We start from the raw sequence: 72,089 nt of genomic DNA, 5'->3' as shown, positions 1-72,089 counted from the left end.
TCAAATGTATCACTTGGTTCAGGAATTTGATAGGTGGGGACACTGCATGAGTGGGAGCAGTGAGATATATGAGAAATTTCTGTACCTTCTGCTCAGTGTTGCAGTTAACCTAAAATTGCTCTAAAAATAAGATTTTTTAAGAAACACAAAAATTAGTTTAAAAGAAGAAAGAAAAATAAGAAAAAGACAGGCTCACAAAGTCTGCAATAATTAATTCAATAGTTCTCTAGCCCTTTATAGGAAATATTTGCTGACTCCTAGTGTAACAACATTTTGAGACTCTGTTCATTTTCTTAACATCATTATTTCTCTCCATCCTTCACCTTCTACAACATCTGTTGATCTCTCTTCAAATATACTCTCTCATGTCTATGTGGTTGTTAAGTCCACTGAGTGAATTTTTGAAACATAAACTACTTTTTTTTGATTCTATAATGTCAATTATTTGGGGGGGTTTTGTGTCCCTGTATCTGCTGATAGTGCTTATTTCTAAGCTGTGATTTCCATATATTAAAATCATATTTTATTTATGTCTTTGAGGTAATTATATTACCACTTTAAAATCCTTGTTGATTAGTTCCAAAATTTGTCTCATCTCAGGAGAAATTTTGAAAGATTTCTGTTCTCTTGGGAATGAGTTCCATTATCTTGGTTCTTCACATATCAAGATATTTGAATTATATCTTGAATATTATAAATATTAAATTGTGATGATTCTATTTTCCAGTATTATTCATCAATAATACTGATTCCTTACTTTAGTAAGAAATTTTCATGGCTGGAGTTAAACTAAAAACTGTTTCTTATGCAGCATCTCTGGCCTCAGTTTAGATCTTTGTCTTTAGTTGAACTTGTTCTGCATGTATATGTTTCAGGTAGGGCAGAGATACAGTATAGTCAATACCCACAAACAGAATAATTGGACAGGTTGTCTCCATGGAGCAAGGGGCCCAAGCCCTAATCAATCTCCCCAGCCCAGGGGTCCTGCACCAGAAAGATGAGTCCCCAGAAGGTTTGACTCTGAAGGTCAAGAGAGCTTACTTTCAGGGGAGACAGAGGGCTGTGGGAAATAGAGGCTTCACTATTGAAAGGCACACACACAAATCTCACATGCTCCACAACCCAGGAGAGGAGTAATTTGAAAGGAACCTGGGTCAGACCCACCTGATGATCTTGGGGATACTCCCAGAAAGGCAGGGGGCAAATGTAACTTACTCTGTGAACACTGACACTGGCAGCAACAATTCTGAGGAGCTCATCTTACCATGTGGACACGGCTTCTGGCAAGCACCATTTTGGAATCCTTCCTCTGGCTTTTTAGCACCAGGATCTAGTCCTGTCTGCCAGCTTGTCAGTACCAGTAATAGAATGTCTCAGGTCAAGCAATTAGCCAGGTAGAGATACAGTCCTGCCAACCAGCAAGCGGGCAGCCTTAAGACTCCCTGAGCCCACAGCCACCCCAGGACATGTCCCTGTAAACCAGAAGGCCCAGTACGTGACCACACACACCAGTGTGCCATCACTGGTCCCAGGACCCATTGGGTCCCAGGCCCTCCCACCAGTGGGCAAACACCAGCCCCAAACCACCACAGCCCAACTGCCTGCCAAGTTAGGACCCAGCCCACTCATCCAGACCATATCAGCTCAGAGACACCTTGGCCCCCTCAGCAAGATGCTCCAGGATTAAGTCCTACTCATCAGCTTTGGGATAATCTGGAACCCACAGCTTTGGGATAATCTAGAACCCACAATCAGGTGTGTTAGGAACTGGCCCCAACAACCAGCAGGCTGACACTAGGTCTGGAAGCTCTGACCATACAAGCACCCACCCCAGAACTCACCCCACCAGTGGGAAAGCACTATCCCCAAGACAAATCAGGGCTCTACACCAGCCTACTTACAACCCATCCAAGCCAACCAGTATCTGGTAGCCTCCATACAAACCAGGGCCTGGCAACCAACTGGACTGGGGCCAGAATGCCCTCAGTAGGCAGCCCACAACAACAGAAGGACCCATGCAGCCCACATAGGGGGCCCCTAGAACATACAGCTCTTGTGACCAAAGTGGAGTGTACTGCTGAGATGCATAGGTCATGTCCTACAAAAGAGCCCTTCTTCAAGATTGAGAAACATAACCAACCTACCAAATACATAGAAATAAAAATAATGAATTAGGCAAAATGAGGCAACAGAAGAAAGATGTTCCAAATAAAAGAACAAGATAACACCCCAAAAGAAGAACTAAGTGATGTGGAGATAGCCAATCTACTCAATAAAGAGTTCAAAGTAATGATTTTAATGATGACCAAAGAAATCAAGAGAAGATTGAATGAACAGAGTAAGAAGTTAGAATTTTTTTTACGAAGAGTTAGAAAATATAAGGAACAACCAAATAGAGATGAAGAATACAATAACTGAAATGAAAAATACACTATAAGGAATCAACATACTAAATGGTAATGAGAAATGGATCAGCAAGCTGAAAGACAGGGTAGTGAAAATCACTGAAGCTGAACCAAGAAAAAAAACAGAATGAAAAGAAATAAGAACAGTTTAAGAGAATTCTGGGACATCAAGTATACTGACATTTACATTATAGGTGTCTCAAAAGGAGAAAGGAGAAAGAAAGGAGCAGAGAACATATGTGAAGACATTAACAGCTGAAAACATTCCTAACCTGGGAAAGAAAATAGACATCAACATCCAGGAAGCACAGAGTACCAAACAGGATCAACCCAAGAGCACCACACCAAGCACATTGTAATTAAAATGGCAAAAATTAAAGACAAAGAGGTAATATTAAAAGCAGAGAGGGAAAAACAACAAGTTATGTACAAGGGAAGTACCATAAGCCTATCAGCTGACTTTTCAGCAGAAATTCTGCAGGCCAGATGGGAGTGGCATGGAACATTTAAAGTGATGAAAGGGGAAAACCTACAAACAATCGTGCTCTACCCAACAAGGCTTTTATTCAGATTTGATGGAGAAATCAAAAGTTTAAAAGACAAACAAAAGCTAAAAGAATTAAGCACCACCAAAGCAGCTTTACAAGAAATGTTAAAGGGAATTCCTTAAATTAAAAAGAAAAGGCCCCAACTAGAACCATGATAATTATAAACAGAAAAATCTCATTTGTTAAGACAAACATACAGTAAATGTAATAAATAGGCCAGATATAAAGCTAGTCTGAAAGTTAAAAGACAAAATTAGTAAAATCATCTCTATGTGCAATAAGTACTTAAGGACTATAAGTAACAGAAAGATGTAAAATATGATGTCAAAAACAGTAATTGTGGAGGGAGGGAAGTAAAAATGCAGGACTGTTAAAATGCATGAAACTTAAGAGACCAGCAACTTAAAATAATCATGTGTATAGATATAGAAATAGATTTACACACACACACACACACACACACACATACCATGGTAGCCACAAACCAAAAATCTATAATAAATGCACACAAAAAAAGAGAAAGGAATCCAAGTATAACAGTAAAGATAGTCAACAAATCGCAAGTGAAGAGAACAAAAGAAGAAGAAAAAAACAAAAAAGAACTACAAAAACAACCCAAAGACAATTAACAAAATGACAATTAGTACATACCTAACAATAATTACTAAACATGTAAATGGACTAAATTCTCCAATTGAAAGATATAGAGTGACTGAATGGATTTTAAAAAAAGACTCATATATATGCTGCCTATGAGAGATTCATTTCATATCTAAAGACACACAGACTGAAAGTGAAGGGATGGAAAAGGGTATTCCAGGCAAGTGAAAATCAAAAGAAAACCAGAGTAGCAATACTTGTGTTGGACAAAATAGACTTTCAAAGAAAGACTATAACAAGAAACAAAGGACTTGCATAATGATCAAGGGCTCAATCCAAGATGAAGATATAAAAATTGTGTGCATGTGTGTGTGTATACCCAACATAGGAGCACCTAAATATATAAAGCAAATATTAACAGACATAAAGGGAGAAATTAGCAGTAACACAATGATAGTAGGGGATTTTAGCATCTAAGTTACATCAATGGACAGATCATCCAGACAGAAAATCAATAAGGAAACACTGACTTTACTTAAATGACACATTATACCAGATGGACTTAGCAGATATAGAATATCTCATCAAAAAATCAGCAGAATACACATTGTTTTCAAGAACACATGGAAAATTCCCCAGGATAAATCATATGTCAGGCCACAAAATGTCTCAGTCAACTTAAGAAAATTGAAATCATATCAAGCATCTTTCCTGACCACACTATGAGACTACAAATCAACTACAAGAAAACAACTGCAAAAAACCCCACAAAGATGTGGAGGTTAAACAAATGCTAAACGATCAATGGTCACTGAAGAAACGAAAACATACCTACAGACAAGTGAAAACAAAAATACAATGATGCAAAATTTATGGGATGCAGCTAAAGCAGTACTAAGAGGCAAGTATATATAAGCCTACCTCAGGAAACAAGAAAAGTCTCAAATAAACAATCTAACCTTACACATAAAGGAACTAGAAAAAGAAAATTAGACAAAATCCAAAGTGAGCAGAAAGAAAGAAATCCTAAAGATTAGAGCAGTAATGAGTGAAGTAGAGGCTAAAAAACAAAAAAATAGAGAAGACTAACAAAACTAAAAGCTGTTTCATTGAAAAGATAAACTAAATTGATAGATCTCTACCTGGATTCATCAAGAAAAAAAGAACAAAGAAAGAAATGAAAGAGGAGAAATAACAACCAACACCACCACAGAAATATAAAAAATTATGAGAGAATATTATGAACTACATGCCAACAAATGGGACAACTTAGAAAAAATGGACAAGTTTCTAGAAACACACAGCCCACCAAAACTAAATAAAAAATAAACAGATAATTTGAACAGACTGATCACTAGAACTAAAATAGAATCAGTAATTAAAAAAAAAAAAAACAACCAAAAAACCCCCCTGCAAACAAAAGTCCAGGATCAGATGGCTTCACTGGGGAATTCTACCAAATATACAAAGAAGAGCTTATGCCAATCATTCTCAAACTCTTCCAAAAGACTGAGGAGGAGGGAACACTCCCAAAATCATTCTATGAAGTCACCATTACCCTGACACCAAAACCATACAAAGACATTACCTAAAAAGAAAATTACAGGCCACTATCTTTGATGATAGTTGCAAAAATCCTCAACAAAATATTAGCAAACCAAATCCAACAACACATAAGAAGGATCATATACCATGATGAAGTTGGATTCATCCCAGGTCTCAAGGATGGTTAGTTCAATATGTGCAATCAATCAGTGTAATATACCACATCAACCAAAGGAAAGACAAAAACCACACGGTCATCTTAATAGATGCAGAAAAAGCATTCAATAAAGTTCAACATCCATTCATGAAAAAAATCTTACCAAAGTGGACATAGAGGAAACATGAATAAGCATAATAAAAATCTCTTTATGGCAAATCTACAGCCAACATAGTACAACAGTGAAAAGCTGAAGTCTTCCCACTAAATTCTGGAACAAGACAAGGATGCCCACTTTCACCGTTTCTATTCAACATACTACTGGAAGTCTTATTCACAGCAGTCAGACAAGAAAAAGAAATTAAAGTATCTAAATTGGAAGGATAGAGGTAAAATTGTCATTATATGCAGACGACGTGATCTATATAGAAAATCCTAGACTACATTGAAAAACTATTAGAACTGATAAATGAATTCAGCAAAGTTGCAGAATGCAAGATTTACATACAGAAATCTGTTGCATTTCTTTACACTAACAATGAAATATCAGAAAGAGAAAGTAAAAAAAAATCCCTTTTAAAATTGCATCAAAAAAAATCTTAGGAATAAATCTGACTAAGGAGATGAAAAACTTACACAATGAGAATGATAAACATTGATAAAGGGAATTTAAGATGATCCAAAGAAATGGAAAACTATCCCATGCTCTTGAATTGGAAGAATTAATATTGCTAAAATAGCCATAATACTACCCAAAGTAATTTGCAAATTTAAAGCAATCCCTATCAAATTACCCAGGACATTTTTCACAGAATTAGAACAAATAATCCTAAAATTTACATTGAATAATAAAAGATCTAGAATTGTCAAAGCAATCCTGAGGGAAAAGAACGAAGCTGGAGGCATAACCTTCCCAGACTTTAGACAATACTACAAAGCTACAGTGATCAAAACAGCATGATATTGGCACAAAAACAGACATGTGTCAATGGAACAGAATAGAGAGCCCAGAAATAAACTGACACACCTTCAGTCAATAATCTGCAATGAAGGAGGCAAGAACATGCAATGGAGAAAAGACAGTCTCTTCAGCAAGTGGTGTTGGGAAGCCTGGCCAGCTACATGTAAATCTATGAAGTTAGAACACTCCCTCACACCATACACAAAAATAAACTCAAAATGGCTAAAGACTTAAATATAAGAAATGACACCATAAAATTCCTAGAAGAAGGCATAGGCAAAACACTCTCTCTCATAAATCTTAGCAATGTTCTCCTAGGGCAGTCTACCCAAGCAATAGAAATAAAAGCAAAAATAAACAAATGGGACCTAATGAAACTTATAAGCTTTTACACACAAAGGCAAAAAGGCAACCTACAGAATGGGAGAAAACATTTCACAAATGATGTGACCAACAAGGACTTAATTTCCAAAATATACAAGCAGCTTATACAGTTCAATATCAAAAAACCTAATAACCCAATCAAAAAATGGGCAGAAGACCAAATAGACATTTCTCCAGAGAAGACATACAGATAACCAATAGGCACATGAAAAGATGTTCAACATCACTAATTATCAGAGAAATGCAAATCAAAACCGCAACCTGTTATCACCTCACACCAGTCAGAAGGACAACCATCAAAGTATCTGCAAATAATAAATGCTGGAGAGGGTGTGGAGAAAAGGGAACTGATGCAGCCACTATAGAAAACAGTATGGAGAAAAATTGTAAATAGAATTTCCGTATGACCCATTAATTCCAATTCTAGGTATTTATCCAAAGAAAAAGAAAGCACGAATTCAAAAAAAATATGCACACCAATATCCATTGCAGCATTATTTACAATAGCCAAGATACGGAAGCAACCTAAATGCCCATCCATAGATGAATCAATAAAGAAGGTATGGTGTGTGTGTATACACACACACACACACACACACACACACACAATGGAAAATTACTCAGCCATAAAAAAGAATGAAATCTTGCCATTTGCAACAACATGGATGGACCTAATGTGTATTATGCTAAGCGAGAAATAAGTCAAACAGAGAAGGACAAAAACTGATTTGATTTATATGTGGAATCTAAAAAAGAAAACAATGAACAAACATGACAAGATACAGAGAACAAACAGGTGGTTTCCAGAGGAGAGGGGGCTATGGGGAGGGAAGAAATAGGTGAGGGAGATTAAGAGTAATAAACCTCCAGGTGCAAAATAAATGAGTCAAGAGTATGAAATGTACAGTATGGGGAATATGATCCGTAACCACATAGTATCTTTTTATGGCGACAAACCAGACCTATTGTGGGGATTATTCTGAAATGTATAGAAATATCGAATTACTATATTGTATAATAGGAACTAATATAGTGTTATAGGTCACTTATACTTCAAAAACAGATTCATAGAAAAAGAGATTTGTGGTTACCAGAGGTGGGCATAAGGGGAGGGAAAATTAAATGAAGACAGTCAAAAGGTGAAAACTTCCAGTTATAAGAAAAATAAGTACTAGAGATATAATTCACATGATAAATATAATTAACACTGCTGTGTGTTACATATGAAAGCTGTTAAGACAGCAAATTGTGAGTTCTCATTTCAAGGAAAAATTTTCTATTTCTTTAATTTTGTATCTATATGAGATGATGGATGTTTGCTAAACTTGTAATAATTATTTCGTGATGTATGTAAGGCAAATCATTACACTGTTGCACACCTTAAACTTGTCCACTGCTGTATTTCAATTATATCTCAGTAAAATTAGGGGGAATAAAGAAAAACAAAAATGCTTAAATAAAATTAAAATAAGAAAACATCCCCTAAATTTCAAAGTGTCTTCTTTTTGTTAATCTTTACAGCAGGTGGCTACTATTACCATATCTAACCTGTTACCATTTCTCAGGTTTGGGAGAAGGTTAATGCTCAGATGGTGTTTGCTCCAGCTCGCCATTGCTGATACCTGTGCAGCCTTTGCTCCCACCTTCCTCATTTACTGCTCACTGCGCTTCTTGGCTGGGTTTTCTACCATGAGCATCCTGACAAATAGTTCCGTGCTTAGTAAGTCAAAACTTTGGATCTTTGACATTTTCCAAGTGTTAGCTTTGACTTTGAAATTCTAACTTTGTTTGAAGTCAAAATCCTGTTTGTGTTTTCTTTCAGTTGTAGAATGGACAATACACCGATTCCAAGCCATGGGAATGGTAATGGCAATCTCTGCCGCTTGTGTGGGACAGATCATCCTGGGAGGACTGGCTTTTGCCATTCGAGACTGGCTCACACTTCAGCTGGTGTTTTCTGTACCATTATTTGTCTTCTTTCTTTCCTCAAGGTATAAGCTTTCTAACTTTCTTTGTCTTAGAGGATCATAGGATGTAAGTTACATGGAATTAGGATGCAATAATTCTGTTTGATCTTAGTCAACACTTGAGCACATGCTTTACTAATCTGTGTCCTATGTACAATTTAAAAAGCAGAACAGGTAGGGTTGCCAGTTAAATGTGAATTTCAGATATGCCACCAAATTTTGGTATAGTATGCCAAATATTGTATGGAGCATAGTTGCACTAAAAATTATTCATTGTTTATGTAAAATTTCTATTTACCTAAGAGTTCCACAGTTTTATTTACTAACCTGATAAAATATAGAGTATCTCACTAAAGTAAAATGTCAAATAAATAGCAAATACTTTTTAGTGTATATCTAAACTATTGCATGGGACATAGTCATACTCAAGAATTACTCATATTCACTATTTATCTGAATTCAAATTTAACTAAACACACTATTTTTATTTGCTAAAACTGATTATATCCCCCTGAATAATGAAGGGCACTATGACTTCTACTTTATATTCCCAGCAGTGAAGTTGTGCTGCATGGAGAGTTCATCTTCACAGTTTCCTAGTTATGGTACAAGAGAATATAAGTTTATATTTCCCGATATAACAAAACAGAGGTAGGTATTAAAGGGGAAGATAGAGCCATTTCAGGAAAAAGGGTATGCGAATAAATGAGCAAATGAGAGTTGGTTGCACTTCTGTACTCTTCTTTGATCAGGTGGCTGGCAGAGTCTGCTCGGTGGCTGATTATCACCAACAAACCTGAGGAGGGCTTAAAGGAACTTAAAAAAGCTGCGCACAGGAATGGAATAAAGAATGCTGGAGACACCCTAACCATTGAGGTGAACAGGAGAGGGAGTTGGTTAATGGGATATAGGGAAGACATGACCTGACATATACACTACTTGGTGTCCAGAAAGTGAATAACGGGTGGGAACACAGGTGTGGTTTGGGGTCTTCTTACCTCATTGTCCTGGTCTTCAGTGCCTGTCAACATTGAACTAGCATTAAGAGAGACTATGCTGCTTCTGAAAGAATTGGACACAGATATTTTACTCAACATTGGTGGATAGAACTTAATATTTGGGATTGTAAAAGTTGTGTATTGGTCTCACTCTGTGTTAGAGAAAGTAACAAGAACTAATCCATTTCTTTCCAATTAACATTCTGATGGCTTTTTTTCAGGACAGTAAGGCAAGTAGAAGGGCAGCTAGTGACCATGCCGAATAGAGCATTAGGAACATCACTTATTTGTCAATTCATTCATTCATGCGTTCATTTATGGTATAGCTACTTAATGGGCCAATTCTGTTCTACATAGTAAATGTGGTAGTGATCACGAAAGTCCAAATCCCTGTTTTGTGGCCTTTGCATTACAAGTTCCAAGAGCATGACTGGGTGGAAATGCTTCTTTCTTTCATTTTCCATCCCAAGTATGGAAGGCAGATGTTGCTGTGCATCATAAAGTAAACCATTCATCATGTCGTGAACATATAAGTTATTTATTGAAAAATTATAATATATTAGGCATGGTGCTTGATCATACATGGCAGTGTGAGTCAGACTTCCATGTTTCCAGGAACTTTAATACGAGAAAAATTAACATACATTTTAAAATAATTTTTATTATGGTCAGAAATGCATGAAATGAAATCTGTCTTCTTAAAGTTTTAATTATACAACACAGTTTATTAAATATAGGTACAATGAGCTCTAGAACTTTTTCATCCTGCATGACTAAAACTAATTGAACAACAGCTTTCTCAATTCTCTTGTCCCTAGTCCCTGGTGATCACAATTCTACTTATTATTTTACTATTTTAACATTTTAGATACATCATATGAGTGGAATTATGCAGTATTTATCCTTCTGTGAGCACTATTTGTCCTTCTGTGGATGGTTTATTTCACTTAGCAAAATGTTTTCAAGATTCATTTATGATGTAGCATATGGAAGGATTTCCTTCTTTTTTATGGATGAATAATATCCTAGTGTATGAATATACTACATTTTATTTATCCATTTATCTATTGGTGGACATTTAGGTTGTTTCCATGTGTCAGTAGTGCTGCATTGAGCATGTGTAAACAAATACCTCTTCAAGATCCTGTGTACAATTCTTTTGGATGTATAACCATAATCAATATTGCCAGATCATGTGGTATTTCTATTGTTAACTTTTTTGTTTGCAGTGATAAGGGAATGGAAAGAATGCTAATAGAAATAAGAAGTCATCTACTCTCATTTATTAGGTTAAGAGAAGGTTAGGGAGCTAGAGAGTCAAAGAGGAGCCATAAAACACGTTGGATGGCACATTTGATGAATTTTTTTAAAAACCTTTACTGAGGCATGATTAACATACAAAGAGATGTACATATTTAATATATACAACTTGATGAATTTGGAGATGAGTGTACATCTAAATATCACCACAGTTTATGCAATAAATATATCTATTACCTCCTAAAACTTTCTCCTGCCTTTCTTTATTCATTATTTTTTGTAATAACACTTAACAAAATCTACCCTCACAGCAAATTTTAAGTGTACAGCACAGTATTATAACTATAGACACTATGTTGTGCAGTAGATTCCTAGGATTGATTTATCTTGCATAACTGAAACTTTGTACTCTTTGACAAATATGTCCCCATTTCTCATATCCTCCAGCACCTGGCAAACACCATTCTACTCTCTGCTTCTTTGAGTTTGACTATTGTAGATTCCTAATATAAGTGGTATTATGGAGTATTTGTTCTTTCACATAGGCTTATTTTACTTAGTATAATGTCCTCTAGGTTCCTCATGTTGTGGCAAATGGCAGAATAGCCTTATTTTTATTGATGAATAATATACCATTTGATATGTGAGATATATGTATTTTTTCTTTATCTATCCATGGATGGACTTTTAGTTTGCTTCAGTATCTTAGCTACAATGAATAATGATGCAATGGACATGGCAGTGCAGGTATCTCTTCAAGATCCTGATTTCAATTCCTTTGGATATAAACCCAGAAGAGGGATTACAGGATAATACAGTCATTCTATTTTTAATTTTTTGAGGAGATCTCACACTGTCTCTGTAGTGGCTACACCACTTCACATTCCCACCAACAGTGCACAGATGGTACCTTTTTCTCCACAACTTCACCAATAATATGTTTTTTTAATAGTAGCCATCCTAACTGATGTGACGTGATCATTCATTGTGATTTTGATTTGCCATTCCCTAACAATTAGTCATGTTAAGTACTTTTTCATGTACCCATTGGCCATTTGTATGTTGTCTTTGGGGAAAATGTCTATTCAGTTTTTATTCCCATTTTTAACTGAGTTTTTTGGCTTTTTTGTTATTGAGCTGTAGGGATTTCCTATATATTTTGAGTATTAACCTTCTATAAGACATATGGCTTACAAGTATTTTCTCCCACTCTGCAGAAGCTTTTTCATTTTTAAAATTATTTCCTAGCTGTGTAGAATCTCTTCAGTTTGACGTAGTTCCATTTGTCTATTTTTGCTCATTACCTGTGCTTTTGGTGTCACATTAAAAAAATCATTGCCAAAATCAATAATAGCAAGCTTTTCTCCTATGTTTTCTTTAGGAATTTTATAGTTTAGGTCTTATGTTTTTGTCTAATCCATTTGCATTTATTTTTGTGTATAGTGTAAAGGTAAATTTCCAGTCTCACTCTTTTGCATGTGGATATCCAGTTTTCCCAACACCATTTATTGAAGACAGTATCCTGTCCCCATTATGAATTCTTGGCACAACTATCAGAAATCAACTGACTGTTATATGCATGAGTTTATTGGTGGGCTCTCTGTTCTGCTCCATTGATCTAAATGTCTGTTTTTGTGCCAGTATCTTACTCTTGGTTACGGTAATTTTGAAATCAGAATATGTGATCCTTCCAGCTTTGTTCTTGCTCAAAAATGCTTTGACTGTTAAGGGTCTTCTGTGTTTCCATATGAATTTTAGGATTGCTTTTTTTTTTTATTTCTGTAAAGAATGCCATTGGGATTTTGACAGGGATTTATTTAATCAATATATTTCTTTGGATTGTACGAACACCTTAACAATATTAATTTTTTTCAATCCATGAACATGGATGTATTTCAATTTTCTAGTGTCTAGCCTTAATTTCTTTCTTTAATGTCTACAGTTTTCAGTGTGCAAGTCTTTGACCTCCTTAATTAAGTTTATCTCTAAGTACTTTATTATTTTTATGCTAACGTAAACAGGATTGTTTTCTTAATTTATTTTTAGGTAGTTTGTTGCTGGTGTATAGAAGCGCAACTGATTTTATATGTTAATTTTGTATCCTGCAGCTTTACTAAATTCATTTATTAATTCTAACAATTTTTTAATACAATGTATTTAAGGTTTTCTACAAATAAGATCATGTTGTCTGCAAACAGATAATTTCACTTTTTCCTTTCTGATTTAGATGCCTTTTATTTCTTTTTCTTACCTAATTACTCTGGCCAGGACTTCCAGTCCTATTTAAATTGAAATGTGATCCTTGTTCAGTTCCAGATCTTAGAGGAAAAGCTTTCAGTTTTTCACCATAGAGTATGATGTTAGCTGTGGGCTTTCCATATATGGTCTTTAATATAAGTTCCTTCAGCATCTAATTTGTTGAGAATTATTACCATGGAAGTGCACTGAATTTTGTCAGATGCATTTTCTGTATTTATTGAGATACTCATATGATTTTTAGACTTCATTCTGTGAATTTGGTGTATCACATTTTTTAATTTTCTTATGTTGAACCATCCCTGTATCCCAGGAATAAATCCCACTGGGTTATGGTGTATGATCCTTTTAACGTGCTCCTGAATTTGGTTTGCTAGTGTCTTGTTGATGATTTTCTCAACTATGTTCTTCAGGAATATTGGCCTGTAGTTTTCTTTTCCTACATTATCTTTGTCTTACCTTGGAGTCAGGGTCATATTGGCCTGATAAAATGAGTTTGGAAGTGCCTCCTTCTATTTTTTGGAAGAATTTGAGAGACTTGGTATTCAATCTTTTATTATTTTTATTTTGTATCAAGTAGAGTTGATTAACAATGTTGTGTTAGTTTCTAGTTTACAGCAAAATGATTCAGATATGTAAAAAAATATTCTTTTTCATATTTTTCCATTATAAGTTATTACAAGATATTAAACATAGTTCCCTGTGCTATACAGTAGGATCTTGTTGTTTATCTATTTTATACATGGTACTTTGTATCTGCAAATTCCAAAATCCTAATTTATCCCTACCACCTTCCCCTTTGGTAACCATAAGTTTGTTTTCTATGTCTGTGAGTCTGTTTATGTTTTGTAAACAAGTTCATTTGTATCATATTTTAGATTCCACATATAAGTGATATCATATGATATTTGTCTTTTTCTGACTGACTTAACTTCACTTAGTATAATAATCTCTAGATTCAGCCATGTTGCTGCAAATGGCATTATTTCATTCTGTTTTATGGCTGAGTAGTATTCCATTTGCCACATCTTCTTTATACATTCATCTATGGATGGACATTTAGGTTACTTTTATGTCTTGGCTATTGTAAATAGTGCTGCTATGAACACTGGGGTGCATTTATCCTCAAATTAGAGTTTTCTCTGGATATATGCCCAGGAGTGGGATTGCTGGATCACATGGTAACTCTATTTTTAGATTTTTAAGGAACCTCCATACCGTTTTCCAGAAGGGCTGCACCAGTTTACATTCCCATCAATAGTGTAGGAGGGTTCTCTGTTCTCCACCCTCTCCAGCACGTATTGTTTCTATGCCTTTTAATTATGGCCATTCTAGCCAGTGTGAGGTGATACTTCATTACAGTTCTGATTTACACTTCTCTGATAATTAGTGGTGTTCAGCATCCTTTCATATGCCTATTGGCCATCTGTATTTCTTCTTTGTAGAAATGTATATTTAGGTATTCTGCTCATTTTTTGATTGGGTTGTTTGTTTTTCTTATTATTGAGTTGCTTGAGCTCTTTATATATTTTGGAAATTAAGCCATTGTCAGTCACATCATTTGTAAATATTTTCTCCTAGTTCGTAGGTTGGCTTTTCATTTTGTTTATGATTTCCCTTGTTGTGCAAAAGCTTATAAGTTTGATTAGGTCCCATTTGTTAATTTTTGCTTTTATTTCTATTGCCTTGGGAGACTGACCAAAGAAAACATTTCTATGATTTATGTGAGAGAACGTTTTGCCTATGTTTTCTTCTAAGAGTTTTATGGTGTCATGTCTTATATTTAAGTCTTTAAGCCATTTTGAGTTTATTTTTGTGTATGGCATGAGGGAGTGTTCTAATTTCTCTTCTGCCTAAATCATACCCAACTGAAGGATAGTTAATGAGCTCAGAAAGATGGAGATTAAAATCTTTTGTTTTTCACTGCTGTGAAAACTGGAATAGAGGAAAAGACCAAGTCTCAAGCAACAATGGGTTCTTTAACACTTCAGTTCACAACTGAACTTATTCACCAGTGACATGTTTTCCCACAGGTGCAGAATTTGCATTGCTAAATATAAGGTGTGGCCCAGGCAGCAGATCTGAATGAAATTTCTTTGTAAAGGCATTCTGAGTCACTGGAGCATGTCCACCTCATTCTCCTACCTTTACCAATAAAATACCTCAGTTCTCCATGGGCCATTGAAGATATGTATAAAGGAGTCTGTAGTATTAATCTTTCAAAATCTTTCCTCTTGGAAACATGAAGACTACGAAGAAAGTGTCTCCACCCTAAACCACCAGTGTTTCTCAGGCATCTTCTTTTTGGTGTACTTTCTAGGTCACCCCTTATTTCAGTCAGCCCTTGGCATATCCATATGTCCATCTTCAGAGCAGCATCTTCTTCATCTTTTAATAACTTGTCCTCCTTCTCTGCTCATTACATTCTATTGGTTCTGGTTTTTTTTTTATGCAGTTATGATCTTATGCACCTTCTTTCCTGCTCTAAACTCTATACATTCCAAACTCTGATACTCTCTTCTCACCACTTCTCTGCCCAATTTCCTCCTCCCATTCCTGTGTGACATGTGCAGTCTTTTTCAATCTTCATTTCTATTGTCCAAAGTATTTCAGACCCAGTAGAAACCAAGAAGTCATACCTCACAGTAGCCCAGTCTGAACTACATTCTCCACACACTCCCTTAAAGGAACTCAAGGTGCACTCTCCAGTCAAACCATAAGGAAAATGTTCAGTGGAAACTCAATCCTCACAAAGTCAGTGATGGCACACTTATATACTGGTGAGTGACATGGTAACTATGAGAGACCAAAGCAAATTTCTCCACTGAATCCTCTGCAGGTTTCTCTTACAGCCATAAAACATCAGTGTTTTCCCAACTATACTGTGGTAAGAAATGTGTCAGTCTAGATACCATAAATTGTAATTTTGAAGAAATAAATGTCCATTTTATCCATCTCTGATTTAATTTACAAAAATTTTCCCAAAACTCTCCAAATCAACATTTTATACCTTTATTGGTTCTTGAATTCCAGATCGTTCAGCTTCTAAATGCATTCCACCTTCAATCAGCTTCTTCCACCCCTCCCTGTCTTCCCTCTTTCCTTTGTCTTCCTCTTTCCCTTCCAAATTTATTTTATAACTACTTGGTGAAGAATCCTGTGACAGTTGGGGGGTGGGGGGAACATCTACAGCTTCTTCAGTCTTCAGAATATATTACTCAACAAGTAAAATGGGCTTGATAAAGACTCTTTGAAGTAAAACGATGGTGGAATGTGAATGCTAAGGAGGGAGATATAACCTGCAAGTTATATGAACTGCAGGGGTGTGGGCAATGAATGCATCTTGGAGGTAGTTATACCTGAAATGGGTCTTACAGGTTAAGGTAGAACTAGCCAGGTTTAAACCAGGCAAAGATACAATTAAATTTGCAGTTTACTACAGAGGGATCAAGCCAGTGGTATGCTGGTAAATGCTTAACACTTAACATCATAGGAGAAAAAAAAAGCCATAGATCTCAGATTTGTGGTGATTATCAATTTCTATGGTGTGAATATTATAGCACCATCATCAATTTCAAGCCACCAACATAATGGCAACTGCTTTACAAACTATCTAAAAATTTATCAAAAGGCTTTTGTGATTTTGTGCACACTGATTTCAGGACACTCCTGGGCAAGTCTTCAGACGGGAGCTGTTTAGTGCTTCTCACCCCAGCATAGTGTTATGAGTGGTACAAATAGGTTTGTTTTTTTTTTTTAACAAGCAAAGGAAGTGAAAATCACAGAGAACAAAGCATTTAAAAAAGCGAAGATCCAGCAGGCTCCCATTTGACTATGGGCTGCTTCTTTCAGGAATAAAGATGTTACCAGATAGGAGGAGTTCCTTGAATTCCTGTGAGGGATCTGTTATAGCCTCCCTAAATACTTCTGCTAATACTATTCACATCTCTACTTCCTCACCAAAAATGAATGGCCAGTGTAAAATAACTACAATGTATCCCGAACTTTAACTTTGATATTGGATATAATTTAAGGCCAGTCTTACAGGCATTGCATCCCTCACCTGGTCCAAGTTTAAGGTACTACTTGAACTCATTCTTATACCACCATCCATGACAGTGGCCAGTGATCATGGGTTTCCGGTGTTAGATGCAGGAAGGAGATGCCATCATGACCCCTCTCTTCCAAAAGTATGAATCTAATATTTTGCTCCTCAAGCTAGTTCTGCAGCTGAAAGGACATTCTTGAGTATGTGTAAGTCCTTAGTTCAGGTGACCTTTCATTTCTATGATTTCTTCATGGAATTATACCAATGGATTTCATGGTATTTTTCATTTGTAGAGATGAGATAAGAATTAAGTCTATATTGTTTGAATAATTAGTAAATAAGTATCTGAGTGTGTACTACCTATAATTCCATGTTCACATTTGTAGCCTCATGTATGGCCCAAGAATTCCTTCCGAGAGAGGTGCTCTTCTTTTTCTCCACCTACTATTCTCCTACTCTAATTCTTTTACGTATTCTTCTTTTTAATGAGAAGTAAATTGACTTTTAGAAATATTTAATTACCTTCCTCAAGATATACACCCACCATGTTGCAAGGCCATTAAGTAACTCCAGATTGTAACCAGTTCTGGGTATAAATCATTCTACACCAAAATCTCCCCTGATTTAGTCCTCAGACTTAATTCTAGGCATCTCATTCATGGAAACACAATGTGCCAGGATTCCTCCCAAAGTGACTGAGCAAAGAACCAGAATAAAGACTCTCAAGAAGTGTTCTTTCTCCTGAGATAAACTGTTTTTCTACAAAGGACAACCAGCCGAGAATCAAGCTTAGTTTCCAGATCTTTCATGACCATCTGACACAAATGGAGCTTTGGCCCATAATCCAAGTAACTCTGTATTTGATTCCCTTTCTAATCTTAATATCTATACACACCCTTTCTGAGGCTCTGTAGCCCTCCTGAATCTTTTTTTAATGGCTAAATTTTTAAAATATATTTATTTAGTTAGTTAGTTGAAGTATAGTCAGTTTACAAACTTTTGTCAATTTCTGGCGTACAGCATGTTTCAGTCACACATATACATACATATATTCCTTTTCATTATAGGTTACTGCAAGATATTGAATATAGTTCCCTCTGCTTTACAGTATAATCTTGTTGTTTATCTATTCTATATATAGTATTTAGTACCTGCAAATCTCAAACCCCAAATTTATCCCTTTCCACCCCATTTCCCCCCTGGTAACTAAAGTTTGTTTTCTGTATCTGTGAGTCTCTTCTGGTCTCGTAAATAAGTTCATTTGTGTCTTGTGTTTAAATATTTTCATTGTTACATAGTAATTTCCCTCAGGCCCCTTTAACCCCATAATTCACTATTCGTACCACTTTTACACCTTTCATTACATCTTCCATGGCTATATTTTCCAGTAGACAAAAAAGGAAGTTGTCTACCTTGTCCTCTGTTGGAGGTCTCACAACACCTACCATTGTGTGACAACTGAACAGTCTGTTGTTGTTGAAGGTCGTGAGGTCCACCATGCAGGAGGAGCTGGAGGCAGCACAGACCAGACCTTCTGTATTTGACTTGTTCCGCACACCCAACATGCGTAAAAGGATCTGTCTCCTGTCTTTTGTGAGGTATGCTTCACACCGTTTATGAAGGGTGTTACAAGAGTGGAGACATTGAATCTATCCCTTATCAAAGGATACAGCAAGTTGTGGGAACAGATTTGAGATAAAACATGATGAAGCCATAAAGATAATTGCTGTGTTTAAAGGTAGTCAAAGAGTTATGAAAAGACTGACCCAGAGCTAGTTATACAAAAAAAGAATTTTATCGTATTACTCTACCAAGCTCATCACTGGAAACTAAGGCTGAGAATTTCAGTCATGGTACAGATGTTGGCTTTAACTTTCTCCACTTGTTTGTTTCCATTAGATGAAGATATAGAAAAAAACTCTAAAACCCTAGAAGGCTTCATCATGCATCCTCCAGATAAACACTCAAAGCCCTCCCCCGAAACTCAACAACAATTAGGAGCTCAAATAATATAATTAGTTTGTAGTTTTAAAATCATCACCATGCAAGGATATGTTCCGTAAAACATACCATGTTTTTATACTTTAAAACCAACCACTGACTGGCTGGCTAATATTTATTATCATCATTTGTGATGTCTCTGTGTCATTTAGAAATATATGCTAAATGTCTTTCATCTTTGTTCACTACAGATTTGCCAACTTCATGTCATTTTTTGGCCTGACTCTCCACCTCCAGTACATGGGGAACAATGTTTTCCTGTTCCAGATTCTCTTTGGTGTAGTCAACCTCCCAGCCAATTATGTTGCATTTTTGGCACTGAATCACTTGGGCCGTCAAGTAAGCCAGACACTTTTCATGTCTCTCCTTGGAATCTCCATCCTGTCCATCACATTTGTGCCTCAAGGTGAGAAAAGAGCACATGTTGAAATAAGAAAATGTCTTAGCTCAGAGGTTTGAAAACAGAATCTGAAGCCAGAGGAAATGGAGACTAGAGTTCTAAGGATTCCCCAAAACCAATCTGAGGATTTAGGATAGATTCTACCATTAAGCGGCTGTGAAATAGTCAAGGTCAGTAACAGTCAGTTCACATATGTCTTCATCATATCTGAGATGTATCTGATAATTGGTGCCATTTATTCTTGACTGTTTCTCTAGGAGAACAATTGATCATTTGTCCTTTGGCCAATCACACTTGTAATTGTAAGTGACAAGATTATGTCATTATATATAGTTGTATCTCTTGTGAGGACACAATACTGTCACTTCCTCTGTCTGGTCTCTTTCTCATTACTAAGTTTCAGTGACAGTTTACTCCCTGACTCTATGTATCCACTCGTGTGTCTGGAATTAGGTCACCATAACTGCAGCCTGGTTTTAGGGGATCATCTTGACTCCCTTGTCTTCAAGCATTGAAAGTGTATAGAATAGCATTAAGCTGTTCAGAGCCTCTGTTAAAAATCTATTTTACTAAGTTAAATAATCATATATAATAAATAAGGGAACCCACGTGGTCACCATCCTTCACCTTACTCCCAGTGTAATTATGCATTTTGCAGGATCCCATATTGGTGGGTTGCACTCCCCATCTTGTGTATCAGCATCAGTGAAATTTTGCTGCCTTACAACAGAGTCCACTCTGATGTAGTAACACTTTCATGATTTTTTAATGGTTAGGAAGCTGACTCTCTGAAATTTCCTTTCAGAAGTTCCCAAAGTCTATTTTTTCCCCTAATACAGGTCCTTATTCTTAAATCTTCCAATATTATGCTAGATCGAGCAACTCTCCAGCTTATCCATTTACATGAGTCCCATTCTTTTATTACTCTCTACTGCGGTACTAGCCAATATTGCATGTGCACCCAGGTTTTAAACTCCTGAAGGATACTGATGAGTTTTACATCCATAGTAATTGCTCATATGACCATCCTAAGTTATACATGAAAGGCAGAGGAGACACTGGACAGAATAAACAAAAGCAAATTCTTGCTGGCCTTTTGTTCCCCTCTCCATCTTTGGCAAATTTCTGAAATTTCTGATATGTAGAGAGAGTTGACACAGTAACTCAGGTTCTTAAATTCTTATTTAATCAGTTATGTACAGATAAGTCACATTTCTCAGCTATTAGTCACGGCACATCCTTTGCCTCTGTGCAATTTCTCTACTATGTATTTGACATGTACAAACATTTGCAATAGAGTCTTTTTCACTTATAATTTGGTAGATGGTGATTTCAGCTCAGATTTCCTGAGTCTCACTGGTCTTCCTCTCCAGAAATGCAGACTCTCCGTGTGGCTTTGTCCGCTTTGGGAGTAGCAGTTTCTTCTGTGGCTCTTCTGTGTTCTTTTACCCATGGAAATGAACTAATGCCCACCATCATCAGGTACATAATCTCATGGAAGCTATATCAGGGTCAAAACAGACCTTTCCCAGCTAATCAGTACATATAGTGGGAAGCAAACTAATCTGAAGAGTTATCAAAAGAATTGATTGTAGTAGTATTAATAATAACAAAACTGTAGCTAAAATTTATTAAAAGTTGACTTTTATCAGGCACTGAGCTAAGCCCTTTAATGTATCATCTCATGCAATCTGCTGAACCATTAAAGGGTAGGTACTGTGGATAAGAGTATTTTTGAAATAATGAAAACATGTCAGTGCACTTGTGTACTTGAAAAAATTTGTGAACAAATAAGAGCATATATCATATGTAAGAGTACATCATCAGGAGAGAGTAGAGCTCAGTGGTAGAGCGAGTGCTCAGCATGCACAAGGTCCTGGTTCAATCCCCAGTACCACCATTAAATAAATAAATAAATACCTAATTACCTCCTCCTCCCCCCAGTTTTTTTTAAAGAGTTAAAAAAAAAAAAGTACATCGTCAGCTTCATGTACCTAAACACTGCTGCGGTGTCTCCCATAATCAAAGTAAAATAATAAATCACAAATTACATATATGTGATTTATACTATATTATTTTTATATTGTTGTTTGCACCCCAAGGGTAACAGCTACAGGAATCATGGGAATTGCTGCTAATATTGGGGCAGCCCTGGCTCCCCTCTTGATGATCCTAACGGTGTATTTTCCCCACCTACCTTGGATCATCTATGGAGTCTTCTCCATCCTCGCTGGACTTGTCGCCCTACTCCTTCCTGAAACCAGGAATCAGCCTCTGCCTGACTCTATCCAGGATGTGGAAAAGGAGTGAGTAAACCCCTGGCTGTCCCTTAGGGGAGCTGTGTGATATAGGTCTGTGCTGAGAAGCGCAAGACACCATGCAGGGCCATAGACCCCAAGGAAAACTTACACCTGAACTACTGCATGTGGTCAGTGCCTTTGGTTTAGTTACAGCCTCATCCCTCCCTACAGTGACCTCAGACTTCTCCAAGACTTCCTAGATCACACAGATCAGCTCTGCCCAGCCTGCAACAGGTTTACTGGTGAAGAGGCCAAAATTAGGTGCCTTATTGTGACATAGACACCCCTGAAGGTAGTTCACAAATATGCACAGATCCAAATACAAGATTCTCATCCCTCAAACCCTGGCAGCCCTCAGCCCAGTGAGGGCAGTAAGCTCTCTGGGATTGCTGGTGCCTGTAGGTCTGTGACCTTCCCTGGTCACTGAAGAATCTGAGGGAGATCAGGGAGAGGACAAGAGCCCCTCCCACAGATGACAATTATCTCAGGGGAAGGAGACCTGTTGGGCTGCCTGTGAGATTCAGACCATCTGGTCTTCACTGGGAATGAAAGTGTTGAGAAAAGAGAGGAAAGGGGTGGTAAATATTGATATTTTTAAATGATCAAGAAAGGATTTTAAAACGTTTGTATACTTCCTTTGCCTCTTCCAAAGACCATATTAGCCAATACCATGGTGTCTGAGGGTGAGAGCTGAAAACTCAAAACTGCCTTCCAGATCCTGCCCTGGGAGCTTGGCCTTTTTGTTCATAAAATTTAATCAAATCCTCAGGGCAAGTGTCATGGTTTTTATTAAAATTTGTGGCCCAAGAATCAACTTGCTCTAAAGAATGCAGGACGTATATGCTTTTTCCATGTTTTCAGTTTAATTTCTGTTTGTTTGTTGTTGTTGTTTTTCTAGGAGAAAAGGCTCAAGAAAAGCAAAGCAGGAAGATACCTTCATAAAAGTGACACAGTTTTAAGTAATTCCAGGAACTAACTCTAAAATCAAAGAGCAAGATAAATGAGAGAAAAAAAAATGGGATTATTCCTAGACAAAATTTGGAAACATAAATAAATAAAAAGATGTAATGGAAAAAATGGACCCCGTTTACAACTGCAGTACTAAATCATCACATATAAAATGCCTATGACTAATCATAATAAGAAGTTTGAGGAAAGTCATAATACCTTTAAAGAAATAGTAATAAAATATGTGTATAATTGTAGATCTATAGCATGTTTCTCGATAGAAACATAGAATAGTACTAAAAACTTTGATTCTGCTCCAAATAATAACACAGTAATTAATAGAATAATTACTTTTGGGACAATTTGCAAAAAGAGTTCCAAATTTATTTACAAATTAGCAGGCAAAATAATTCAGAAAAATGAAGTTTATGGAGGGGAGGAGGTGCAAGTATTTGGGGCAGCATACGCTGGAATGAAATACAGATGCATTTACAAATCAGAAGCAGTCTAGAATGAGACAGTGGCATGTATATCACCTAAAATTCGATAATTTGGGCATTATAAATCACTGGTGGAAATAAATGATTATGTAATAAATGTCATTAACTAACTTTAGAAATAAATGACTCCTAATTTGACTTCATTCGCTAAACCAAAAAATATATGTATATCACATGTGATTAGAATGACGAATGGAACAATTAAGCCATGTTATTCAATAGGAAATGTGTATACAAAATCTTGGGATTAAAAAAATGTTATGAATAGTAAAGCAAATGCCAGAGATTTAAATAAAGGTGATTTGACTAAATACTCATTTAAAACCTCTGCTGAACAAAACCCTAAAAACTTACTGGATAAATCTAGAAGAACATTCACCAAGATGATAAAAGCTATTAATTTTTAGTGGTATACCTTTATGAGATTTTACTGTCTTCTTTGTAAGTTTCTGTATTCTAGTTTAAAAAGGGTAATGAAACATTTTTAAATGTTATATCATCAAAAATAAACTGCGAAAGACAACAATTTTTTAAATGTTTATATATTAATATGTAGAATTCTAATAAATAGTCAGGAAAAGAATACATAATTCAATATTAGATGGTCAAGAGGCAACAGCATATAATTTTCAAAAGAAAAATCCTATGATTAATAAATTTATGAAAACTGTACAAAGTCACTGGAGTTTCATGACATACAAACTAAATAAAATGCCAACTTTTATTTTCAAAAAGGATATAAATGGAAATTTGTAAATTGATGATAGAGTTATAAAATAACATATACTGTACGGCTGCTTAAAACAGAATGGTGTCATTATAAAGAGCTTTAAAAATCTTTCATGGATTCAACAACTATTTATTCAGCATATAATAGTTACCAAGCGATATGCTAGGAACCTTGGATACAAAGAGGAAATGAACGAACAAGTTATAAAAACAGATGCTGCAGATATTAGTCTATGTGTAGTGGTGTGGCATCACATTTTTATTTCCCATGGGCAACAGAATTTTATTTTAAAGTCCTCATTCCCTCCAGATTGGTGGAAAATTGCAAGTCAGTTTGTTGGGGAAATTATTTCCACAGGTCTTCCACACCAGAGCTATCTAGATCCCAGGAGCATACACAGTGGCAAGGAGATAAGGTGGTTACAAGGAGAGGCTGCACAGGTTATTAGTTATCTGTTCAGAGAGATTACCAAGTTACTACCTGGCCAGTGGACGCTCAGGTACAGCACCTCTGCCATTCACATCATAATGAGACGTTGGAATCTGGGGCTTCTCGTCTGACCGCTCAGCTACTTTTGCAGCCACACTGGTAGGGGTCTTCTGTTTCCATGGAGGGCTCCTAAGGCTCAGACTTGGATTCTTGCTCCCCCAGGACCCACAAACAGTCCGCCCTCCTCAGGCTTCCTAAACACTCAATTTCTTTCTCTTATGAGCTCTTTCACACACACCCTCTAGGTACCCCTGTGGACTTTAGCTTTTGAAACAGAGTCAATCAAGTCAATCAGTCTTACAGGCTTCTTTTGCCTTTCACCTGCCAAATGACTTCCAAGAGATCAAGAAAAACAGAAGTGACAACCTGCAAGACACAGGAAAGAGAAAAGGGAAATGCCAGGGAATTGTCGATAATTAATGTCATTGGTTTATCCAGTCTCTTTCCTAATGAAATGTTTGATATCCCATCAAAAGAAAGACCAGACAATATCTACTGTGCATCACTGCAAGGGCCAACTGCCAGTCCATAAAATCTAACGTTTTGTGGCAGAGAAAGTCCCACAGGTCCTCATGAGTTGTCAATGCTACCACCAGCAGTGTAGCCCAGCAGAAGCTCCATGACACAGAGAGTAAAGTGAGGTGTATTTTGGTGGAGAAGCATAGTAAACACAAGTATAGAAAATTGTGGCGAAAGGGTTGGGCAAGTTTCCTTTCAGTCTAACACAGAGTTGCAGCATCATTCTTCAAAAACCTCATTAATATTTCCAAATTGTCATCATTTTACAATAGGATTATCAGCGAACATGTTTCATCTACTCTGTATTTTGTAGTATTTCTCAAAAGGATTTTTATAAAAGGAAAAACAGCAGTCAGAGAATTAATGACATTTGAAATCAAGTGAGGAAATGTTGTATGGAAAATTCTCTCTTAATTGTAGCGTTAGAGCTTCTTCCTGGACACAGACACACAATACCCTATAAGAGAGGCCCTGTCAACCATACTGATCTGAGCCATGAGACAGTATATAATTTTTGACAGTCATGTTTTATAAAACATGATTCTATTAATTATTTGGAAATAGTATCATGGAATCTAGTCAAAGATTCCTAAACAAGGGTAGAACATAAAACAAGTGTCGCTATTTACAGGACAGCAGGTGATTTACACAGTGACATGGCATGAAAATCTCTGATGAAAAAGGCTTCCATTCATACTCTCTCTAAGCAGTTATTGGCCCTTTATTTTTCTCAAAGTTATTATAACACCACTGAGTGGAATACAGCCTTGTGGTGAACCTGAGGTAAGGAAATGTGTGAAAACTAGACCTAGGCTATGTGGCCGCTCATGGAATTTAGTAAAGCTGGCTTTTGGTTTTTTGTTTGTTTGCTGACCATCCCACAGATGCATCCTTCTTTGCAGAAAACTCAAGGAGACATTAGTTCAGCCCTGTTCCCCAGAGTTTATCTTCTCCAAAGGCCACGAGCTGCTGTTGATCAAGACACAGGCCGAGCAGTTTCGTCACCATAAGCTGTCATCTGCACAGCATGTTCTGTAGGAGCTGGAAACCCTTACACGAGGATGTCTCAACTACAGAGCTGCTTTATCAATTTATTTATCAATGTGTTTATATATGGCACATACTGTTCCATTTTAGAAAGAGAAATTAGTTCATCTCTCCACTGCAAGTGAATCTCTAAGTCTAACAAACAGCAAAGGCAGGAGAATTAGGCTTCAACTCTTGAAGAAAGGATGATTGAAGAATTTAGGAACATACTTTTTAAACCAACAAAGGCTACATTAAACTTTCGCCTCTTCTGTGAAATAGAATCTGAGATAAAATCTGGCAGGACTGGCACGTTCTGAGGGCTGTGAAGCAGGTACCTGTTCTGGGCCTCTCTCTTAGCTTCTGGCAGTTTTGCTGGCAATCTTTGCTGTTTCTTGGCTTCTGCTGTATCACCCTAATCTCTGTTCATCTTCACATGGTGTTCTCCCCATGAATGTGCCTTGGTTTCATACTTCTCCTTTTTATAAGAACACTAGTCATACTGGTTTAGGAGTGCACCCTACTATGGTATGACCTCCTCTTAACTAATTACATCTGCATTGACAATTCTGAGAATTGCACATCCTCAGAATAAGTCACATCCTGAGTAACTGAGGGTTAAGACTTCAACATATAAATTTTGGTGGACTTGGTTTAACTCATAACAGCCTTTAAAAGACAGGAGGAGAAGAGAGATGAAGAGAATAATGAGAAGTTTGTTGATTTTTGTACCCACAACTGGTTAAGATTTAAAGTATAACTTGAAATTTGTTAAAAATATTAAAATTTTGGTTAAATAAAATACATGCTTTAAATGGTATTTTAAAAAATATAAAGGTAAAACAAAACAAAACATTAAATATTTAAATAGCAAATGTAATAAAACACACCACAGGGAGAAAGAGCAAAGACAAACTCATACACATACAGTCACGTCCAGAAGTCTGAACTAGCAAACCTAACCTGTCACCTAAAGGAACTAGAAAAAGAAGAACAAATGCAACCTAACGTTAGCAGAATAAAAGTAGTTTTTAATTCCATTCACAAGGCAAAACTCAACTCTATGCGGTATACAAGACACATACCTGAAGTAACTCAGAAGATGGCAACAACCACCACCATCAGCAAATGTACACTTACTGAGCGAAAATAATAAGAAAGCAGAATATTCAGTCCTTGTGTCAGATGAGGCAGAATTCAGACCAGAAAGAAATGAATATGAAAAGGGAGGATGGGGGTTAACATTAACACCAAAACGCACAATGAAGAGAGACCATTTATGAGTATCTGTGCACTAAATAACTCATCAACCGCCTTCAGAAAGGTGATACATAGGAAAGAAGACAAAGGTTGAAATGCCAAACTAATGGAAGATTTTAACCACTTCTTTCAATACAAGGCATAACAATAGGATAAATATAAGAAAGGATATAGACAATCCTAAACATGCAATAAGTAAGGTAGATCTTATGGATTAATCTATTGAACTTTACTATCTAATATGATAGAATATGCTTTCCTATTAAACAACTATGGCAAATACACACACACAAATTAATCATATATTAATGGAAAGGAAAACCCCCTGTTTTCTGTCTACTCACAGAACATCTCTGAGACCAGATGTGTGAGCTTTCCCCGACATGGATCAATTTTCTAACATCAGCCGGGTATCCTACAATTCAATTCACTCTGACACCAACTACCTGGAGTTAGTGTCAGAGCCCACAGATTAAGGGTTTACCACAAGACTGCCTCCACTTCAGAAAAAAGTAGGTCCTCAAGTTACCCATACTTCTGTCTGACTTGGCTATAAATTGGGGGTTCCCACAGCCGGCTTCTCAGGCTCCCAGAACTCAAGGAAACTACTGACATCTCCTGGTTTATTATATAATAAGGGTTATGATAAAGGATACAGATGAAGATGAAGAGGTACATAAGGTGAAGTCTAGAAGGGTCCCAAATGCAGGATTTTGGGTGCACCACCCTCTCCCAATGCATGAGTGTGTTCAGCAGCCTGGAAGCTCTCAGAACCCCACAGTTCAGGGATTTTTATGGAGGCTTCATCACATAGGCATGGTAGATTATTAACTCAGTCTCCAAGAGCCCACCAAGAGTGACCTCATTAGAACAAAAGAAAGTCCCATCACCTTCTTTTTACAAGGGATTTAGGAACCTGTGTCAGAAACAGATCAAATATTAGAACAAAAGATGCTCTTAGCACCTTTATCTCTCAGGAATTTACAAAGGTTTTAGGAACTTTGGCCAGGAGCCAGCTACAAAAACCACAATATATGCTTATTATACCACAATATCACATCAAGTCACAATGAAAAATCAGTAGTTTCTATAAAATATTACAGTCCACAATCTCTGATCATCGAAGTAAAATTAGAAATTTACAAAATAAAAAAATTAAGAAGTCTTCCTTCCTGGAAATTATAAACCTTCCTAATAAGTATTTCTTTGTTGAAGGAGGCAAGAACGTACAATGGAGAAGAGATAGTCTCTTCAATAAGTGGTGCTGGAAAAACTGGACGGCTACATGGAAGAAGATGAAATTAGAACATTCTCTAACACCACATACAAAAATAAATTCAAAGTGGATTAAAGACCTAAATGTAGGATCAGATACTTCAAAAGTCCCAGAGGAAAACACAAGCAGAACACTCTTTGACATAATCAAAGCAGTATTATTTTCGATCCATCTCTTCAAGTAGAGGAAATAAAAGCAAAAATAAGCAAATGGAACCTAATTTAACTTAAAAGCATTCACACAGCAAAGGATACCATCAAAAAAAAATATGAAAAGACAACTTACTGAAGGGGAGAAAATATTTGCAAATGCTATGACTGATAAAGGATTAATATCCAATATGTGTAAACAGCTCATATAACTCAACATCAAAAAAACCAAACAACATGATTAAAAAATGGGCAGAAGAATTGAATAAGCATTTTTCCGAATAAATGCAGATGCCAACAGAAACATGAAAAGATGCTCAACATTGCTAATCATTAGGGAAATGCAAATCAAAACCACAATGAGATATCACCTCACACTTGTCAAAATGGCTATTTTCTACAAATAACAAGTGTTAGTGAGGATGTGAGAAAAGGGAACCCTCATGCACTGTTCCTAGGAATGTAAGTTGGTGCAGCCACTGTGGAAAACAGTATGGAGGTTTCTCCAAAAACTAAAAATAGAACTACCGAATAACCCAGCAATTCCACTCCTGGGTATATATATTTGAAAAAAAACACAAACACTAATTTGAAAAGATACACACACCCCAAGCTTCATAGTAGCATTATTTACAATTGCCAAGGCACGGGAGCAACCTAAGTGTCCAGCAACAGATGAATGGAAAAAGAAGATGTGGTATATACACAATGGAATTCTACTCAGCCATAAAATAGAACGAAATTTTGCCATTTGCAGAAACATAGATGGACTTGGAGGGCATTGTGCTAAGTGAAATAATTCAGACAGAAGAAGTAAATACTGTATGATATCACTTACATGTGGAATCTTAAAAGTACAACAAACTAGTGAATATAACAAAAAAGAAGCAGGCTCACAGATACAGAGAACAAACTAGTGGTTACCAGTGGCGGGGGAGGGGTGTGACAGACAAACTATTGGGAGTAAGATTGGCTCAAGGATGTATTATACAACATGGGGACAATTGTCAATATTTTGTACTAACTATAAAAGGAAAATAACCTTTAAAATTGTATAAAAGTTTTTTTTTTAATTTACATCTCTCTTTGTTGAAAGGGGAAAAACCAACTGAAATGGCAGAATAGTTAAAATAATAAAAATTAAAACGCTACAGATAAGGAATTACGGGATTTTTTAAAACAGTGGTCAAAGAAAAATTATAGCCCTAAAAATTCCTACTAGTAATAAAGAGTGAAAATAATGATTTAACTTTCACCCAAGAACCTGGCAAAAGCACACAAAGCAAACCAAAAGAAATCACAAGTAAATAACAGATCTAAAGGGAATGGAGAACACTATGGAATAAAGGACACATAATTAGCACATGAAAATACTGTATTTTTGAAACTATCAAATAGGAAAACACTTATCAAAAAAATAGAAAAACAGCTGAAGTAATCAAGAGAAAGAGAGAAAGTGCAAATATATGAAGCTTAACGGGATGAATAACCTGAAGAAATTAGGAAAAATCACGAGCTTTGCGCGGCGCTCCTTGCAGTGGCGCTTCGGAAGCCAAGTCCCCGCAGTCGTCGCAAGGGGCGCCAGCCTCGCTCCACCCCCGCTCCACCCGGTGTGGGCGGTGGGCGCAGTGAAGAGCAGCCCACACCGGCCAGAAGTGGAGGCGCTCCAAGGACTGGGACTTCTGCTCTACACTGCATCCCAATGACCAGGATCTCCAGGGCTGACCCACCCCAGTGCCTCTCGCTACTCTCCAATACCACTCAATGGACAATCCTTGTGCCCCAACTCGCTTTCGCCGCTCCTCTCTTCAGGGTGCTGCCAGGACCAGAGCAAGCAGGAGGACGAGGTGCAGTTAGTGAGTAGTCCTCAGTGCCCAGACCACTGCATTGTCCAGCTGGAGGATGCAGTCAGAGGAAGAGGCTGGTGGTGCCGTCATGAAAGCAACTTACAAGAGGCTAGTGTGCGGGGAAAGTAAGATGCCAGGGGAATATTGGGGAACCAAGACGGAAAGCCCAGAACACAAATGTGGTCTCTGAATTATGAGGAGACTGGGAAGATTCTGTAACTATAGGAAGAAAGAATGGTTCTAACAAGTGGATGCAGTTGGAGTTCTGGAATTCCATAAACCTGCACCTGCAGTGTATCTGGAAAACTAAAGTTTAGTTGTGCCCAGCCAATGAATTCCAGGCTCTCCTGTCCCACCACCCTACTCCCAGATAACAAAAAAAGTCTGCAACCACAGGACATCCCTCTGAGTTGCCATCTAGTGTAGGATAAAGACAGTGGAGAGGCTGTTTACCACCAGGTACAATTGGCAGGGAGAGGGACAGGCACTATGTTGTCCTTGGCGTACATCTCCATTAAGCTTGTAAGCCATTTCAAACAAGTTGCCTCCTGGGGGAGCAAAATTCACTACCCCAAATACTACCCCTTTTTGGCATGAGGATTATTTTAGGCTGTTTTGTTGTTGTTGTTGTTTTAAAGAAACGGAAGGTTCAGGAAGTTTTTTACCTCCCCATTAGCTGCCTAAAGAGTTCAGATAAAGATCCTGCTCCTGAAATAGACCTATCACCAAAGATATCTGGGAAGAATATGGGCTGGGTGTGGTGGGGGAGACGGCCAGGGCCTAGACATCAGCCTCCACTCTCTGTCCCACTGTCTCTGCGTGGCCCAGCTAACATTTGTTTACCAAATATTTGCATTCCTATTTCAAGGTGAATTGCCTTCCTCCCCTCTGAAGTCCCAAACCACTACCCCCCAACATCCTCTTTTATCTTTAACCGAAGGTAGTGTTTAAGGTGAGGGCTTCCACCATCTTAGCAAGTTACTCAGTTCTCCTAGGTCTCTCATGTATATTAAACTTTTGTTTGATTTTCTCCTGTTAATCTGGCTCATGTCAACTGACTTCTTAGGCCAGCCTAAGAAGAACCTAAAAGGGTAGAGGTTTTCTTGCTCCTGATTCCTCCCTCTCAGTTGCTTTGAAATTTTCTTTTTTCTTTTAAATAGTATCAACATTTTATTAAGCCAAACTGGGTGGATTTTTTTTTAGATGTCTTAACTCTGCCACCCCTTTGTGTTTATTGGTTGTCAGTTTTCCCCAGCATTCAAATTTTTTTGTCCATTTGACATCAGTCTGTGACTTATTTTGTAGTGGTAGCTTCTAAAAGTCACCTCAACTTACCTATGGGCTTGATTTCCTCCTAACTTTTTTTGTTTCACAGCATTAACGTATTTAGCAAATCCTTCTGTGATTGGAAAATTGGTGAAAATGATCAGCCTTGGTCTTAAAGAAATTTTGATTTCGTCCCAAAACTTGCTCTATAGAGTCACAATTTTACTTGGTAACTTCCAGATTGCGAGTATTTCTCAACTGCCCGATAACTATTTGAACAAATGATTTAATTTGCTCTTCCCATAAATTTGTTGATTCTTTTATCTCAAATCTCATGATTATTATTTAACTAAACTGACATGTCTAGTCCACTATAATGCAAGAGTTGCTTAACATAAATTATGACCCTGTAGGACTGGTAATACTTAAGAAGGGATTGTTGTTGGAGAATAGATTCTTGCCTTGTGCAGGAAAGAATTCAAGAGCAAGGCATAGTAAAGTGAAAGTAAGTTTATAGAGAGGTACACATGCTATAGACAGAGTGTAGGCTGTCTCAGAAGGTGAGAGAGAGTGACTACAAGGTTAGGTTTTACAGACTTGGTAATTTCATATGCTGATTAGTAGGAGAATTACTCCAACTACTTTGGAGAAGGGCAGGGATTTCCAGGAACTGGGCCCCTGCCCACTTTTTGACCTTTTATGGTCAGCCTAGGGACTGTCATAGTGCCAAGAGGCTCAAGGTCTACTGGAAGTCAAATCTTTCACCATCTTGGCTCTAACCAGTTTGTCCTGTCCTCAAATGCTGTGTCATTCCTTCAATGGCAGTGCCCTGCCTGCTTCCCTCCTGTCTCACTGTTAGCGAAAGGCATGAAATAAGTGCATCTCATCATGAAAAGTGTATTCATGGAATTTGAAATAGCAAGCTCAGTTGCCAGTTCCTTTTACCTATAATCTCTCTTTACACAGACTACCTTTGCACCATGTTTCTCTGAATTTAATCTAGTCTTTAAAGTATACTTTCAGTTTTTGAATTCATGGCACCTCTTCAGTTAAACTTATTTAACTTCAGTTAAATGTGCCTATCTATCAATAACTGCAAGACTGTCTCTAACCTGAAATGTTCAGTCAGCTCGGAAGCAATCACAGTGGACTAACACGACTTCTGTTTTTTCAACTGTTACAGACTTTTCATATGGTGACTTAGAATGTCTCATCTTTTATAGGTTGTAGACAGGCATTACTTCACATACAACTAATTTTTAAGGGGACTTTATCATACCCTGAACTAAAAATTATTTGTCTCATACTAACCTTTATAATTATTTGAAAACAAGAATCCCACAGAAAGTACACAGACAGTGTTCCTGAAACTCTTCCACTTTCCCAACCAGGTCAGGAATTAAGAAGGTGTGAGGTGCAAGCGATCATCCTATATGTACATTCAAGCCTTCTGGAAATATTGTAAATGATAAGTGATGACCTTAAAGTAGAAAATAAATATGTCTAAAACATTTTATACAACAATCCAGGTTTCCCACCTCCAGACCTGGTTCCTGAGGAGGTTGTCACCTATAAATTTCTGTTCAGGTGAGCTGTGATTCTCTGTATTTTCCTGTCAGTCTCTTCAATTTTAGAAATAGTGCTTTGCCCTGGGACCTCAGTTTTCTTATGAATATAAGAGGCACTGATGATTTTTCAGTTCATTCAGTTTTTTATTTGTTGTCAGGACAGAGTGGCAACTTCCATGCTTCTTACATGCCAGACCAGAAACCAAAATTTCTGGGTTTGGAATGAAATATTTTCCCAGAAGTGCAGCTAAACTAAGTATAATCTTCAGTTCACAAAATAATGAATGTCAAAGGAATGAACAAGTAGAAAATAACTTTTAACAAGTGACGTCATTTCGTTCTGAGTTACCTAGTGTGATCCAGAATTTTTCTGCTTTTCTTTGCACAGAATGTTACATGTCCTGGATGATTTTTTACAAGCAAACTTTTTAAATCCCAGTTGTCTTTCATATCACTCTTTAATGGATTTTTTTTCTCAGCCATCTATTATATATCTTTAAACTATAATATACAGCACAAAAATGAACTGTTTCGTGTATAAGACTACTCCCAGGTGAAATGCTGCTCAAGAAGTTGAGGCCTTATGTTGTGCGTGGTATTCTAGAGGTAATGATGCATGATGTTAGCTTAAAATTTATGAACTACATATTTGACTTTTCAAATGTATACAATACTGATGTCAACAACTCTAAAAAGCTGGTTTATTGATATTGTTGTATAGTTTTCTTGGTCAGAAGCATTTGGAATAAATGGTGTCAGCTGGGGTTAGAATTATTTTCAACGCCATTTAGCAAGCTATTGTATCTAAGTGGCAAAAATGCCAAATTTACTATTTGTATAATTCAACAAAATACTTCACAGTTCTCACACTTTTGTTGACCTAAAACAGCTAGACTGCCAGGTATTTCTCCAGCAAAGATGGGTCTATCTGGGATCAGCAGAGAATTGCAGTTTGGAGTCTACATCCATGTCAAACCACTTGCAAGTCCCCGCACAGCAAAGGAAGGAGAATGCTTTCTTAGAGGCGAAATGAGAGCTAACGACTTGTAACGACTCTAACAAGCAAGGAGTCCATGGCTTTTCATTGGCTGAGTCCTTGCCAGGAAAGAAGAGGAGTATTTCCGCTTCCTAGTGGGCCCCACTGTCCTCACAGGGTGCCAGAGCTCCCCTTTCCGATCTCTTGATTCTATTTACTTAAGGTTTCTGTTAATTTTTTTTTTTTTTACACTTTGAATGTCACATGGAATTCTTCACAATGCTTCTAGAATCCAGTCTAGCAAAAAAAAAAAAAAAAAAAAAAAGTAAAAGAGACTTCAGGTTTCTGCTCCATCTTATACTTTTGAAGTCATCCTCACAACAAGAAATAAAGCTGAAGAAACTGAAAAACAACAATTCTTCCTAGATCCATCACAGAATTAAGATTCAGTGCCGGTAGCTTTCCCAATGCCTGGAGGGACAGAAGGTTACAGAGAATCACAGATTACCAGGAGCAGTCTCAGGAGCAGAAACCCACTGCTGGAGCCAATAGTGGAGGGACCACTCAGACTGTAATTGAGGAATTACTGGAGGCTCGAGGTGGAATAGCTTGAGAGTTAAAAACTCAGGGAGGAGGCAGTCCTAGGAGGACTGTATGCTTTCGTGGAGCCCCACCAAGTCCTCGCTTTGAAGACAGGACAATCCTCTCCCTTCCATCAGGAAAAGGAGCAAAGTAACCATTTAGAAATATGTCTGCTTTGGGCCAGATCTCAAGAGAAATTACATTACCAAATCCATATCTGACCTAGGGATGGTAAATTCACCAACTCCAGCCTCTTCTGGGCTTTCTGACTCACATAAAGGGAGGGAGAAAAAGATAAATAACTCTTCTGAAGATCACATCTTAGGGATTCTGGCCCACTAAAAGAAAAAAAAAAGGATATTTAATAGAAATTTAATAAGATTATAGATGCTTTCCCTTCTTGATAACCAAACACCACATCAATAAGGATCTAGGATAACAGTCAGCTACAACTGAGAGAGCTACAAAGCTCAGAGTCAATTTAAGAAGTTTCTGTGGAAACCCATAGACATTAGGAAGTAAAAAGGAAAAACTCAAATTTATCCTTCCCATGTAGGGAAGAAGAGTTTTCCCCTACTGTGTGTTTTTTCTCTCTGTGTCTCCCTTACTCTCATATTACTGCAACACAAAACAACACAAAACACCACTTCTGACACTTCTGGTTACCATGTGTATGGGAGTTTTCCCCGCTTATAGCAAGTCTCTGTGACACGAGGTGGGTGTCCTACAATGTAATTAAACTCTGACACTGTCTACCTGGAGACAGCATCAGATCCCACAGGCTGAAGGCTCGGTGCCACAGGGCTGAAGCCCTGCCCACTTCAGACAACAGCTGCAAGCCCAGGTTACCTGCTGTGCTTCTGGCCAACAGTCCATAGATCAGGGTTTCCAAGGACCCCCTCCATGGCTTCTATTAATTTGCTGGAATGACTTACAGAACTCAGGGAAACACTTACCTTGCATTTACCAGTTTATTAAGGAATATGTTAAAGGATACAGGTGAGCAGCCAGATGAAGAGATACACAAGTCCAGGTCTGGGAGGGTCTGGAGCACAGGAGCTTCTGTACCCATAGAGATGGGGTACATAATCCTCCTGATGTGTATGTGCTCACCGACTTAGAAGCTCTCTGAACCCAGTCCTTTTGGGAGTTTATGAAAGCTTTATTGCATAGCATGATGGATTAAATTATTGACCATTGGAAACTGACTCAACCTCCATCCCCTCTCTCCTCCCTAGAGGTAACTGAAAGTTCCAGTCCTCCAATCAGTTGGTTCATTCTCCTGGCTACCAGCCCCTACTCTTACGAGTAGTGCAAAAGTTATGAACCTCATGAACATAAAAAATACAACTTTGTTGCTCTCAACACAGAAAATTCCAAGGTTTTAGGAGCCCTGTGCCCAGGAAATTGGATGAAGATGAAATATATATTCTTATTATAGATCACAGTATCACAGGGAGGAAAAAAAACTACACTAGAGAAAATTGAAACCTCTATCACCTACAGCTACAATTTTTTTTTTTGTTCTGTCTTGCTTTTGTGGTGATGATAAAGATGAGATAGTGGTGATGGTTGCACAAACTCTGTAATAACTAAAACCCATTGAATTGTGCACTTTAAACAGATGAATTAGATGGTTTATAAATGATATCTCAATAAAACTGTAAACAAAGACATTTTTAACAGATGATTTAGTGATATGAATAGTGCTATGAAGTTTTATCCCACATTTTCTCTCCAGTTCTGCCCTAGCACAAGGTGCACCTGCCATATGAATTTTATGACATCAGAGTGTAATTATTTATTTACTTCTCCTTTACTCACCAGGCAATAAGAGCCATGAAGATCTTGTCTGACACATCGCTGTATTCCTGTAAACTAGAATGGAAAAGATACTCACAAATGTTATCTGAATCAATATGGATCAATAAACCAGTAAAAATAAACCTCTATATGAGCTTACACTGGCTTAACCCTCTGCCCTCCATCACTGCCCACTCTGCCCCTATTTCAAGAAACATATTTTCAGTGTAAATTTGTGGTATGATTTGAACTGAAGGAGAATGTCACTTACCAAAAGGGAAGGGTCGCATTACAGTTCACTTGCTTTAATTTAACTCAGGATAGTTTTCATTAACTCTTTAATTAAAATCCAGTATTAAGCAAGCAAAATACTTTCTGTTCTTTTAAAAAAAATAATCAAAAAGCACTTCACTTTTGCATCTCGTAAGTGATATTTTCTGGGGAGAACTATTAATTATTTAGCAGGTTTATTTTAGTTGTTTTACTAACAAAGTCCAACACTGACCTTGTAGGTCAAAGTCCAACACTGAGTTTGTAATGTGGTACTTGCTGAGTACAAAAATGTTTGCAAAGGACACCTGTAACAGCAAAATAGTTCTCTCTGTGACTTAATGAAGACAGCTACCTTCCTGACCCTAAAATAACTTAGGAAAACAGCTTCCATGACGCTGCTGTGGAGGTGAGAAAGAAGTATGGTCAGCATTACCACACACTTAGTGTGACGTTGTGGAAGGAAATATTTTTCTCCTTGAACTTTTCAAAATACTTTCATTTTGCCTCCCCTTGGGAATCACCTGCTCAGCCTCGATGGCCTTTCAGGAGCTCCTGGATCAAGTTGGAGGCCTGGGGAGATTCCAGATCCTTCAGATGATTTTCCTTTTTGTATCCAACCTCATAGTGTACCCTCATGTGGTACTAGAGAACTTCACTGCAGCCGTCCCTGGTCATCGCTGCTGGGTCCCTATCCTTGACAATGACACTGACTCTGCTAATGGCACTGGGACCCTCAGCCAAGACGCCCACCTGAAAATCTCCATCCCACTGGACTCAAATGGGAGGCCAGAGAACTGTCGTCGCTTCCGCCACCCCCAGTGGCAGCTCCTTCACCTGAACGGGACTTTCCCCAACATGACTGAGCTAGACATGGAGCCCTGTGTGGATGGCTGGGTGTATGACCGAAGCTCCTTCTCCTCCACCATCGTGAATGAGGTAAGAGGCCCCATGTACCTCTTGAGGGTACATGTGTTTCAAGGCAACACAGTAATGAACATGTGTCTAGTCTTTAGTCACTGGATAGGCATTCATTCTTTTGGCAAATATTAATTACTTCTCTATTAAACACTAAGCACCAGAATAGATAATGAGACTAATGAATTCAGAAATAGACATGAACCCTGCTTGCATAGTGCTTTATTCTTAGCAAGACCAGGTTTAAGTAATATGTAATATGTTAAAAATATTATACTAGGTTAGTAATGTTCAAACTTTGGTTGCAAATTAGAAATATCTGGGTGTTTCTTTGCTCAGACTGTACCCTAGAGCCATCAAGTAAGAAAGTCTGTGGTGAAATTCAGGCATCAATAAAATTTTAGAACTCAAATAATTGCACTCTGGCCAAGGTTGAGAACCAGTTACCATGGAGTAAAACAGAATGTTAATAAAACCTACAGTTTTAGAGGAGTCTTCCCCCAAAATTGTATGTTTAAGCTATGAAATGAATGGGAAGTTTAACTAATGCAGAAAGGGAAGATGAAGAGGAAGATAGGCGCCTGATATTAAATTAGCAAGTAATGTTAAGGTGTTTCCACTGAGGATCTATAAGCTGCTATTGAGCTCGCCTTTGCTGGTTCCTTCTCTTCCAGTGGGGCCTGGTATGTGAATTTCAGTCATTGAACTCAGTGGCTAAATTCCTAGTCATGGCTGGAATGACGGTGGGAAGCATCATATGTAACTATTTATCAGACAGGTAAGCATCTCTGGATCACAGCTCTCTTTACTCCTGGGTATTTTTATCAATTCATGAATCATTCTTTCACTAATAAACATACATTACAAATTACACTGTCCTAGAGCTGCTTTGGTCTCCACTCTTCTAGAAACACAAATGGAGAATTAATCAGTGTGATGAGTGCTATTTTTTTTTCAAGATTGAGCTCTGTGTACAGAACAGAATAATGACATTTCACCAGATTTGGAAGCACATCAGGACAGGATGTAGAGAGGAGGTACTGTAACATGTGATTTAAAAACGTAAGAAAAAGTTAGCTATGGGAACAGAGAAGAAGATATTTTGTGGCATGAGATTCAGCCTGTTTGAAAACAGATATGGAAATGACATTGTTAGCCCTGGTCAAGTCTGCCATATTCAGACCTTTCTGAACCTTGTGAGCTGAATGATTGATGAGAGAATGGTCATCATGTCCTGGTTGCTCTGGTGTGAAGGGTAAATTTTTCTGCATAATATATGGTATACAAATGCATACTATGAATAGAGTCCACAAAAGAAATGCAAAACTCTTTGTAATTCTGTTAAAACTTTTATGTGGATTTATTTGTGATCAACCTACTAATTAAAAATATTTTGCTTGACAAAAAAAAAAAAAAAAGAAAAAGAAAACATGGCATACAGAGCAATGTGACATTGGTGATGTTTTGAAAATTTATGCCAGTAACCTTGATTTGGGGTTTTACAAAAACAGATTTTAAGGTAAGTTTTGAAATCATATAATCACTCTAACAATTACTATCACAGTTTGTCATATGCAAATTCAGTAATAGACCTTTTCTGAAATCTTTGCCAACACCCAACCATGTCTTTCCCCAGGGAGATGGAAGACACGAGGTGTCCCTTACCATTCACCAGCATAATGTTAACTGTTGCCTTAGCTGAAAACTGAACACTAAATGTATCACAGAAAATGTAACATAGAAAAGAGTTCAGATTCTGAGTGTTCATTTTCAGCTGTTCAGTAACCCAGTCTTCTGTAATAGTATTGTGAGAAGATAAAAATGTATCAATTTTTATGGATCACAGAGTAGTAGAGGTGGGGAATGGGAGGGGCCTAATAGCAGATTACAGTGTATAACTAGCTGAAATTGAGTGGCCAAGATATTCCAAGGATTTTGAACTTCATCAGAAAGCTAAGAGGAAAAATTAAGGATTATGTGCAAGGGAGGGGCATGATCAAATTGATCATTTTAAAATAACGCTCTCAATTATTCAAAGAATTTCAATACTGGAAATAATCTAGAAGTCTACAGATAATAGAACAAATAAATAAGATGCAGAATAGTCGCATAATGGATTCATATGCAGTAAAAAGAATGAAGAAGCTACCTCTATGCAGTGACATGGATGAATTTCAAAACCATTTAGTTGAACAAAACAAGCAAAATATAAATGATTATATACTAGACAATTACACTTAGGTAAAGGCCAAAAACAGACAAGCTATACTGTTTGGAAGTCAGAATATTGGTTGTCTTAAAATTTTTATTGGGATTTATTGAATTTATGGAGCAGTTAAACTAAGATTATCATTTTTAACATATTGAATTTTCTGATCTATTAACATTGTGGAGCTCTCCATTAATTTAGATTTTCTTTAATTTCCTTTTTCAATTATTATAGTTCATGGCAAAGGTCATATTTTTTTTCATCAAATTTATTTCTACTTAACTTAGTTTTTGAGGCTATTAAGTTGCTTTTTGTTACTTTAATTTCTAATTATTCATTGCTACTATGTGGAAATTCAATTGACCGTTTCTCTTTGCTTTCTTTTTTATCGAAGTAAAGTCAGTTTACAAGTTGTGTCAATTTCTGGTGGACAGCACAATGTTTCAGTCATACATATACATATATATTCATTTTCATATTCTTTTTCATTATAAGTTACTACAAGATATTGAATGTAGTTCCCTGTGGTATACAGTAGAAACTTGTTGTTTATCTATTTAACATATTGTAGTTACTATCAGCAAATCTCGAACTCCTAATTTATCCCTTCCCACTCCCTTTACCCTTTTGATAACCATAAGTTTGTTCTCTATGTCTGAGTCCATTTCATTTTGTAGGTAAGTTCATTTATGTCTTTTTTTTTTTCAGATTCCACATATAAGTGATATCATATGGTATTTTTCTTTCTCTTTCTGGATTACTACACTTAGAATGACCATCTTCAGGTCTATCTGTGTTGCTGCAAATGGCATTATTTTATTCTTTTTATGCCTGAGTAGTATTCCATTGTAGATATGTACCACAGCTACTTTATCCATTCATCATCAATGGACATATAGGTTGTTTCCTTGTCTTGGAAATTGTAAACAGTGCTTCAGTGAACATTGGGATGCATGTGTCTTTTTGAATTATAGTTTTCTCTGGATAAATGCCCAGGAGTGGGATTGCTGGATCATATGGTAAGTCTATTTTCAGTTTTTTAAGGAACCTCCATACTGTCCTCCATAGTAGCTGCACCAATTTACATTCTCACCAACAGTATAGGGGGATTTCTTTTTCTCCACACCCTCTTCAGCATTTATTATTTGTAGATTTTTTAATAATGGCCATTCTGACTGGTGTGAGGTGATACCTCATCGTAGTTTTGATTTACATTTCTCTAATAATTAGTGAAATTGAGCGTCTTTCCATGTGCTTGTTGGACTTCTGGATATCTTCTTTGGAGTGATGTCTATTTAGGTCTTCTGCTCATTTTTGATTGGGTTGCTTTTATCATATTAAGCTGTGTGAACTGTTTGTATATTTTGGAAATTAGTCCTTGTTGGTCACATCATTTGCCAGTATTTTCTCCTAGTCTGTAGGCTGTCTTTTCATTTGGTTGATGGTATCTTTAGCTGTGCAAAATCTTTTACATTTAATTAGGTCCCACTAATATATTTTATTTCCGTTACTTTTATTTCCATTACTTAGGAGCTGATTCAAAAAAAAAAATTGTTGTAATTTATTTCAAAGAGTGTTCTACCTATGTTTTCCCCTAGGAGTTTTATAGTATTTGGTCTTACATTTAGGTTTTTAATCCATTTTGAGTTTCTTTTGTATATGGTATTAGAGAATGTTCTAATCTTACTCTTTTACAGGTAACTGTCCAGTTTTCCCGGCACCACTTATTGAAGAGATTGTCCTTTCTTCGTTGTATATTCTTGCCTCCCTTGTCATAGATTAATTGACCATAAGTGCCTGGGTTTATTTCTGGACTTTCTCTCCTGTTCCATTGATCTATGTGTTTGTTTTTGTGCCAATACCATACTGTTTTGATTACTGTAGCTTTGTGGTATAGTCTGAAGTCAGGGAGCTTAATTCCTCCAGCTCTGTTCTTCCTTCTCAAGATTGTTTTGACTATTCAGGGTCTTTTGTGTTTCAATATAAATTTAACAATTTTTGTTCCAGTTCTGTGAAAGATGTCATTGGTAATATTACAGGGATTGCATTGAATCTGTAGATTGCCTTGGGTAATATGGCCATTCTAACAACAGTGATTCTTCCAATCCAAGAACACGGTACATCTTTCCATCTGTTTATGACATCTTCAATTTCTTTCATCAGTGTCTCATAGTTTTCTGAGTACAGGTCCTTGGCCCCCTTAGGTAGGTTTATTCCTGGTTGTTTTATTCTTTTTGGTGTGATGGGATTGTTTCCTTAATTTCCTTTTCTTATATTTCATTGCTAGTATATAGAAGTGAAACTGATTTCTATATATTAATTGTATCCTGCAACTTCAACAAATTCATTGGTGAGCTCTAGTAGTTTTCTGGTAAGGTCTTTATGATTTTCTATGTACAGTATCATGTCATTTGCAAACAGTAACAGTCTTAATTTCTTTTCCAATTTGGATTCCTTTTATTTCTTTTTCCTCTCTGATTGCTATGGCTAAGACTTCCAAAACTATGTTGAATGAAAGTGGCAAGAGTGGGCATCCTTATCTTATTCCTGTTTTTAGAGGAAATGCTTTTAGCATTTCCCCATTAAGTATGATGTTAAGCTGTGGGTTTGTTATACATGGCTTTTGTTATGTTGAGATATGTTCCCTCTATGCCCACTTTCTGGGCAGTTTAATCACAAATGGATGTTGAATTTTATCAAAAACTTTTTTTGCATCTATGAAATGATAATATGGTTTTTATTCTTTAATTTATTAATGTGGTGTATCACATTGATTTATGAATATTGAAAATTCATTGCATACTGGGGCAAATTTCACTTGATCATGGTGTATGAACCTTTTAATGTATTGTTGGAGTTGATTTGCTGGTATTTTGTTGAGGATTTTTGTATCTATATTCATAAATGACATTGGCCTGTAATTTTCACTTTTGTGATATCTTTGTCTGGTTTTGGTACCAGTGTGATGGTGGCCTCATGGAATGAGTTTGAAAGTGTTCCTTCCTCTGCAACTTTTTGGAAAAGTTTCAGAAAGATACATGTTAACCTTCTCTAAATGTTTGGTAGAATTCTCCTGTGAAGCCATCTGGTCCTGGGCTTTTCTTTGTTGGGAGTTTTTAAATTACTGATTCAATTTCAGTACTGGTAACTGGTCTATTCATATTGTCTATTTCTTCCTGGTTCAGTCTTGGGAAATTTTACCTTTCTAAGAAATTGTCCGTTTCTTTTAGATTGTCCTCTTTATTGGAGTATAGTTGCTCATAGTAGCCTCTTATGATCCCTTGTATTTCTGTGATGTCAGTTGTAACTTCTGCTTTTTCATTTCTGATTTTATTAATTTGAGCTTTCTCCATTCTTTTCTTGATGAGTCTGACTGAAGGTTTATCAATTTTGTTTATATTTTCAAAGAACCAGTTTTTAGTTTCATTGATCTTTTCTATTGTTTTTTAGTCTCTATTTCATTTATTTCTGCTCTAAACTTTACAATTTCTTTCCTTATACTAACTTTGGATTTTGTTTGTTCTTCTTTCTCTAGTTGCTTTAGGTGTAAGGTTAGGTTGTTTATTTGAGATATTTCTTGTTTCCTTAGGTAAGCTTGGATCACTATAAACTTCCCTCTTAAAACTGCTTTTGCTGTATCCCATAGGTTTTGGATCATGGTGTTTTTGTTTTCATTTGTCTCTAAGTATTTGTTTTCCTATTTAATTTCTTCAGTGACCCTTTGGTTGATTAGTAGCATATTGTTTAGCCTCCATGTGGTTGCAGGCTTTGCAGTTTTTTTCTTATAGTCGATTTCTAATCTCATAGCATTGTGGTTGGAAAAGTTGCTTGACAGGATTTCAATTTTCTTGAATTTCCTGAGGCTTGCTTTGTGGGCCAGCATGTGGTCAATTCTGCAGAATGTTCTTTGTGCACTTGAGAAAAATGTGTATTCTGCTGCTTTCAGATGGAATGCTCTGTAACTATCAGTTAAGTCCATCTGGTCTAATGTGTCATTCAAGGCTTATTTCCTTATTGATTTTCTATCTGGATGATCTGTCCATTGATGTAAATGAGGTGTTAAGTCCTCCATTATTACTGTGTTATTGTCAATCTCTCCTTTTATGTCTGTTAACAATTGCCTTATGTATTGAAGTGTTCCTATGTTGGATGCCTATATATTTACAATTGTTACATCTTCTTGGATTGATCCCTTGAGCATTATGTAGTGTCCTTCTTTGTCTCTTGTAACAATCTTTATTTCAAAGTCTATTTTGTCTTATATAAGTATTCCTACTCCAGCTTTCTTTTGGTTTCCATTTGCTTGGAGTGTCTTTTTCCATCCCCTTACTTTCAGCCTGTATGTGCCTCTAGCTCTGATGTGGGTCTTCTGTAGGGAGCATATATACTGTGAAGCTTTTGATTTCTCAATCAAGTCTGAATGAGAGCCTTGTTGGATAGAGTATTCTTGGTTGTAGGTTTTTCCCTTTCATCACTTTAAATATGTTATAACACTCCCTTCTGGCCTGTAGAGTTTCTGCTAAAAAACTAGCTGATAACCTTATGGGAATTCCCTTGTATGTTATTTGTTGCTTTTCTCGTGCTGATTTTAGTATTTTAGTATTTTCTCCTTCTCTTTAATTTTTTTCAATTTAATTACTATATGTCTTAGCATGTTCCTTTTTGGGTTAATCCTGTATGGAACGTTTTCCACTTCCTGGACTTGGGTGACTGTTTCCTTTCCCGAGTTAGGGAACTTTTTAGCTATTATCTCTTCATATATCTTCTCAGGCCTTTTCTCTCTCTCTTCTCTTTCTGGGACCCATATAGGGTCCCATTATAATGTGAGTATTAGTGTGCTTTATGTTGTTCCAGAGTTCTCTTAAACTATCCTCATTTATTTTCATTCTTTTTTCTTTTTTCTGTTCTGCAGTAGTGATTTCCACTAATCTGTCTTCTAGCTCACTGATCCGTTCTTCTACCTCAGCTAGTCTATTCTTGGTTCCTTCTAGTATATTATTCAATTCAGTAGTTTTACTCTTCAGCTCTATTTGGGTATTCTTTATATTTTCTAACTCTTTGCTACAAACTGCTCTGTGAATCTGTTCCCCTCCTGAGTTCTCTATCATCTTCACAATCACTACTCTGAACTCTTTCCTGGGTAGATTTCCTATCTCCTTATCACTTATTTCTTCTTCTAGGACTTTATATTGTGCCTTTACCTGGAGCATATTCCTCTGCCACCTCATATTGTCTAAATTTCTATTTGTATCTGTATGTAGGTTAGTTGTGTTTCTCAACCTTGGAGAAGTAGCCCTCTGTATGAAACATCCTATGTATCCCAGCAGTGCATCCCCCTCTTGTCACCCAAGGGCCAGAGCCAGCTGGTCCCAGGGTAGAGTCTGGCCTGCATTTGTGGACTCTTTCCATAGGCTGTGGGATTGTTGTTTTCTTATTTCTGGTATCTGCCCTCTGGTGGGTTTAGCTGGACTAGAGGCTTGTGCATGTTTCCTGGCAGGAGGGTTCAGTGCCTGCGTCCATCTGTAAATCAGTGAAGTTAAAACACTCCCTCACACTACACACAAAAATAAATTCAGAAGATGAAAGAGTTAAATGTAAGGCCAGATACTTCAAAATTCCTAGAGAAAAACTTAGGCAGAACATTCTTTGACATAAATCACAGCAATAGTTTTGATCCATCTCCTAGGGTAATGGAAATAAAAATAAAAACAAACAAATAGTTTAAACTTAAAAGCTTTTGCACAGCAGAAGAAGTCATAAACAAAACAAAAGACAACCTCTGGATTGGGAAAAACTATTTGCAAAAGATGCTTAATTTTCAAAATATACAAGAGCTTAATTTTCAAAATATACAAACAGCTCATACAAATAACAATGACAACAAAAACCAGTTGAAAAGTGGGCAGAAGTCCGCTTCAAGATGGCAGAATAGAAGGGCATAGAGCTCACCCTCTCCCACAGTACATCAAAAATACATCTTCATTTGGAACAATTCTCACAGAATAACTACTGAACTCTGGCAGAAGATCTTGTACAAGTGGAATTACAAGGAAAATCATCACACAACCAGGTAGGAGAAAAAAGTGAAAAGGAAACTGGGATGGGACCTTCTCCTCAGAGAGGGAATAGCGAAAGAGGAAAAGTGCCCTCACCCTGGGAAGACCCCTCTCCAGTGGGAAGCTTAGCTGTGACAGAAGGGGAACTTTAGAGACTCGGAGGAGAGCACAGAAGCTGCTTATGCACTATGATCAAGTTAAATTCATCCCAGGAACACAAGAATGGTTCAACATATGCAAATTAATCAATGTGATACAGCACATCAACAAAAGAAAGAAAAATCACAAGATCATCGCCATAGATGCCAAAAAAAATTTGATAAAATTCAACATCCATTCATAATAAAAACTCTTACCAAAATAGGTAAAGAGGGAACATAACTCGACACAATAAAAGATATGTATGACAAACCCACAGCCAACATAATAATCCATGGTGAAAAGTTGAAAGCCTTCCCGCTAAAATCTGGACCAAGACGAGGAAGCCCACTCTCACCACTTCTTTTCAACATAGTATTGGAAGTCCTGGCAATAGCAATCAGATAAGAAAAAGAAATAAAAGAGATTCAAATTGGAAGAGAAGAGGTAAAATTGTCACTATATGCAGATGACATGATACTACATGCAGAAAACCCTGAAGACTTCATACACAAACTACTACAGTTGATAAACCAATTCAGCAAGGTAGCAGGATACAAGATTAACACATAGAAATCTGTTGCATTTCTTTACACCAATAATGAAATATCAGAAAAGGAAGTAAAAAAATTTTTTTTAAATCAATGAAGTTAGAATACTCCCTCACACCATACACAAAAATAAACTCAAAATGGTTTAAAGACTTATATATAAGACAAGACATGATAAATCTCCTAGAAGAAAATATAGACAAAAAAATTCTCTGACATAAATCTCAGCAACGTTCTCCTAGGGCAGTCTATGCAGGCAATAGAAATAAAATCAACTGTAAACAAATAAATTAAACTTATAAGCTTTTGCACAACAAAGGAAACCATAAGCAAAACAAAAAGACAACCTACGGAATGGGAGAAAGTATTTGAAAAAGATGAGACTGAGAAGGGCTTAATTTCCAGAATATATAAACAGCTCATACAACTTAATAAAAAAAAAAAAAGTTCAAAAATGACCAAAAGACCTAAACAAGCAATTCTCCAAGGAAGACATACAAATGATCAAAAAGCACACGAAAAAATGCTCAATATCACTAATTATCAGAGAAATGCAAATCAAAACTACAATGAGGTATCACCTCACACCAGTCAGAATGGCCGTCATTCAAAAATCCACAAATGACAAATGCTGGAGAGGCTGTGGAGAAAGGGGAACCCTCCTACACTGCTGGTGGGAATGCAGTTTGGTGCAGCCACTGTGAAAAACAGTATGGAGATTCCTCAAAGGCTAGGAATAGACTTACCACATGACCCAGTAATCCCACTCCTGGGCATATATCCAGAAGGGATCCTACTTCAAAAAGACATCTGCACTCCAATGTTCATAGCAGCACTATTTACAATAGCCAAGACATGGAAAACAGCCTAAATGTCCATCAACAGATGACTGGATAAAGAAGAGAGTATATTTATACAATGGAATACTATTCAGCCATAAAAATGACAACATAACACCATTTGCAGCAACATGGATGTCCCTGGAGAATATCATATTAAGTGAAATAAGCCAGAAAGAGAAAGAAAAATACAATATGAGATCACTCATATGTGGAATCTAAAAAAAAAAAAGAAGAAGAAGAAAAGAACATAAATACAAAACAGAAGTAGACTCATAGACATAGAATACAAACTTGTGGTTGCCAGAGGGGAGGGGGATGGGAAGGGACAGACTGGGAGTTTGAAATTTGTAGATACTGATGGGCATATGTAGAATAGATAAACAAGATTATACTGTATAGCACAGGGAAATATATACAAGATCTTGTGGTAGCTCACAGCGAAAAAGAATGAGACAATGAATATACGTATGTTCGTGTATAACTGAAAAATTGTGCTCTACACTGGAAATTGACACAACATTGTAAACTGACTATAACTCAATTTTTAAAAAGGTTTAAAAAAAATGGGCAGAAGATCTAAACAAGCAATTCTCCAATGAAGACAAACAAGTGGCCAATAGGCACATGAAAAGAATGTTCAGTATCGCTAATTTTCAGAGAAATGCAGATCAAAACTACAATGAGGTATCACCTCACACCAGTCAGAATGGCCATCATTCAAAAGTTCACAAACAATAAATGCTAGAGAGGGTGTGGGGAAAAGGGAACTCTCTTACACTGCTGTTGGGAATGTAGTTTGGTGCAGCCACTATGGAAAACAGTATGAAGAGTCCTTTAAAAACTAAAAAGAGACTTACCATATGATCCAGCAATCCCACTCCGGGGTGTATATCTGGAAGAGAATATAATTAAAAAAGATACATGCACTCCAATGTTCACAGCAATACTATTTACAATAGTCAAGACATGGAAACAACCTAAATGTCCATCAACAGATGACTGGATAAAGAAGCTGTGGCATATTTATACAATGGAATACTATTCAGCCATAAAAAAATTTTTAAAAATGCCATTTGCAGCAACATGGATGGACCTGGAGATTGTCAAGCTAAATGAAGTAAGTCAGAAAGAGAAAGAAAAATGCCATATGATATCACTTACATGTAGAATCTTTTTTGAAAGGGACACAAATGAACTTATCTACAAAATAGAAACAGACCCACAGACATAGAAAACAAACTTATGGGTACTAGGGGTTAAAGGGTATGGGAAGGGATAAATTGGGATTTCGAGATTTGCACCTCCTGGGGAATGATGGAAATGTTAACTATCTTGATTGTGCTATGGTTTCATTGGCGTATACATCTATCAAAATTCATCAAATTGTACATTTGAAATATGTGTATTTTACTGTCCAGGAATCATACCATAATAAAGGTTTTTTTTTTAAGTCTACAAATAATAAATGTTGGAGAGGTTGTGGAGAAAAGAGAACCCTCATATGCTGTTGGTGGGAATGTAAACTGGTGCATCCACTATGAGAAACAATATGGAAGCTCCTTTAAAAAGTAAAAATAGAACTACCATATGATCCAGTAATTCCACTCCTGGGTATATATCTGGAAAAATGAAAACTCTAATTCAGAAAGATGCATGCACCCCAATGTTCATAGCAGCATTATTTAAAATAGTCAAGACGGGGGAGCAACCTGGGTGCCCATGATCAGACAATTGGCTTAAGATGTGATGTATAGATATAGATATAGATGTAGATATAGATAGATATAATGTTATATTACTCAGCCATTAAAAAATGAAATATTTCCATTGGCAACAAGTGTAGATGGACCTAGAGAATATTATGCTTAGTGAAATAAGTCAGACAGAGAAAGACAAATATTACATGATACCACTTATATGTGGAATCTAAAAAATACAATTGAATGTATATACAAAATGGAAACACATCCACAAAGATAGAAAATAAATGTATGGTTACCAAAGGAGAGAGGGAAGGATGGAGGAACAAATTATGAATATGTAATTTATAGGTAAAACTACTATACATAAAAAAGGTAAGCAACAAGGATTTACTGTACAGCATAGTGAATTACACCCAATATCTTGTAATAACCTGTAAAGGAATATAATCTGCCCCCAAAAAATGAATCAATATGCTGTACACCAGATACTAACACAATATTGTAAATCAGCTATACTTCAATTTTAAAAGGTTCAAACCTCTAGTTTTAAGATAAGTAAGTACTGGGTAATCAGTAAGTACAACAGGTGACTATGGTTAAGACTGCTGTATGATATATTTGAAAGTTGCTAAGCCAGTAGATCCTAAAAATTCTCTTCACAAAGAAAAAATTTTTTCTTTTTATTCTTGTGTCTATATGAGGTGATAGATGATAACTAAATTTATTGTGGTAATCGTTTCACAGTATATGTAAGTCAAGGCCTTATGCTGTATACTTTAAGCGTATACACTGTTGTGTATCCATTATATCTTAATAAAACTAGAAAAAAATATGTGCACCAAACATTGGCATACCTAAATACATTAAGCAGACACTAGCAAGTGTGAAGGGAGAAATAGTCAACAACAGTACAATAAAAGTAAAGAACTTCAATACTCCATTTTCATCAGTGAATAGACCATTAAGATAGAAGATCAATAAGGCAGTATTGGACTTGGACTGCACTTTAGACTAAATGGACCTAACAGATACATACAGAACCTTCCATCCCAACAGCAGTGGCATACGTATTCTCAAGTGCTTATGGATCACGTGTAAGGTCACAAAATAAATCTTAGAAAAATTAAGGATATTGAAATTGTAACAAGAATCTTTTCTTACCACAGTGGTACGAAACTAGAAATCAGTAACAGGAGGAAAGCTTTCACATTAGTTTACCTTTGCCTGCAGGGTCCTAGAGAACTTAGATCCATTGCATTCTAGACACTATACAGACTTCTTACTATGCTAAACGCATCTGTTAGTACAAGGGATATTTATGATGCATGAACATTTCCAATAGGGCAGCCTGTCTTATTTGGTTTCAACTGGTATCAAAGATCCACTGGTAACAGATTAGAGAGGAAGCTTTGTTACACTCAGCTTACAAACAGGAAGGTTGTTTCTGAGATCTGCTGTTGACTATCTGTTGATACTTTAAGGTTTCAAGTGCAAAGTTTTACTAGTCAAAGCATTCCCTAAATTTCAAGATGTGCCCCCTTTTTTCACACATTTTTACAATATGTTGTTGTTGCTTCTATATTCTAACCTGTACCTATTTCTCAGGTTTGGGAGGAAGTTAGTACTCAAGTGGTGTTTGCTCCAGCTCGCCATCGTTGATACGTGTGCAGCCTTTGCTCCCAACTTCCTCGTTTACTGTATACTACGCTTCTTAGCTGGGGTTCCTATCACAGCCATAATAGTAAATAGCACTATGCTCAGTAAGTCAACACTTTTAATCTTGTACGTTTTGACTTGACTTTGACATTGACATTCCACCTTTGTTTGAAGTCAAAATCCTGTTTGTATTTTCTTTCAGTTGTGGAATGGGTGATGCCCCGATTCCAAGCCATGGGAACAGCACTGATGTTCTGTACCTATGGTATGGGATTCATAACTATAGGAAGTCTGGCTTTTGCCATTCGAGACTGGTGCACCCTCCAGCTGGCGATTTCTGTGCCACTGTTTGTCATCTTTCTGTCTTCAAGGTATAAGCTCTTTCTTAATCTTAGAGGATCCTAGAATGAAAGATGCATGGAGTCAGGATGCATGAATTCTGTTTGCTCCTTGTTCTATACTTCATGTGCTCTACTAGTCTGTGTGACTCAACAATCTGAGCAGACAGGGTTGCCAGATAATACCATGAACACTAATTAAATTTGAATTTCAAGTAGACTACAGAATATTTTTGAATAATAATACACCAAATGTTACATGGCACATAGTTACAACAAAAATTATCCATTGTTTGTGTCAAATTTTCATTTCTCTGAGAGTTCTGTATTTTATGTGATAACTGGATGAAATAAAGGATATCTTATCAAATTCAAATTTCAGATAAACAACAAATAATATTTTAGTATAAGTATGTACAAAATATTCCAGGAGTTATCCAGCTTCTTTGAATAAAAATTTAACTAGGCACACTATATTTTTATTTGCTAAAATTAGCACCTCCCCTGAATAAGAGAGGAGCCAATAAACTCCAAGTCTGTATCCCCAGCAATGAAGGTATGCTACATGAAAGGGTCTGCCTCGCATTTTTCTCATTATGGTACAATAGGAGTAAATTGATATTTTCTGGTATAACGCAACAGTGGTGGGTATTAGCTGGGAGTGGAAAGGCATCTGCAGAGAAAGAACTTCCTTCTGTCCTATTAGGTTCTATGGATGGCCTAAGACATAAGACAGATTAACAGGAGAAATGCATACAAATTTATTTAATATTTTTGCATCTACACATGAGACTTAGAAGGAAAACAAAAGCCCACAGAAGCCATTAGGCCCAAAAGCTTGTTTTACCTCTTTACACACACACACACACACACACACACACTCACACTCACACACACACACACACACACACAAGTAAATTGTGGTTATGTGACAAACGGGCTTGGGCTAGAGGCATAATTTGTGGAACAGTGACTAGAAAGTATATGGGAAAACTAAGAGAAAACAAGAGTTGCTTTAGTAAGTTTGTTTGTGCAGGTCTATTTTGGCATCCCCTTCTAGCCTCTGGTGATAAGAATGTTCTTCCTTTCCTGACAGAGGAAGGGCATCTTTTTCAGGGGAAATGTTATGACCTACTTTTAGGTAGAAAGGGAGAGGTCAGAGAACTCTCTTCATGCATTTTCTGATTTTCAAATGCCTTCAGCTCAAAATAATCAATATGACAAAGCAACATTTTTTGGATGGCATATTCTGAACCACTTCACATTTCTGAACAAAAGTTATATTAAAAATGGGTAAATGAGAGTTTATTGCACTTCGGTCCTCTTCTTTGTTGAGGTGGCTGGTAGAGTCTGCTCGGTGGCTGATTATTGCCAACAAACCCAAGGAGGGCTTAAAGAAACTTAGAAAAGTTGCACACAGGAATGGAAGGAAGAATGCTGGAGACATCCTAACCATTGAGGTGAGGAGGTGGGAGCTGGTCATGGGATACAGGGAAGACATGACTTGACATCCATACTAGTTAGCATCCATTAAAGGAGTAGCAGGTAGGATCACAAGTGTGGTTATGGGTCTTCTGACCTCCATGACCTGGTTCTCAACGAGTGTCAGCATCATATGGGCTAACATTAGAGAAGAACATGCTGTTGCTGAATGTATTGGACATATATTTGAGTCAACAGAAAGAGAAAGCACTGAGTATTAACAACTAAAAAGATTGTGTATTTGTCTCTATGTAAGAGAAAATAATTTTTAAAAATCCATTCCTTTTCAATGCTCTGATGGCCATTTTTCAGAGAAGCAAGAACAGTAGAAGGAAGAATTATTAGTGACCATGCAGAATAGAGCACGAGGAGGTTCTCCTGTTTGTCCATTCACCAACACACTTTCTTTCACGGTCTATTTGGTAAGTGCCTACCTGTGGCAGGTTCTGTTCTAATCCTGAAAATATGGCAGTGACCGAAGTCATTCAAATCCATGTTGTGTAGATTCTACTTACTACAAGTTCCAAGAGCATAAGTGAGTGGAAATGTCTCAGAGAAGTCTTTTTCTTTCTCATTTTACCTCCCAGGCATAGAAGGCAAATATTGCTGTGGATCATTAGTTAAATCATTCTTTATGTCATGCATGTATATAAAGTATGTATTTAAAAATTATATTGTGCCAGACATGGTGCTAGAGCATGAAAAACAGAATAAGTTAGAGTCCCAGGTTTCAAGGAGCTTTCATACTAATATGGGAGAGAAAATCCATAGACATTTTTGAATCCAAGGGTTTAAAATGATCAGAAAATATAACGAATGCTAGTGGGGACAAGGAATAAAACATCTACTTCCTTTTGCTGATAAACAAGAGGATTAATAGTTAGGCACTCAAAAAGGAGGAATGAAACATTTATGAAAACATGTACAATAGCACATCTGAGGAAAGTTCTTATAGTCGCAGAAGAAAGCAGATGTCCTTTAGGAGATTTCAAATAAGAAAAAGCAAAATGCTCCTGAGAATGAAGATCCCACCAAAGATGGTGAGAAAGAATGAAGATTTCCCAGGGATGAAGCCGTTACACAGAGATAGTGGCACCGAGGGCTCTTAATATGATGGGAAAAACATGGGTTTGTGCTTTTTCATTTCAAAAAAAAGGAGGGTGTTGACCTTGAATTAGATGGGGCTTTATGGCACTTCTATAATATGCACAAATTATATGAAATTCTTTTGGCCTAATCCAAAGAAGGAAAGCTGAAATACTTACAGGGCCAGGCAGATAAAAAAAAATTATAAGTGATACTAGCTGGAAGCAAGAAAATAACAATTCATAATCAAGGTGAATGGCAACAGACAATCACCTCAGTGACAAAGGAGAAGAAAAACAGCATGGCACATGGGTGGCAGTTAATGTGGTTTAAAGCAAGTGTTTCTATTCATGAATGGGTAGCCAAATGCCTTCATTTTATTTTATTTTTTTTTGTTTTGTAATGCTAACTTAGAAATTTGTGGGTTTTGTCTTGTTTTAACATCGTGTTTAATCCATCTGATGGATGGCCAAACACATATGTGCTCCAGACGATCCTTCTAATTTAGAGCTGCTCTATTTTATATCAATACCAATCTCTTGATGACTCCAGATATCCAAGAAGGGTGGCCTTTTATTTCTGTGAATTCCCTTTATCATGGATTTTTCTAATTGACTTCATGGAATAATTGTATTTGTAGATGGGATGATGATGGAATAAATATCACTTGAATAATTAATAAATCCATAACTGCCTGAGCTGTGCTAGATGTAATTCTATATGTGCATTTGTGACTTCTTGTATGGCCTTGGAAATCCTTGTGAGAGAGACAGTGTTTTTTACCTCCTACTTCTTCTCCTGATTCTGATACTTGCATATCTTATTCTTTTTTGAGGTATAATTCACATATAACATTATATTAGTTTCAGGTGTGCAACATAATGTTTCAACATTTGTATATATTGTGAAATGATCCCCAAAATAAATCTAGTTAGCATCTATCACCAAACATAGTTGCATTTTTTCTTGTGATAAGAAATATTAAGATCTACACTTTAAGCAAATTTTCAGATACAAAATTCAGTATTACTAACTATAGTCACCATGCTGTACATGACATCTCCATGACATATTTATTTTATAACTGGAAGTTTGTACCTTTTAACTCCCTTGATCTATTTCACCTACCACCTAAACTCCACCTCTGGCAAACACCAATCTATTCTCTGTATCTATGAGCTTGGTTTAGTGTGATTTGGTTTTTAGATTTCATATATATTTGAGATCATATGATACTGGTCTTTATCTGATTTGTTTCACTTAGCATAATACCCTAAAGGTCCACTCATGTTGTCACAAAAGGCAAGATTTCCTTCTTTTTATGACTACATAATATTCCATTAGATTTATATACCACATTATTTTTATCCGTTCATCCATCAATGGACACTTAAGTTGTTTCCATATCTTGACTATTGTAAATAATGCTGCAATGAACATGAGGGTGCAGATATCTTTTTTAAGTTAGTACTTTCATTTTCTTCAGATGAATTCCCAGAAGTGGAATTGCTGAATCATATGGTAGTTCTACTTATAATTTTTTGATGAACTTCTATACTGTTTTCCATAGTGGCTACACTAATTTACATCCCCACCAACAGTGCACATACGTTCCCTTTTCTCCATATCCTTGCCGGTATTTGTTATTTCTTGTCTTTTTGATGATAGCCATTATAACAGGTGTTTTTATTTGAGGTTCCCTGATGAATGGTGATGTTGAGCACTTTTTCATGGCACCTATTGGTCATCTGTATGTCCTCCTTGGAAAAAAATATCTATTCAGAACCTCTTCTTATTTTTTAATTGGACTATCTGGTTTCTTGCTATTGAGTTGTATGAGTTATTTATATATTTTGGATGTTAACCACTTATGAGATATATAATTTGCAAATACTTTCTCCCATTTGGTTACCACATTTTCTTATTCCTATCCATCTTTTTAATGAGAGGGAAATCGAGGCTTAGATATGTCCTGTTATCTTCATCAAGATATATATCTAGCTTGTGGGAGAACCATTGCATAATGCCAGGTTCAAGTCTGGGTATAAATCATACTACACCAAGATCTCCCTGATTTTGTCCTTAGTTTTAATTCTAGGCATTTCATTCATGGAGGCACAACATACCAGGATTTGCCTGAAAAAGGCTGACCCAAGAACCAAAATTAAGGCTCTCAAGGAAATTATTCTCCCTCCCCGCCCCCCACAAAACTATTTTACTACCAAAAGCAGCCAGCTGATAACCAAGCTCAGTTGCCAGACCTTTCATACCTCTCTGATATACATGAAGCTTTGGACCTGAATCCAAGTAACTTTTCCTTTCCTTCTTTCCTGACCTAAGTTTCCCAATTTTACATCCCTTTTTATTCCCAGCAGGCAAATTGTCTCATGTTAAACTGTTCTTGTCACTGAGCAATTTCCCTTTAACTCCCTAATTCACTTTTCATACCACTTTTATATCCATTATTGCATCTTCAATGGCTATATTTTCCAGTAGACAAAAAGGGAAGTTGTCTATCTTGTCCTCTGTTGGGGACTTACAATGCCTACCATCGTGTGACAACTGAACGATTTGTTGTTGTTGTTGAAGGTCGTGAGGTCCACCATGCAGGAGGAGCTGGAGGCAGCACAGACCAGACCTTCTATGTTTGACTTGTTCCGCACACCCAACCTGCGTAAAAGGATCTGCCTCCTGTGCTTTGTGAGGTGGGCTTCACACAGTGCATGAGGGATGTTAAAACAGTGGAAATATGACTGTATTTGTTATTTCAGAGTATATAACATACTATAGGAACAGATTTGAGGTAAAGCATGAAGAAGCCAAGAACTGCTATGTTTGCAGAGACTGAAAGGGTTATGAAAGGACCGAGGAAGAACTAATCATACAATGAGGAGTTTTGTTTATCACATCACCTTACAAGGCTCATCATTACAGATGATGCTGAGAACATCGATCATGGCACAGATTTTGGCTTTAAGTTTCCTCACGTGTGTTCATTTTAATTGAAGTAAAATAACAAACTGTAGTGTCCAAATAGATGCAGCTCAATGAATATTTCTATATGTAAATATATAACCATCACCCAGACCAAGATATAGGGAAAAAATACTAAAACCCTAGAAGGGCCCCATCATGTATGTTCCATGACAAAACTCCCCACCCCCCAAAAAAACTTCACTACTACAACCTCCATTATCGTACCATTATTTTATGATAATTTAAATCATCACCTTGTAAGGAAATTGTTTTTATAATGTACTTAAGATTTGTTGTTACCAAGTATGGTAAGACATGCAGACTTGGAAACAACTGCCACAAAGAAAGTTTATATTCACAGATTCCTAGAAAAAGGAAGAACATCAAGCCACACAGGGCCATTCAGGGAAGCATCAGGGTCAGTCAGAAGGCAGAAGAGAGAAGAAAAGGAAGAGCATGGCCCAGAGCCTTTATTGGGTTGTGAGAGGGAATGGGAGAGGAGGGTAGGTACCTTGAACAAGCTTAGGATTGGATAGTTTGAATAATTTCAGCAGAATCTTAGCTGTAGAGGCGATCCCTAGTTGTTCAGCACTTGGCCCCGGGATGATTTAGAGCAGGGAGAATATTGGCTTGGTTGAGAGTTTGATAAAGGAGATGGTTATGGGTGTTAGTCCTGGCTTGGTGGTTTGTACAGTGAAGGTGTACTCACAGGGGATTTGTTTGCTATCTCCAGGAATTAACAAGCCCTGGGAGAAGAAGACCCTCCAGGATCAAAACCCAAATGCCAGAATATCAAAAATACAAAAAATAGGGGTAGGGGTTATAGCTCAATCGTAGAGTATGTGTTTGGCATACAGCTGGGCCTGGGTTCAATCCTTTGGGGAAAAAAATACAAGGGTAAAAATTGTTTTTAAGGATAATGTAATCAAAATGAAAATATTCTACAAATCAGACAATGCCTGAATACTTTACCACCAACCCCTGGCTTCTTGGCTCCATATCATCATTTATATGATGGAGAATCTAAAATTTATGACATCTGTCTTTCCTCTTTTGTTCACCACAGATTTGTAATCTCCATACCAACTTTTGGCCTTCTCCTTCACCTCTAGCATGTGGAGGGAAATATTTTCCTACTCCAGATTCTCACTGGCATAGCCAACTTTGCAGGCAATTTTGTTACATTTTTTGCATTGAATCACCTGGGCCGAAGAGTCAGCCAAATACTTTTCATTCTCCTGCTGGCAATCCCCATTCTGGCCCAGACTTTCATACCTCAAGGTGAGAAATTAACACAGGGTGAAAACAGGTTTATCAACATCCCTCAAGAATTGTAAGGGTCACACCTACATAAAGTCAGAAGGAAAGAATGAATTGTGTTCTAAGGATTTCCTGAAGCCAAGCTATGGAGTTAGTATAGCTTCTGCCCTTATGTTGCTAGTAACAAAAAACTGTCAGGGAGGAAGAAATTTTCCTCTACCCTTCTAAGTTCTTCTGGCTGATCTAAGAAGTCAAGTGACATGAGACAGTTTGACAGGAGAAAATTAACCAAAGTTTAATATACACCTAAGAGAACTGAGTAGCTCGCCAGATGATGGAAGCCCTCACTTTAAATACCATTTCCAACTAAAAACAGAAGAGGAAAAGAGGTTGTTGGGGAGTAGTGGTTTGGGACTTCAAAGGGGAGGAAGGCAATTCACCTGGAGATGGAAAAGCAAATGTTTGGTAAAGAAATGTTTGCTGGGCCGGGTAGAGACAATGGGACATAGAGTGCACGGTGATCTCTAGGCCCTGCCAAGTTTCCCCCAGCACACCTAGCCCATTTTCTTTACAGACACCCCTGGTGTTAGCTCTATTAGAGGAACAGGCCCTTTACCTAAGTTCTTTAGTCAGCTAAGGGGGTGGTAAACAGAAAGACTTCCTGAGTCTTCTGTATTTTAAAAATAATCAGCCTAAATTAATCTTCATGCCAAATAGACACATTTTGGGGTGAAAATTTCATTCCCTTACAGAATCAAAGGTGATAAAGGTCAGCTCAGACATATGGTTGTATTCATCACATCTGAGAAGTATCTGGAAATAATCTATGATTGGCAATTCTCTAGGACAACCATTGATCACTTACCTTTGGCCAATCACACTTTATACATAACAAGCATGGAGGGTCTTGACCTTGAAATTATATCCCTTGTGAGGACACAATACTGTCACTTCCTCTGTCTGGGCTCTTTCTTAGTCTAGAGCTTCAGTGACAATTTATTCTCAATCTCTACATATCCACTTGTATTTCTTATATCAGGTTCCCATAAGTGCAGCTCTGGTTTAGAGGTATCACCTTGACTTCAAGAAAATAAAAATGCCTTGACTTCAAGCAGAGAGGTATACAGTAGGAACAAAGCATTAAGCAGTTACGAGCTTGTCTTAGAGTCTATTTTACTAAATAGAATGATCATATGGAATGAATAGGGGAACCCAGGTGGTCGCCATATTTCACCTAACTCCCACTGCAGCTGTGCATTTTACAGGATCCCGGATTCGTGGACTCCACTCCCCGATCTTGAATATCAGCAACGATGCAAGTTTGCTACCTTGCAGCAGAGCCCATTCCAGTGTTGTAACACTCATAATGGAATTTCTTTTCAGGGAAGGATAGGTAGAGGTAGAAAACTGACTCTCTGAAACTTCCCTTCAGTTGTTTCCAAAGTCAGACCTTTTTCCAAATAGAGGTTTTTATATTTGATTATTGAAACAATGTTCTAGATCAAGCTACTCTCCAGCTTATTCATTAACACAGGAGTCCTGTCCTTTTATTAATCTCTTCTGCAATACTAGCCCAGTGTCAACATTGTGTGAGCTCCTAGGTTTTAATCTCTCGAGTCATAGATAATCCTTACACCCCTCAGTTATTACTCACATAACAGTCTTATATTCTACCTGAAGGGCAGAGAAGACACTGGACAGAATAAATTAAAGCAAATCCTGCTGGTCTTACCTTCCCTCTCCTTTTCTGCAAATCTCAGCTATTCAGGGAGAGTTGATGAAATGACTCAGAACCTTTTATTCACTATAAGCCATAAAATGTAGTTAAGTCACATTTCTCAGCTTATTAGACACTGCACATTTTCTGCCTCTGTGCAGTTTCTCTACAGTGTATTTATTCTTGTGAACTCCTCCAGTAGGGTCTTCTTCATTTGTAATTATGAGGGTGCTAATTCCTGAGCCTCTCTTGTCTTCTTCTCTCCAGAAATGCAGATCCTGTTTATGGTTTTGACAGTTTTGGCAGTAGGAGGTTCTTGTGGCACATTCACCAGTTCTGTTTCCCATGGATTTGAACTAATGCCCACTGTACTCAGGTATGAAAGCTCATGGATATTTTTTCAGGATCAAAACAGACCTTTCTCAGCTAACTGGTAGTTATTGAAGGAAGAAAACTAAGATTGGTTAGTTACCAAAAGGAATCAATTATAATAACAAAAACACCAACAATTTATAGGCAAAGTTTATTTAAAGCTGACCTTTGCCAGGCACTGGCTGAAGTCCTTTAATGTATCATCTCATGTAATCTTCTGAACCACACAAAGGGTAGTTGCTATGGGTAATGGTTTATTTTAATGATCAAACTGTGTCTTTGTGCACTTGAATTTGAAAAAATAAATTGCTAGCAAATAAGAGAGAAAATTTCAAGAGTATATTGTCAACTTTCTGCACTGCTATGTTGTCTCCCATACTAAAAGCAAAATAATGAATCACAAATTACATGTGTAGATTTTTACCAGACTTTCTTGTGTTGTTGTTTGCACCCCAAGGGTAACAGCTACAGGAATCGCAGGAATTGCTGGTAATACTGGGGCAGCCCTGGCTCCCCTCATCATGATGCTAGCCGTATATTCTCCCAAGCTGCCCTGGATCATTTATGGAGTCTCACCCATCCTCGGTGGTCTTGTTGTCCCACTCCTTCCTGAAACCAGGAATCAACCTCTGCCTGAGTCCATCCAGGATGTGGAAAAGGAGTGAGTAAACTCTCTAACTGTCCCTTAGGGGAGCCATAGGTCTGTGAAGAGGAGGGCAAAACATGAGTTGAGGCCACTTTCCCCCAAAGAAACTTAGATCTAAGCTATTTCCATGTGGTCAGTGCCTTTGGTTTAGCTACAGCCTCATCCCTTCCCACAGTGACCTCAGACTCACCCAAGCCTCCCTAGATCACACAGACCAACTCTGCCCAGCCTACACCAGTAGGTTTAGTGATTAAGAAGCCAAATTAGGTGCCTTCGTGTGGCATACACACTTCTGAAGGGTTGACACACATGCACAGATCCAAACACCAGATTCTCGTCCCTCAGGCCCTGCAGCCCTCAGCCCAGTGAGGGCAGTAAGCTCTCTGGCTGCTGGTACCTGTAGGTCTGTATAAATCTAATTCTTATTCTCCAGACAAGCAGAATCAGTAGGATGTAAATATATACAGAGAGAGGCTGATTTTAAGGAAGTGGCTCACAAGACTGTAGAGGCTGGCAAGCCTGAAATCTGTGTTGAGCCTGGAGACCCAAGGAAAAGTTAAAGGAAAAGAGAAGTCTGAAGGCTGAATTTCTTCTTCCACTAAGGACTGTTTTCCCTTCAGGTCTTTAACTGATTGGATGAGGCCCACCCACATTATGGAGGGTAATGTGCTTTACTCAAAGTCCATTGATTTAAATGTTAATAACATCTAAAAAATACCTTCACAAAACATCAAGCCTGGTGTTTGACCAAACATATGGGCAGCACAGACTAGCCAAGTGATCATATAAAATTAATCACAACAAGGCCTGAGGACAGCCCTGGTCAATGAAGAATCTTGGGGAGACCAGGGAAAGGACAAGAGTCTCTGCAACAGATGACAATGTATCTCAGGGGAGGGAGGCCTGCTGGGTTGCCCATGAGATTCAGATCATATAGTTTTCCCCTGGAAATGAAATGTTAAGAAAAGAGATAAAAAGAGGAATTAACACTGCGAGTTTAAAATGAAGATTGGGAAAGTATTCTATAACTTTCTGTGTTCCCTCTGCCTGGTGTCCAAAAGTAAAAAGTAGAAACTATCAAAGCTGCCTTTCCAAATTTTGCTCTTGGAGTTTGATCTTTTTCTTCACAAGGTTTACTCCAACCCTTGGAGCAAGGGTTATGATTTATACCAAAGCTGGTTGGCAAAGGATAAGCTGGCTCTAAAAAAGATGCAGGACATATATGCTTATTTAATGCCTTTTTATCGTGTTTATTTGTTTGTTGGTTTCATTGTATGTTTTCCAGGAGAAAAGTTTCAAGAAAAGCAAAGCAAGAAGGTACCTTCATGAAAGTGGCACAGGTTTAAGGAATTCCAGTAACTCACTGCTGATTCAAGAGCAAAAGAAAAGAAAAAAATGAGATAATGCTTAGACGCCAGGAAATTTTATAAAATAAATAAATAAAAGTACGTAATGCAAAAACAGATTCTTTACCATTGTGGTACTAAATTACTAAGTATAAAACACCTATGAATAATCATAGTAAGAAATGTGAAGAAAACCACAATATTTTAAAGGACTTTGAATATTTGTATAACTGTTGATAACTAGCATGTTTCTGGATAGAAAGTTTCAATAGTACTAAAAATAACAAGTCTTCCCCCAATTAATTGGTAGAATAATTGATGTAATAATTACATTGAAAAACCACATATTTTTTGAAGAATTTAAAAAATGGTTACAAATTATCTAGAATTTAATAATTCCTGGGGTATAGCTCAATGGTAAAGAATTTGTTTATCATGCACGAGGTCCTGGGTTCAATTCCTGGTACCTCCATTGAAATACATAAGTAAACCTGACCCCAAGAAAAAAAAAAGTGATAATTTTAAAAACAATAATAATTAGAATTTAATAATAAACTAGATGATTCAAAAAAAGAGGATAATGTAGTGGGGGTAGCTGGCTAGTCTATGGAGTAGCATTTGCTGGACTTTATTATAGTTGCAATAGTCAAAGCAGTTGTAGCAGATGCATTTGCATATCAAAGGAAGTCCAGAAACAGACCATAGTTGTAACATTTTATAATTTTGGCAACATAAATGTGGGCAAAATAAAGAATTATGCAACAAATAGTGTAACTATATAAAAATAAATGACTAATAATGCAATTTCATATGCTAAACTAAAAATTTCTACTTTAATAAAAAGTTAAATGGAATCAATAAGCCATAATTTTCAATAGAAAACTTGGCTACAAAATCTTGGAATAAAAAATATTCGGAATAGTTAAGCAAATGCCAGAAATTTAAAGACAGGTGGGTTGAATAGTACTTATTTAAAGCCTATGTTGGGCACAAGGGATTTTTAGGGCAATGAAATTATTCTGTATGATACTATAGTGGTGGCTTCATGTCATTATGCATTTGTCAAAATCCATAGAATGTACAACATCAAGAGTGAACCCTAACATAAACTACAGACTTTGGTTGATAACAACGTACCCATGTTGGTTCATTGATTGTACCAAATATGCCACACTGATGAGGGATGTTGAGGGTAAGGGAGTATATATGTGTGGGTGGGGAGGGCTATGTGCGAACTCTCTTGTATTTTCTGCTCAATTCTGCTGTGAACCTGAAACTGCTCTAAAAAGTAAAGTCTATTAATAAAAAAAAATAATAAGTAAAGCCAATGTTGGGCAAAACTCTAACAGTGTATTGGATAAAACTAGAAAAATATTCACCAAAATAAAAAAAAATTAACTTTTAATGGACTTGTGAGTGATTGTTAGCTTTTTAATGATTGACTTTTGAGTGATTGTTACTTTCTTCTTTGTAAGTTTCTGTATTCAAAGTTTTAATCAAGGAATATGTAAAATTTCAAAATATTATAAGATGTCAAAATGAAAGAACAAATGACAAAATAAGCAAATTTCCAAGTGTACTTTTAATTCTCATAAATACCTACCAAAAAAGAAAAAAAGATAACAAATAATTCAATCGAAAAATGGGTAAAAGCCAGAATAAATCATTTTTAAGAGAAAAAAGCTACATGGCTAATAAATTTATGAAAAACTATACAAACCCACTGGAAATTAGAGACATACAAACTAAAGTGAAATATCAGCTTTTATTTTCATAAGATCAAAAACTAAAGTGTGCTTATTGTCAAGGCTAGTGAGAGCGCAGTTAAATGGAAACATACTAATCAGTGGTGAAATTATAAAATAATTCATACTAGATAGCTGCTAGAAATACAGTTTGGCATCATCAAGGGCTTTAAAATAAGATTCCATTAATTCAGCAACCATTTATTTAGCACATAGTAAATACCAAGCAGTGTGGTAACAATCTACGTAGACAGGTGAAATTTTAAAAAATAAGCATAAAACAGATGCAACAGTATACAACTGCAGATGTCGTCTCACAGTTTTATCTTCTACAGGTCACCATAACTTTAAGTTCCCTTTCCTCTAGCTCATAAGCCAGTTAGTTTGGGGAATTAGTTCTATAATCCTTCCCTTCCGGAATAATCTAGATCCCACCGGCATATGCAAAGATGCAATGTCACAGTGGTGGGATAAGAACAAGATAACTGATTATCAGTTATCTGTTAATATTGACCCTGTACACATTTGGTTGCTACCACCTTGCCATTCACCACATGAGGCACTGGAATCTGGGGCTTCCAGCCTGACTGAATGACTCTTTATGCAGCCACTCCGTGATGGGTCTGCTGCTTCCCCAGGGTGCTACTGGAGCCTTATCACCCATAACACCCAGAACCTCCCTCATTTTCTACTTTTCCCAAATACTTAGCATCTTTCCTCTTCTCTCATTACCTCTTCCAGAGACCTTCTCATCCCTATGGACTTCAGATTTTTAAAACAAAATCAGTCCGGCTTACAAACTTCTTCTGCTTTTCACCTGTGAAGTGCCTTCCAAGAGAAACACGTCATGACAAACTATAAGAATGTGAGAAAGATGCAAGGGTAAAAATAAAGTGGGTTGATATAATCACAGCGCTCACTTTAGAAGCAAACCATAAATATGTTGAAAATGAAAGGACAGAAAAACATATTCCATGCAAATGGTAATCAAAGGGGGTCTGGGTTGATTATACCAGTATTAGACAAAATAGACTTGAAATCAAAAAGTTTATAAGAGACAAAACAGAACATTATATATTAACAAAAGTTTCAATGTTGTGTGAATATCTAACAGTTACAAACATTTATGCACCTAATAAGAGACCTTCATATATTTTGACTGAGAGATATCTAGAATGGATTGTGGAGGACAAAAATAATAAGTAACATTTGCAGTCCTGAGGCCAGTTACAATGGTGGGATGTGTGTGTAAATCGTTGCTCTCTCTTTTATAAGTTCTCCCTGAAGGAGCTGTTCCTTGGTGATATGAACTCATGTAAATCAAGTGGATCTATGTGGCACGAATGGTGGACTGTAGTGGAAGCTATGACAGCTATGATGCATCACATAGATCTTCTTTTCAGGACCAAAATACTAATTCCCCAATGCTGTGAGTTTTGGCAAGTGATAGCTTATAGCTTCCCTTAGAGTTGCCCTTGGTCAAAGGGAACTACAGCCCCCTAGGTTATACCCCTGTAGTGAGGGGCAGCCTGTATCCACTGACTAGTCAATGTGGAGTTACAAAGGATCACACTATGGCTTAATGTCGGGCATTTCTGAAGGGCATTCCATCTCCACATCTGCCCATGAAATGGCTTAGGGACTATCTGTTATGACTCAACATGTACCTCTTAACAATCATACATGCTTCTATCATACATTTATGGAATGTAGTTCTAAGAGTATGCTGCAACAAACCTCCTTGTGCACATTTGTGCCTCAGAACTTCTTTCCCAGGAAACTAACCCAAGACAAATACTAAAGCATTTGTGGATCTGCAGTGAAGCATCCAAGATAGCATGAATACCATACCTTCAGTTTGGGTGGGAGCCATATTAAGTCAGGCAACACTACAGTTTTCTCTATGGTATTATTGTTGTGGTGGAAAGATATTTAGTAAGCAGAATTCACTGGATTTGGAACTGACTGAACCTTGAGCAAGCATAAGGGAGAATCAAAGGGTATTGTAAAGGCCTTTGACTTGGGTAACTGGATGGAGAGGAGTACTATTTACAGAGATAAACAAGAGGATCCAGTGATAGCAAGACAGGAATATCAGAAGGAGACAGTAGCAAGATACATTTTGTTTCTCTTGTAGTTTTTCTAGACATTGCTGATGTCTACTTTGCTGGCTTTATCTTATCAATGTTATACTTAAAGTTAGAGCTCCAAGAGCTCATCCTTAGCCCTCTTCTCTTCTCCCTTGACATAACCTTCTTTGGTATTCCTGACACTGATAGGAATTTAACATGCACCTATACCTGCTATGCCTCCAGCCTAGCTCTTCTATTTAGTCTAAACATATATTTCAAATGCCAACTAGAAAGCTCTACCTAGATACCCCCAAGCAGATAATGGAAGGAAGGCATAAATCTACCCTTCTTGTACTCTGAATTTAGACGATGTCATTCAGATGCACAAGAAATAAACCTAGGAGTCAATTTGACTTCTTTCCTTTTCCTATTCCTAAATTCAGTGTTTAATGATTTGGCAGGTGAAAAGATGATAGATTAGAAAGACCCAAAACCTACCTCCTACCATGGACACACAAAAGTTACCACTTGCCAAACAACTATCTATAAGAAAAATCTGAAGACTAGCAGAAAAGATTTTCCAGAACTAGAGACATAAAGAAGGAACCACAATGATACAGGAGAAGGGGCATAGACATGATATTGTCAGAATCCAGACCCCCAGGTCAGTGACCCACAAATGGGAGGACTGTAACAATTGTAGAGATCCTCCTCAAAGAGTAAGAGGTCTGAGCCCCACATCAAGCTCCCCAGCCCAGAGATCCTGCACCAAGAAGACAAGACCCCAGAAGGCCTGGCTTGAAAACCAGTGGGGTTATATTCAGGAGAGCCAGAAGGCTGTAGAAAACAGACTCCACTCTTAAATGATGCATGCAAAATATCACAAGCTACAAATCCCAGCACAAAAATAGTGGTTTGAAAGGAGACTAGGTCAGACCCACTGGCTGATCTTGGAGAGCCTCTTGGGAGGCTGAAGGGACTAGGATTCCCCTGGGGATGGAGAAACTGGTAGCAGCCATTTGAGGGCATTTGTTCTACCTCAAAAACACTGAGAGCTGGTAAAATCAAAGGATTTTTGGAATCCTTCCTCTATCATATTGGCAATGCGGACCCAGCCCCACCTCCCAGTAGGCAGACACCAGCCTGAGCTGCCCTCCCCAAAAGCCATGCCGACAGCCATGCAGTGACCCAGCCCTACCCACCAGTGAGATGGCACCAGCTATTCTTTTCAAACCATCCCCAAAAATGTAAGAGAAAGGAATACTTCCAAACTCATGCTACAAGGCCAGCATCACCCTGATACCAAAACCAAACAAATACGAATACACCACAAAAAAAGGAAAATTACAGGCCAATATTTCTGATAAACATAGATATAAAAATCCTCAACAAAATAATAGCAAGCCAAATTAAACAATACATTAAAAAGTTCATACCCACGATCAAGTGTGATTTATCCCAAAGATGCAAGGATAGTTCAATATCTGTAAATCAATCAACATGATACACCATATTAACAAATTGAAGAATAGAAATTATACAATCATCTCAATAGATGCAGAAAAAGCTTTTGATAAAATTCAACACCTATTTATAATTTAAAAAATTTTTTCAACAAAGTGGATATAAAGGGAACATACCTCAAGTAACAAAGGCCATCTGTGACAAACTTATAGCCAACATCATACTCAATGGTGAAAGGCTGAAAGCATTTTCTCTAAGGTCAGGAGCAAGACAAGGATGCCCACTCTCATCACTCTTATTCAACATAGTATAAGTCTAGCTATAGCAATCAGAGAAGAAAAAAGAAATAAAAGGAATACAAATTGGAAAGAAAGAACTAAAACTGTCACTGTTTGCAGATGACATGATACTATATATAGAAAATCCAAAAAATGCTACCAAAAATTATTAGAATTAATAAATGAAATCTAGTAAAGTTGCAGGATACAAAATTAACATACAGAAATCTATCAACAAACTAATAACAAACTAATACAGGGATGTAATATACAGCATAAGGAATATGGATAATTATATTGTAATAGCTTTGTATGGGGATAGATAGTTACTAGATTTATTGTGGTGATCAGTTCATTATGTATGCAAATGTAAAATGACTATGTAGTACACCTGAAATTAACATAAGATTGTACGTCAACTATATTTCAGTTAAAAAACATCCAATGATTCACAAAATTCTGTTGATAAAAATGTATCACCATGTAGTATCACCATAAGAGATTTCTTAAAATCATCTCTTTATGTCATCTGCACTGACACAACTTCAATTAAGACCTTCTTCATATCTCACATGGGCAATTGCAATATCCTTCCAACTAAATCTCCTTGACTCCAGTCATATTCTGCTTTCTCTTTCCTTTTCTACTCACCTGTCTGTGATTTTTTTTTTATAAAACATTGAGAATATGGCACTCCTCTTTTTAAAATCCTTTGCTGGCTCCTTAATACCTGTGGCAAAGCCAATTTATTCATCAACTGCAATAGGCACAGTGTCTGAGACATATAATACTTTTAAAAATATTTTTAAATAAAATTTTTTAAATTTTACTTTCATTTAAATTCGGGAGAAAGGGGAACATACTAAAAATGAATATTTGGTGATGAATATAAACCAGATAGTTATTCATCTTTATACCAAAGCAGTCACAAAAAAAATAATTTTGAACATTTTTTGGAGGATGGTGCACACAAAGGTGAAAATTCTTAGGGCCCACAAAAGCCGTAATACGGCCATTGAGAAGAGAGGAATAAAAAGAGAAGAACAAAAGTCCACTACACTTGGGACAGAATCAGCTGCTCTCAGCATGGTCTGGGGTATTCACACAAGCTGCTCCCTTCCTTACAGCCTTATCCCAGACACAGAATCCTCTTTTCAGATGCTCTTCCATGTTGGAATCCACATTCTTACATGTTGTAATGCACTAAGTAGAAGAACCTAGACACAGAAGACTGTGTACTGTATGATTCTATTTCTATGAGAATCTTAAAAAGCCAAAACTACAATGATAGAAGATAGATTAGTAGCTTCCAGGAGTTTGAGGAATGAGAGGAGGGGTAACAGAGTGCTGGAAATGTTCCCTATCTTGGTTATGGTCGTGGTTACATGACAGAATACATTTGTCAAGACTCATCAAATCATACACTTAAAATTGGTGAATTGCATTTATGTAAATTATAACCCAATAGAGCTGACTAAACAAAGGCGGGATGTTTGCCACACTTTTCCAGATCTCCAAACTTCAAATGCTGTTAGACCAGCAATGGCAACCAATAGGAGAACCAACAATGAACAAAGAGGAACCATATTTCCCCTACCCCATCTCCCTGAGACCTGCGCTCTTTTGGGGCCCTTAAAATTTGGGTGGCAGGTGCTGTAATCATTTTAAAACCTGATTTTTCAGTGAGAGGCTAATCTGGATGCACAACACCAAAATCTCCTCCCTTCAATTATCTTGTAGTGGTTAAGAGACTGGTCAGTGGGCTCACGCAATGCCCTGAGTTTCATGTTGTGCTGGACCAATAATGTCGAGGTTTGGCTCTGTTTATCCCCTCTCTTTAAGGTATACAGAGCAGCTGGAAACCACTACTCCAACCCAGAGTCTCCCATTCCTCATTCTTTTTAACTTGGGTCTAGACAGCACCTTCTTTCTCACCAAAGACAGAACAGACAACCACAAACTGGTTCACCACTGTAGGTCACAGGCTACAGGTTTCCCAATTGGGAGTAAGAAATGGGAGTCTCACTGACTTTTGACCCATCTTCACCTGAAAAACAATTCCTGACAATCAAACAGAGTTTATGTTTGTTTGGGTTCTTCAAACTGCAAGCAATAGAGTCCGCTAGATTATGCCGAAAAAAAAAATGGGGGGGGGGGGGGCTGGTATGAAAGGATATTGGGCAGCTTAGAAAATCAAAAGAAGATCTGAAGGAAGAAGTCTCAGAAAGGCAGGACTGAGGGTACCTCTGGAGCCTGGGCAACAAGAATCTGAAACCTTTACTCTGAAGCCATTAAAACAACTCAGCCCAACGATTTCCCTTCCTTGCATCTCTTCAGCCGAATTTCAGATTTCCAAGACAGAACTGTTTGCTCAGAGTCATTCTCCAGCAGCCTCATACATACTTCCCATGCAGTCAAACCTAGCCATGAATGATTAATCCAAGGGCAGAGATACCCCACTTAAGATAGGTCAGTTTAGTCCAAATTTATTCATCTATGGCCAGATATAAACAGCTTTTCATAAGTAGTGAGTGAAGAGGCTCTTTCTTCTCTGAATCAGTGCCCTTCCCTTACTTCTTGCCATTCGAAAGACTAATGTATTTCTGGGTATGGAACAGCTTCATCTTTCATACACTTGAGTATCATACAATCTTCATCTTCATGTATTGCATTAATGCACCTTTGACGTGCTGCTCTTCATACACCAATGAATAAGCATTTGGAGCGACCGAGCAGTTATTATACTGCCCATCAGAATAACAGCTCCGTTTTGGCAGCAGCACCACCGTCTCTGACTATATAGCAGAGTTTGTGCACTTATACTTAACATATTTTACACTTTTATCTATATAAACAGAAACTACCTTCTGTCCTTATATGAAAATATCACATAAAACTCTGGATGGATTCCACTGAATTTGAAATTTATTTGGGGGATGGTCTGCCTTAAAATGTAGACCATTCATAAACCCAAAAGTTTCTTGGGTAGATCTTCAAAGCACCTCAAAAGCATGGGCAGTCACTCGCTAGAGCAGCAGGATCTAAAGCACCGAAGGAAGCCAAAGACAGAGAAAACAATGTGATTTCCAGTATATCTTAAAGTAATGTGTCAAGCTGAAGGTCACAAGAGCAAATGCTCTGAAAGACAAGTGTTGGAATTTGGAATCCAGCTGCTTTGCACAAGGACAAATCCCAGTAGTGAACTCTGGGTCGAGTAACATCTGATTCATTAAAGGATAGTTAATGACTTTCTTGGGCAATGCTGGGAAAGCAGCAAATAATTTTACAAAGTAATTGGAAAATGTAGAAACGAAAGCACCAGTATTCAGTAAAAAAGAAACTCAGGGTCTCAGAAAATTATTTGCAAGGAAAAGAAGAAAATCATCTGGCATTCTTAAAAGCTAGAAACATTTTCTGCTTACATTAGGTGATACTTTGGCTTAAGCTTAAGGCAGAAGACTCTGTATTGAATGCAAAGGGAAAGAACATAATTTAAAATAATATATGGAATGCCAGAATTGTATCATCTAAAATGTATCTAAAAGGCCTGGGGTATTTAGCAGTGCTATATTTTTATAAGGAATGAGATAATTTTTTAAGTATTAACTGCTATGTTTTATGTTTTCTCCAGGCCCAAATACACACACATACACGTGTACACACACACACACACACACATCATTCTCCACTTAATTTCTTCACTTATGCACTAGGGTGGTCATGCATCCTGGTTTGCCCAGGTTACACCTGTTATTTTGACATAATTATTCAGAGTGTCTCATTTCACTACCAAAAGTGCCTCAGTTTTGCTTTTGTGATCATCCTACCTAAAGTCTTTCTTCTCAGGTCAACCAGCCAGAAATGAATTCATAAACCTCGATGCAAGTCATCATGTCATAGAAGAGAAAATTGTCAAGGTGTAGCAAGCAAACTTTTTACCTTGGGTTCCAAAAGGTAAGAAACATTTAGGAAGACATCACATCTATCAAGTCCTGTCCTCCATGCCACCCCCTCAACACCAAAATGAGCTAAGAGTCTTCTGGCCTGGGGAAGGAGTGTCTGAGAGGAAACAACAAGAGAGTAGGAGCCGATTAAGAACTTTGGTCAGGTATCCACCATCCACAATGGAGAGAATGAACTCGCTCACTCAGTAGGAAACAAAGGGTATGAGGAGGTGCATTTATATAGAGAAATT

General features: G+C 37.1%; 2 protein-coding genes across 2 annotated transcripts in view; both read left to right on the top strand.

Annotated features, from left to right (window-relative positions):
• Positions 1–22,829, top strand: part of LOC105091522 (organic anion transporter 7) — a 27,464-nt gene extending 4,635 nt beyond the window's left edge. The window contains exons 3-10 of the mRNA XM_010983039.3: positions 8,166–8,320; positions 8,423–8,591; positions 9,320–9,443; positions 18,612–18,727; positions 19,322–19,536; positions 20,904–21,012; positions 21,633–21,836; positions 22,729–22,829. Of these exons, the coding sequence (XP_010981341.1) occupies positions 8,166–8,320; positions 8,423–8,591; positions 9,320–9,443; positions 18,612–18,727; positions 19,322–19,536; positions 20,904–21,012; positions 21,633–21,836; positions 22,729–22,789 (1,153 nt within the window). The 3' untranslated portion in view covers positions 22,790–22,829. The remainder of the gene's footprint in view (positions 1–8,165; positions 8,321–8,422; positions 8,592–9,319; positions 9,444–18,611; positions 18,728–19,321; positions 19,537–20,903; positions 21,013–21,632; positions 21,837–22,728) is intronic.
• A 14,519-nt stretch (positions 22,830–37,348) lies between these two features.
• On the top strand, positions 37,349–63,976 carry LOC105091523 (organic anion transporter 7-like). The gene is given in 10 exon segments (XM_010983042.3): positions 37,349–37,978; positions 38,632–38,735; positions 51,062–51,216; positions 51,315–51,483; positions 52,787–52,910; positions 56,608–56,723; positions 58,061–58,275; positions 60,239–60,347; positions 60,801–61,004; positions 62,275–63,976. Coding segments are annotated over 10 exon segments (1,659 nt in total). The 5' UTR covers positions 37,349–37,576; the 3' UTR covers positions 62,336–63,976.
• The last annotated feature ends 8,113 nt before the right edge of the window (positions 63,977–72,089 follow it).

Source organism: Camelus dromedarius, chromosome 12 (genome assembly GCF_036321535.1).
Source record: "Camelus dromedarius isolate mCamDro1 chromosome 12, mCamDro1.pat, whole genome shotgun sequence".
Classification (NCBI taxonomy): Eukaryota; Metazoa; Chordata; class Mammalia; order Artiodactyla; family Camelidae; genus Camelus; species Camelus dromedarius.
Note: the sequence above shows the minus strand (reverse complement) of the source record. Positions and strands in the feature narration are given on the sequence as shown.